The sequence below is a fragment of the Cydia splendana genome, chromosome 24 (assembly GCF_910591565.1).
Source record: "Cydia splendana chromosome 24, ilCydSple1.2, whole genome shotgun sequence".
NCBI lineage: Eukaryota > Metazoa > Arthropoda > Insecta > Lepidoptera > Tortricidae > Cydia > Cydia splendana.
This window is the reverse complement of record NC_085983.1, coordinates 6,459,797-6,516,251: the sequence shown is the minus strand read 5'-3', so window position 1 is coordinate 6,516,251 and position 56,455 is coordinate 6,459,797. Positions and strand designations below refer to the sequence as shown.

General features: G+C 40.4%; 1 protein-coding gene across 4 annotated transcripts; it reads right to left on the bottom strand.

Moving 5' to 3' along the window:
* Window positions 1-411: 411 nt before the first annotated feature.
* On the bottom strand, window positions 412-47,445 carry LOC134802350 (zinc finger protein 37-like). Of its 4 annotated transcripts, XM_063774970.1 has the most exons (19): window positions 47,297-47,445; window positions 43,007-43,140; window positions 42,463-42,579; window positions 40,412-40,522; window positions 37,216-37,326; window positions 34,828-34,878; window positions 26,664-26,813; window positions 24,161-24,246; window positions 22,585-22,663; window positions 21,474-21,551; window positions 20,445-20,536; window positions 18,245-18,341; window positions 17,146-17,232; window positions 14,850-14,973; window positions 7,752-7,940; window positions 7,272-7,406; window positions 4,417-4,532; window positions 2,832-3,025; window positions 412-558 (listed from the first exon to the last, which is right to left on the bottom strand). In XM_063774970.1, the coding sequence occupies exons 1-19, from the start codon at window positions 47,299-47,301 to the stop codon at window positions 481-483; spliced, it is 2,034 nt and encodes a 677-aa protein (XP_063631040.1). In that variant the 5' UTR covers window positions 47,302-47,445; the 3' UTR covers window positions 412-480. The 4 variants fall into 4 exon arrangements, with proteins under 4 accessions (XP_063631040.1, XP_063631037.1, XP_063631038.1 ...); XM_063774967.1 differs by lacking the exon at window positions 412-558 and having other exon boundaries at window positions 2,787-3,025; window positions 47,015-47,444; XM_063774968.1 differs by lacking the exons at window positions 412-558; window positions 26,664-26,813 and having other exon boundaries at window positions 2,787-3,025; window positions 47,297-47,444.
* Window positions 47,446-56,455: the final 9,010 nt, after the last annotated feature.

Below are 56,455 nucleotides of genomic sequence, written 5' to 3'. Positions count from 1 at the left end.
AAAGAAATAAACAGCACATATTTTCATAAGCTTTTACCGTATTTTACTCAAATTCCTATTTAGAGTGCTTACGAAAACTTTTGTTCGAATTATTGACCGTGTGGTCGCTTTCTTATGCCCGATTGTACGGTCGTGATATGAAATACATAGCCTTTCATATGATTATTTTTTAGCGTTACTATTTATATGATAACTAGCGCGACGAAAGAAGTAAAACGATAGTTTATTAGTGCATCTGAACCGAACTTAGACCAAACTAATGATCTGGTCGACTAGCCGACCGACTAATCGGCCATCCGAGCGCCGATTAGTCGGCCAGTCGGCCAAAACAATAGTCGGTACATCACTAATAATTTGTTAACCCGTGCGTTGTCGGGTCGGGTCGCTAGTAAATAAATAAATGAAACACACTTGTAAATAAAACTCTATATTAATATAATATAATAATCCATTATTGTGTGAATATGTTGCACTCCCGGCTTAAGGTTTGAGCCGCTTGTAGTTGGCGAGGTGGCTGTTCAGGTGCTGCGCCAGCTGGTCGGCGCGCGCGAATGACGCCTGGAACCAAACACGTAATTTATACTCTGTATATACTGCGGGCCAGGAGCAAATATCGTCAGTCATCGCCTTCCGTTTGATACCCTGCCAGATGATAGTTCAGATGCTATCACGAATTAAAATAAGTTTTTGGCAAAAATTTCATTTTTGGTAGAAGCTTTTATCGCTGACTGTACTTTTCTTTCCACAGGCAACTAATACTCATCGAGACAATTGTAAAAACCCCAAACACAATTAGGTTTCGTTGTTTTATCACAGAGTTCCTATGGCCACCTCCGGTCTCCATCATCAGATCAGCTCGATGACACCATAATATTGCATTGTCATCCGATTTATACATGCATGCAAAATTTCAGCTCAATCGGAAACCGGGAAGTGGATCAAATTTAACTTGCAAGATTTGATTACAGACAGACAGACAACGGTCAGGTGAAACTAAATAAAAGCTTGTAAGAAAAATAGTCAGCCGGTTGTATCGCGGTGGAAAGACCGTCAGTTGATCATGTTCGGAAATCCATAAGACGTTTATTGAAATGCCTGAAGAAAACCTATTTTGTGTCACATTTTGCTTAACGAGAGTGTGAGACGCAATGACATTGGACCAATATATTGGACAGATGTAATACCACCCTAAGGGCTTATATAAACGATGCGAGAAATCGTATGCGAGCTATATTACATCGCGGGTTTTGTTCGGTCGGTTGAATTGGACGTAACCAACAGTTCGCTATGTAACTAAAATCGCATGCGAGTTCGTGCGCCGTCTAAATCAGCTCTAAGTCAGTGTCCTCGTGTTTTGTCTCACCTTGCAAACGACGCATCTATACAGTTGGCGCGCATGGTTGTGCGCGTGCCTGGTGAGCGAGTGCGCGTGCGTGAAGCGCTTGCCGCACTGGTTGCAGCTATGGGAGCTGATCCTTACAAAGTCATTTTTATGGCTCCGATTCGGCTGCCCTGACTAAGCCAGTGTCCTCGTGTTTTGTCTCACCTTGCAAACGACGCATCTATACAGTTGGCGCGCATGGTTGTGCGCGTGCCTGGTGAGCGAGTGCGCGTGCGTGAAGCGCTTGCCGCACTGGTTGCAGCTATGGGAGCTGATCCTTACAAAGTCATTTTTATGGCTCCGATTCGGCTGCCCTGACTGAGTCAATGTCCACGTGTCAGTTTTGTCTCACCTTGCAAACGACGCATCTATACAGTTGGCGCGCATGGTTGTGCGCGTGCCTGGTGAGCGAGTGCGCGTGCGTGAAGCGCTTGCCGCACTGGTTGCAGCTATGGGAGCTGATCCTTACAAAGTCATTTTTATGGCTCCGATTCGGCTGCCCTGACTAAGCCAGTGTCCTCGTGTTTTGTCTCACCTTGCAAACGACGCATCTATAGAGTTGGCGCGCATGGTTGTGCGCGTGCCTGGTGAGCGAGTGCGCGTGCGTGAAGCGCTTGCCGCACTGGTTGCAGCTATGGGAGCTGATCCTTACAAAGTCATTTTTATGGCTCCGATTCGGCTGCCCTGACTAAGCCAGTGTCCTCGTGTTTTGTCTCACCTTGCAAACGACGCATATATACAGTTGGCGCGCATGGTTGTGCGCGTGCCTGGTGAGCGAGTGCGCGTGCGTGAAGCGCTTGCCGCACTGGTTGCAGCTATGGGAGCTGATCCTTACAAAGTCATTTTTATGGCTCCGATTCGGCTGCCCTGACTAAGCCAGTGTCCTCGTGTTTTGTCTCACCTTGCAAACGACGCATCTATACAGTTGGCGCGCATGGTTGTGCGCGTGCCTGGTGAGCGAGTGCGCGTGCGTGAAGCGCTTGCCGCACTGGTTGCAGCTATGGGAGCTGATCCTTACAAAGTCATTTTTATGGCTCCGATTCGGCTGCCCTGACTAAGCCAGTGTCCTCGTGTTTTGTCTCACCTTGCAAACGACGCATCTATACAGTTGGCGCGCATGGTTGTGCGCGTGCCTGGTGAGCGAGTGCGCGTGCGTGAAGCGCTTGCCGCACTGGTTGCAGCTATGGGAGCTGATCCTTACAAAGTCATTTTTATGGCTCCGATTCGGCTGCCCTGACTAAGCCAGTGTCCTCGTGTTTTGTCTCACCTTGCAAACGACGCATCTATACAGTTGGCGCGCATGGTTGTGCGCGTGCCTGGTGAGCGAGTGCGCGTGCGTGAAGCGCTTGCCGCACTGGTTGCAGCTATGGGAGCTGATCCTTACAAAGTCATTTTTATGGCTCCGATTCGGCTGCCCTGACTAAGCCAGTGTCCTCGTGTTTTGTCTCACCTTGCAAACGACGCATCTATACAGTTGGCGCGCATGGTTGTGCGCGTGCCTGGTGAGCGAGTGCGCGTGCGTGAAGCGCTTGCCGCACTGGTTGCAGGCGTGCGCGCCGCCGCTGTCGGCGCGTGCGCACGACAGCCGGTGCCGCGCGAGCTGCTCGTAGCGCTGGAACGACGAGCCGCAGTCTGTGCATCGGCCTGCAACACACAATTTTATATTCTTGTATTATTAAGATGACAGGTATAATAAAACAGGACAGAGTGAGATGCAGCATAATAAGGGAAAAAACCAAAAGTTGTAGACATAATAACCCGGATTGACCAACAAAAGTGGAGATGGGCAGGCCACATGCTACGCGATCCACAAGAGAAATGGAGCAAAACGGTCACGGATTGGTACCCCAGAGATGGCAAGAGAAGTAGAGGTCACCAACAGACAAGATGGGAAGACGACCTAAAACTCACGGTTGGACATCATGGAGAAGGGTTGCACGTGACAGGTCCCAATGGAAAATGTTAGAGGAGGCCTATGCCAAGAGGCAAACTGAGCTTTGTGACATATTATAACAAACAAGAACATGTCTAGTCACACAAAAGCGAAGTTCAGAATAACAAGCCTTATCATCATCATCATCATCGTTATTAAAATGAATTGACATTATAGCTATATTGCGACATAAAATAGTAGAAATTAAATAAAATGGAACTAAAATTTTTGCCATGTTTAAGCATTTTACATCAAAAATGTGACAGTTACGTAGCAAGTGGCGCCCTCAATACAATTTTCTACAATTTCTTGTCGAACTATAAGGGTGGGAGTAAGCGATATGTATTCTTGGTACATTGTTTAGTTTAATAAATTTGTTTTGTTGTGGATTTATATAAGTAAATTTGAATAATGTACCTTTTTAGGTACATAATAAAAGTCTGCTAATTCACTAAAATTCCTGACATTTTCGTATTCCGGCCGCATTCCTGACAAACGGCCAAAACTCCTGACGTCTGGTAACCCTAGTCTGCGGGTGTAAATGTGTTTTCAATTTTTATTTATTTAAATGTTAACTATCCTCCCAAGGCCCAGCCATACAAATGAAAAATCCAGATTTGCCAGTGAAATTTGAACCTTTAGTGCAGGGAATAGAGTTGATTATGTTTGATGAAAATTGAACGAAACAAAACAAATGCGACTCTGTTCCAATTGAATATGATTTAAATTTAATCGAACTGAATAGGTACTATAGGTAAGACCTTGGGCCTTAGGAGGCTATGGGCAGTGGGCACTATGGCCCATTATTAGTAAAATCTAAGGAGTATAATATACTTACTCTGTTGGCTCAGCGACCCAAAATGAGACTTGGCCTCCGACACAAGACAGCGCCATTTTTCTCGGTCCTGTGCGACCTCTCGCCAATTGTTGACTCGAAGTTCGCGCAGGTCCGCCTCCACCATGTCGCCAGCGATATCTGGGGCGTCCGATAGGACGTCTTCCTGCTGGACGGCCCAGGTATGCTCTTTTCACGCTCCGATCTTCATCCATTCTCTCAAGGTGGCCCAACCAACGGATAATATAGTATTGTAGATGTACTCACCCGCTCTGTCGTCGGCGGAGTGTGTGGCGGCGTGGTGCGCCAGTTCCGCGTCGTCCTCGAAGCACTTGCGGCACACCTCGCAGCGAACTGTCATGGCGCCGCGGTGCGCGCTCGCTCTGAAAATACATAATAGTAGTTATAATGTAATACAGTATAATGCCTAATTATTTAGTCACATACACCGCTTTATCTACACACATATTTTAAACTCTATGATATATACAGCCGACGATATTGAAGACATCATATAGGGTTTATGATAATATATGTGTGTAGATAAACGTATTAACCCCATTATTATAAAACTTTACGGGCCTGATTTAGTTAAATTATGTTTTATCCCTCTCTTACAAGTACATAAGTCAAATTCACAGATAAAGACAAACGATTCATAGCTAATTCAGGCCAGTATCGCGTTCAAAAATAACGCCATAAAAGTTTATCTAGCAATACCAGCGCCACGGATTGCCGCGGCATTATGCTGAGTGGGGTCCTATTTTAGCGTCCAATGTTTTTTTTTATGTCTGTATGTCTTTGTTTTCTAGATGTAATATGTTGTGGCGTTAAATAAATGTATTTTCTTTCTTCTTTCTTCTTTCAATAAAATTTGTCAGGACAGAACTGAGGCCATATGACACAACATAAGGCCAATCAAATTAGATCCTAAAATAGCGTTTTGAGGAATTAATTCTCAGCAAGCTGAAAGCCTTTTTAAACCTTCGTTTGCTCCTAAATGCGTGTAATCCATCCCTGGTGTGCGTACATTTTTGCTTTTTATCGGTTTTTTTGCTTGTAGATCGAAAACAGAACGTCAAACTTTTCAAATTAGTGTTATGTTTTCGGAACAATAGCAAGTTGTTAATAAAGACCCGTTCCCAAGCGCTCTCTTTACGGATCGGCCACGACATTACGCGACTGGCGACGGCGGCAGCGACAACCATAGGTGGGAACGAAAGGTCCGATCGCTGTCTCACTTCAACCTATGGTTATCGCTGCCGACGTCGCAAGTCGCTCAATGTCGTGGCCGACCCGTTAATTTCCTTGTGGGTATAAGTTACAGAGTGCTCGCCTGTGGTCCCAGAGCCTCTCGCGGCGGTTGAAGGTCATGTCGCAGCACTCGTATCTACTGGTGGATGGGGGATGGGTACGGTATAAGCTCTCACTTGTGGTCCCACAGCTTCTCGCGGCGGTTGAAGGTCATGTCGCAGCACTCGTATCTACTGGTGGATGGGGGATGGGTACGGTATAAGCTCTCACTTGTGGTCCCACAGCTTCTCGCGGCGGTTGAAGGTCATGTCTCAGCACTCGTATCTACTGGTGGATGGGGGATGGGTACGGTATAAGCTCTCACTTGTGGTCCCACAGCTTCTCGCGGCGGTTGAAGGTCATGTCGCCGCACTCGTATCTACTGGTGGATGGGGGATGGGTACGGTATAAGCTCTCACTTGTGGTCCCACAGCTTCTCGCGGCGGTTGAAGGTCATGTCGCAGCACTCGTATCTACTGGTGGATGGGGGATGGGTACGGTATAAGCTCTCACTTGTGGTCCCACAGCTTCTCGCGGCGGTTGAAGGTCATGTCTCAGCACTCGTATCTACTGGTGGATGGGGGATGGGTACGGTATAAGCTCTCACTTGTGGTCCCACAGCTTCTCGCGACGGTTGAAGGTCATGTCTCAGCACTCGTATCTACTGGTGGATGGGGGATGGGTACGGTATAAGCTCTCACTTGTGGTCCCACAGCTTCTCGCGGCGGTTGAAGGTCATGTCTCAGCACTCGTATCTACTGGTGGATGGGGGATGGGTACGGTATAAGCTCTCACTTGTGGTCCCACAGCTTCTCGCGGCGGTTGAAGGTCATGTCTCAGCACTCGTATCTACTGGTGGATGGGGGCTGGGTACGGTATAAGCTCTCACTTGTGGTCCCACAGCTTCTCGCGGCGGTTGAAGGTCATGTCTCAGCACTCGTATCTACTGGTGGATGGGGGATGGGTACGGTATAAGCTCTCACTTGTGGTCCCACAGCTTCTCGCGACGGTTGAAGGTCATGTCTCAGCACTCGTATCTACTGGTGGATGGGGGATGGGTACGGTATAAGCTCTCACTTGTGGTCCCACAGCTTCTCGCGGCGGTTGAAGGTCATGTCTCAGCACTCGTATCTACTGGTGGATGGGGGATGGGTACGGTATAAGCTCTCACTTGTGGTCCCACAGCTTCTCGCGGCGGTTGAAGGTCATGTCTCAGCACTCGTATCTACTGGTGGATGGGGGATGGGTACGGTATAAGCTCTCACTTGTGGTCCCACAGCTTCTCGCGGCGGTTGAAGGTCATGTATCAGCACTCGTATCTACTGGTGGATGGGGGATGGGTACGGTATAAGCTCTCACTTGTGGTCCCACAGCTTCTCGCGGCGGTTGAAGGTCATGTCTCAGCACTCGTATCTACTGGTGGATGGGGGATGGGTACGGTATAAGCACTCACTTGTGGTCCCACAGCTTCTCGCGGTGGTTGAAGGTCATGTCGCTGCACTCGTATCTACTGGTGGATGGGGGATGGGGACGGTATAAGCACTCACTTGTGGTCCCACAGCTTCTCGCGGTGGTTGAAGGTCATGTCGCCGCACTCGTATCTACTGGTGGATGGGGGATGGGTACGGTATAAGCTCTCACTTGTGGTCCCACAGCTTCTCGCGATGGTTGAAGGTCATGTCGCCGCACTCGTATCTACTGGTGGATGGGGGATGGGTACGGTATACGCTCTCACTTGTGGTCCCATAGCTACTCTTGGCGGTTGAAGGTCATGTCGCAGCACTCGTATCTACTGGTGGATGGGGGATGGGTACGGTATAAGCTCTCACTTGTGGTCCCACAGCTTCTCGCGGCGGTTGAAGGTCATGTCGCAGCAGTCGCACTCGTAGCGGTCGGAGCTACGCGTACGCTGCCGCGAGCCGCCGCCGCCGCCGCCGCGGGCTTGGTGGGAACGCCGGTGAATCCTGCAATAATCGCATTTTATTATTATTTTTGGGGTTCCGTACCCAAAGGGTAAATACGGGACCCTATTACTAAGACTCCTCTGTCTGTCTCTCACTAGGCTGTATCTCATGAACCGTGATAGCTAGGCAGTTAAAATTTTCACAGATGATGTATTTCTGTTGCCGCTATAACAATAAATACTAAAAACAGAATATAATAAATATTTAAGTGGGGCTCCCATACAACAAACGTGATTTTTTGCCGTTTTTTGCGTAATGGTACGGAACCCTTCGCGTGCGAGTCCAACTCGCACTTGGCCTGTTTTTCATATTATCATGCAAATGTACGTATTAGAATATACTCACTTCAACGTGACTCTCGTCGAGTACCACTTCTTGCAGATGTGGCACTGGAAGCTCTTGTCCGGCGACTCGTTCTCGGACTCGCTGATCTCGTCGTGGCGCGGCGGGGCGGGGCGGGCGGCGGCGCGGCGCTCCGGGTCGGACTCGGAGCCCGACGACACGGCGCCCGAGTACGACCACGCGCCGAACGATCTGAGGAAGGGAACGTTTATTGGGGTGTTATGGACCTTTGAGTGCCGCATCGACCGAGCATGATCTATTGTGACGGCCCTTGCATCCAGAATATTACAGATTCTTTGGGCCGTAATGTTCTGTACCTCATCCTCCTTCTGTCGTAATCCTCAGTATTAAGGGTCGTGAACTGATTCAAAAGGGGGGCCTTTTGATTCACTTTTTCTCTCACGATCTTTCTCCATCTGTTTCTGTCCTTGGCGGTGTGGAGAGCCATGTGAACTGTGGAGTCAAGAGCGGTGCGGATCTGGTCGGAGTCGGACCAACGTATTGGACTGCGTCCACTGTTCTGTACCTAATACGGAAGGTTTATAATGAACCATTTATATCTTATACCTTTAAACAGTTTAAACGATCAATTCCTGTTTATATATATGTCGTCGGACCCTGACACCAGAAAGACGTATTGCAGCGTTATAGTTCATTATTTTAGACGCCTGTATAAAATCGATTAGCAATGTTGAGCTACGTATTATTTGGTTGTAACAAAATAAATAAAGTTGTGTAGAGAGTAACTCCGTCTATTGGCGCATTGTTGAAATAAAGTTGCGTAGAGAGTAACGCCATCTATTGGCGTGTTGTTGAACTGAGATGACAGGTAGAAGGCTTTGGAACGTTGAGAGGTTTCTCTCGAGTGAGCGTAGGCACGAGTTGGCGTTTTTGTCTGTATGTTGGTAGACTGGTCGAGCAGGTTTGCCAACTTGACTGAGGCGGGAGCGGAGAGGCTCCGCCGCTGGTAGTTCTTCTTGATTGGACCGCGCTAGAGATCGGACGTACTCGTTAGCCAACCTCGTGCCTAACTCGCTACGTTCCTGAAGGTTTATACCTGAAGGATTATTCTGATAGCTCTTTATCCATTTAGTTTTATTTCAAGTGTTATTTTGTTTTCTTATGTTTCATTAGAAGCTTACTTTTGTGAAATAAAGAAATGATGTGTTATGTGTTGTTTTAACTTGTTTTTAAAAGATTTGTCCTTCTGAGTTTGTTGCCGGTCCCATATAGGGCTAAATCTTCTCAGGTCAGATATGTAGGGTTGAAGCCGGCCTAGTTTGACTTGAATAAAGATTTAAACGGTTTCTTTTTACTTTCATATCGCTCCCTTGAGTTAAAAATAGCAATTAGTTCTTTTAAACATTTAGTACTGAAGTATAGTAGGCACTAGTATGGTTAACGAGTCCTAATGTTTATTTCATGCACTGGTAGCATTATTTTTTGTAATCCATTTAAATCGAAGCGAGTACTAGCTATTACAACGTGATATTATTTCATCGCTTACTTGTGAATTTACCCTCAATAATTGATTTTTCATGAAAATACAATTCATTTTTATAATCCATTTAAATCTAAGTGATCTTGAATTATTTTGAAGTGAAATCCATGTTGTTAATTACAACCAAATATCGGCTATCACGACGTGATATTATTTCATCGCTCACTTGTGCTTCTACCCTCAAAAATATTTTTTTTTTTAAATACAATGCACCGTTAGAAATTGATCCTGCTGATTTGCCAATGCATAGGACTATGTTATCTTTATCCTGTAACGTTTAGTAATTAGTAAAATTGCTACAAATTATTGCCCGTAATGCCGTGATAGATCACAAATCGTGCATACTATGAAAGCATGAGCTACGCATATGAAAATTAATGTTACAGTGTGCTGCAACCTGAGCAGGGACAACTTACAGACGCCATCACACCTGTAATACAGAAGCAGCTGTGCAGTATCGTCTGTTCTGGAGATTTGGAAATAAAAGGACAGGTTTCGTTCCAATTGTTTATTAGTGAATTTTATTTTCAGTGTAATGGCGAAGCATAACAGTCTAACGTAACTAATTAGCTGTCACTTTTCGTATTGGCCCATTTTACCGTGTTACTTATTTTTGGAACACATGTTTGTTTGTTCATAGAATGAAATAAAACGCACTCATTGAAGTTTAAATTTTATTCTGAGATTTTTGAAGTCCCGTATACATTGGAAACATGTTTTTTTGTGTCTGCTACATTGCATTTAATAAACCTTTGAGTTTATCCTGCTTACATGATAAACCTGATGCCGTGCTAATTTATTTAATCGTATGGCTACAAACTGGTCGCTTAGTAATTAATTGCTTATTGAATAGGTACTATAGTTTAACATCTAGTTTCTTCACCCATTGGGCTGCGTTCACATCAGGGCAGAGCAGGTCCAGGGAAACTCCGGTATATTTCCTCTTGGGGCAGTCGTAGATGATGTGATTAATAGACTGCACTGGAGCTCCGCAATCACACGCCGGTGAATTTCGCCAGCCACACTTAAACATGTAATCCCCACAGAGTCCATGTTCGGTTCTGAGCCTATTCAGCTGGCACAAGTCCCGTCTAGAGCCCGAGAAGCCAAATGGCTTTTGCGTGGGGTCATAGTTAGAAACATTAGCCCTGGGTGGATTTGCTATCCATTCGTCTTTCCATCTTGATTTTTGCCGTGCTAATGATGATTTCAGTAACAGCCAGCTATGTTAAACTACATCGTGCATCTCGCCATCTGCCGCAGTAACGGCAATAGGGGATATTACTGCAATGTTCTGCCGCCAGAGTGCAGCACTACCGACTCAGTAAATTCATAGACTAACTTATACATACTGTGCCTTAAACTGTTTTTTGACAAGTTTTCACAGACAATAAAATATGACATTGATGCATCAAGGCGGTTTGTTAACAAGGGCCTACCGGTAAACGCGAAAATCGAAATTTAGTTATCTGCCTCTTTATCGCTCGAATATTCAAGAGTGATAGAGAGATTAGATAACGAAATTTCGATTTTCTTGTTTCGCGGTAGGCCATGTTCTTGACGTGACGTGTGATGTGTCAATGTGGTTTGTTTACTGTATGTGCCACAAAGGTGCCACCTACGCAGAGCTTTGCCTAATATTCCCTATTGCAAGGCGGAAAGCATCAGCCTTCGTGCTTGGGTTGGACTTCACCACCACCTTTGACTGGGACGCGTGCATCATGCTTTATTAATCTGGTGAGCAGTTCCCATTTTGTTGGGATTATTTTGAGAGGATTTACTTCTGCATAGAAGTTTTGAGCGAGTTTCTGTTGTTAAAGCTAAAGTAGAAAGAAGCTATCTTTAGTGATTTTGATCAATGATCAGTTTCAGTTGATCAGTTGACGCTGATAGTACCAATGGTTCTGAGTAACATGATTTAAAGAACCGTTTTTATTTTCTTTTTGGAATTCACTCTTAACATTGTTTTTGCTTTCGATGGACTGAAAGCTTGTACTTTCGAAGGACTGAAAGTACGCCCGATGGACTGGGCAATACTGTCATGCTTTCGATGGACTGAAGGCAAGCCCGATGGACTGGGCACTACTGTTTTGCTTTCGATGGACTGAAGGTACGCCCGATGGACTGGGCAATACTGTCATGCTTTCGATGGACTGAAGGCAAGCCCGATGGACTGGGCACTACTGTTTTGCTTTCGATGGACTGAAGGTACGCCCGATGGACTGGGCACTAATGTTTTGCTTTAGATGGACTGGGTATTGTTTAGTGACCGCATCAGAAGTGCCGGAGCATGTAAGAGGTGCACGTGGTCTGCTTATTATGTGCAGAATGCTCTTTGCAAGGAGTAGCACTTACGCGGCTGAGATGGTTACTTCTGACGAGGGTCTGGTATCTGCCGAAGGACTGGCAATGCACCGAAGGACTGGTGTTGTTTTGTTAAAAATGAATTCCCGTTGATGTACTGTGTTCATATGAGTAAAATTGGCATTATTAAGTCAGAGTGCTATTTATTTTAAGATGTCCTACAATGATTATTATCACATTTGACCAAAATATTTTTTTTAATGCCAGATAATTTCCCCGTAAATTGATATTGATGACAATAGTAGTGATACTGTCGAGCAATGAATTAGAGCTGTTGTGATTTGTGTTTTTGATGTTTGAGATTGTTCTGTTTTCACATAAATTTGAGAGTATCCGCCAGATGGAGGCGATGATTAATGGAGTGTATCCGCTAGATAGCGGGGATGATTATTTTTATTAAGTCGTTGCTCGATGGACTATTTTTGACTAGAGAATTGAGGATTGTTAAAGTAATTTTGAACAATCATTTTTTCTGGTTGGATTGATAACAAAGTTTGATTTTAATAGTAATTTGAGAGAGACCCAAATTGTGGGTCAGGAATGACCGAGCGATGAGATACTGTGCTGAGTATTTTGTTACAGAATCAAATGCATACACCCACACACGAGGACGTGTGTAGCGCAGGACGGCCGTGTCGGACCCTGACACCAGAAAGACATATTGCAGCGTAATAGTTCATTATTTTAGACGCCTGTATAAAATCGATTAGCAATGTTGAGCTACGTTTTATTTGGTTGTAACAAAATAAATAAAGTTGTGTAGAGAGTAACTCCGTCTATTGGCGCATTGTTGAAATAAAGTTGCGTAGAGAGTAACGCCATCTATTGGCGTGTTGTTGAACTGAGATGACAGGTAGAAGGCTTTGGAACGTCGAGAGGTTTCTCTGGAGTGAGCGTAGGCACGAGTTGGCGTTTTTGTCGGTATGTTGGTAGACTGGTCGAGCAGGTTTGCCAACTTGACTGAGGCGGGAGAGGAGAGGCTCCGCCGCTGGTAGTTCTTCTTGATCGGACCGCGCTAGAGATCGGACGTACTCGTTAGCCAACCTCGTGCCTAACTCGCTACGTTCCTGAAGGTTTATACCTGAAGGATTATTCTGATAGCTTATAGAATCCCGCGTTCTTTAACCATTTAGTTTTATTTCAAGTGTTATTTTGTTTTCTTATGTTTCATTAGAAGCTTACTTTTGTGAAATAAAGAAATGATGTGTTATGTGTTGTTTTAACTTGTTTTGAAAAGATTTGTCCTTCTGAGTTTGTTGCCGGTCCCATATAGGGCTAAATCTTCTCAGGTCAGATATGTAGGGTTGAAGCCGGCCTAGTTTGACTTGAATAAAGATTTAAACGGTTTCTTTTTACTTTCATATCGCTCCCTTGAGTTAAAAATAGCAATTAGTTCTTTTAAACATTTAGTACTGAAGTATAGTAGGCACTAGTATGGTTAACGAGTCCTAATGTTTATTTCATGCACTGGTAGCAATGGTAGCATACTGGTTTAGCTGTGAAGTAATACATTATCGTACTACCCCCACGCGCCCACCGCCTTTGAGACCATCGGTAATCGACATATATTTATATTTTGCGGGGATCTCGGAAACGGCTCTAACGATTTCAATGAAATTTGCTATGTGGGGGCTTCGGGGGCGAAAAATCAATCTAGCTAAGTCTTATCTCTGGGAAAACGCGCAGTTTATATGTTTTCCGAGCAAAGCTTGGTCTCCTCGATATCACTAAACAAGCCGCATGACATACTTATAACAAATCTTCCATGAGAGTCGGTATTAAAATATTTTGAAGTCCAATATTGTTCGACAGATTACGCTCCATAAGGAGCAGCTTCAACAGGAGCACGCGTTGGCGGATCGACGCAGACTGCGAGCTGCAGCTTTCCACCCAACAGGACGTGAGTGACCAGTTTTAATATATTTATAGGCATGACATAATTAATGTCCCGAATTTTAACCCTAAAGGCCTGTGCACACCGGATGCGTAACATGTGTAGACGTGCACGTTGTAATATACAGATCCTTATGAGAGACGGCACACCGCTTGCGTGACGTGTGCGTGCACACGCAGCCGGTGTGCTATGGCCTTAAGTCCCTATTGAATTTGACTATCTCCTAAGGATATTTGACCTGAGAACCCCTTAATACCTGTCATCCTCGGCAGGCTGCAGTGGTTTGGCGGTTCTCTTATCAGATTCAGACTGGCTGTCCGAACTGTCTGAAGAGCTGGACGAGGAGCTGGATGCTGGACAAACTGCCTGACTCACCTGTCATCCTCGGCAGGCTGCAGTGGGTTGGCGGTTCTCTTATCAGATTCAGACTCGCTGTCCGAACTGTCTGAAGAGCTGGACGAGGAGCTGGATGCTGGACAAACTGCCTGACTCACCTGTCATCCTCGGCAGGCTGCAGTGGGTTGGCGGTTCTCTTATCAGATTCAGACTGGCTGTCCGAACTGTCTGAAGAGCTGGACGAGGAGCTGGATGCTGGACAAACTGCCTGACTCACCTGTCATCCTCGGCAGGCTGCAGTGGGTTGGCGGTTATTTTATCAGATTCAGACTCGCTGTCCGAACTGTCCGAAGAGCTGGATGAAGAGCTGGACGGGGAACTGGATGCTGGACAAACTGCCTGACTCACCTGTCATCTTCGGCAGGCTGCAGTGGGTTGGCGGTTCTCTTATCAGATTCAGACTCGTTGTCCGAACTGTCTGAAGAGCTGGACGAGGAGCTGGATGCTGGACAAACTGCCTGACTCACCTGTCATCCTCGGCAGGCTGCAGTGGGTTGGCGGTTCTCTTATCAGATTCAGACTCGCTGTCCGAACTGTCTGAAGAGCTGGACGAGGAGCTGGATGCTGGACAAACTGCCTGACTCACCTGTCATCCTCGGCAGGCTGCAGTGGGTTGGCGGTTCTCTTATCAGATTCAGACTGGCTGTCCGAACTGTCTGAAGAGCTGGACGAGGAGCTGGATGCTGGACAAACTGTCTGACTCACCTGTCATCCTCGGCAGGCTGCAGTGGGTTGGCGGTTATTTTATCAGATTCAGACTCGCTGTCCGAAGAGCTGGATGAAGAGCTGGACGGGGAACTGGATGCTGGACAAACTGCCTGACTCACCTGTCATCCTCGGCAGGCTGCAGTGGGTTGGCGGTTCTCTTATCAGATTCAGACTCGCTGTCCGAACTGTCTGAAGAGCTGGACGAGGAGCTGGATGCTGGACAAACTGCCTGACTCACCTGTCATCCTCGGCAGGCTGCAGTGGGTTGGCAGTTCTCTTCTCTGATTCAGACTCGCTGTCCGAACTGTCTGAAGAGCTGGACGACGAGCTGGACGAAGAGCTGGATCCGCTGGACGAACTGCCTGCAATGGACTTGAAATTTGAGACTTAATACAAGTCGTAAAACTTAGAGCGCGAGCCAGCAACAGAATATTTATAACCAAGATAACGCGTGTGGTAAACAAAGATGTATAATGAAATCTCGTAGATGTCAGCTGCCGCTTCATTGGTGGGTTGTGAAATGATGATCAAACGCTAATAAAAAATATTTTTCATAATTTTCATTAAGCAACAGACGAAGCTAATGAAAATACTATTCTCTACCTAAACATGCTATTCTCTAAAAAATAATGCAGTACCAAAGTCATTATGAGCACCTCACCCGCTTAGCTACTATTCTGTAGTTTAACTGAACTGACTGAACAACGTACAGGAAGTAGATAAAATGCTATGTAAGTTATTGTTTTTTATGCTTCTTACTATGTACAGCCTGGCAAAAAAGAGTAGAAATTAAAAAGTGGCAACACTGTAGTGTCGTCCCTTTCAAATCAATATAATATACAAGAGAATGGGACGACACTAGTGTTGCCACTTTTTGATTTCTACTCTTTTTTTGCCATGCTGTATGTATATATAATCATCTTTATATGTGTATAACTTTGTTTTATAGTTTACATAGGTAACTGGATTTGTGTTTCATATTTCATCTCGATATTTACAATCCTAAAAGTTTCTGATTGACCCAATGGTTGACTGGTAGAGATTGCCTTAAGGCATTAAGTGCGCCATTTGTACAATTATATATCGTGCAATAAAGTTTAAGTAAATAAATATTTGTTACGCTCTTTTTAGGGTCAGACCCAGGTCAGGTTCCGCCAACAAATCCGTCATTAACCCGTCGAACGTCCACCATACAAGAAATTGATGCAAAGCAATTTGACCCATATTCATCTGTAGTAACACACGGCTGATACTAAGTCGCTACAACCCAAATTGAGTTAACATCACACGTGTCTTGCTAGGGCACTCCACGGGTTAATGTTTAAGCCCTCAATTCCAACGATATCGGGTTGGCCGAAAAGATACCTCTACTAGAGGTCCTCTAGGTCCCATGGATGCGATATTGGACACACGATTTCATACAAGTCTCCTGGGAAATTTCAAGGGAGGTTACTGCAATGTTCTGCCGCCAGAGTGCAGCACTCAGCTAGCTAGTAAACCATAGAGTAACTTATACATACTGTGCCTTAAACTGTTTTTAATAAGTTTTCACAGACAATAAAATATGACATTGATGCATCAAGGCGGTTTGTTAATAAGGGCCTACCGGGAAACGCGAAAATCGAAATTTAGTTATCTGCCTCTTTATACCCTTTTAAACGACATTGGGTGTCGCTGCATGCTCCTAAGTACCAGAACTGCAAATAGTAATTTGATAAGTTATTATTAGGATAGGACTAGGATAAACTAACATTAGATATAAGTAGATATTACTGTACATAACTAACAAAATTATGGACTGTAATTTTGGTCTGCAATAAATATATATTGAATTGAATTGAATTTATCGGATTATGCAAGAGTGACAGAGAGGTTAGATAAAAACCTGACCTGACCTGACCTGACCTGGTCTGACTTAAAGGACAATCTGGACGTAGAACGAGAACGGAGGGCTCTGTCGGTTAGGGCAAATATGATTTCCCGTAGGTTTGCGCGATGTACAAGGGAGGTAAAACTTACCTTATTTAAAACGTACTGTACTTCCCTGTATACGTGCAGCCTATGGAGGTTCTATACGCAGCGGGCCTACGGGGCCCTCCGGATCCAATACAACAACGCGTTCCGGGTATTGATGGGGCTGCCTCGTTTCTGCAGCGCATCAGGGATGTTCGCAGAAGCTCGCGTGGACTGCTTTTATGCGACTATGCGCAAACGATGCACATCCCTGGTGCGCCGGGTGCGGGCCAGCCCCAACCCTATCCTGTGTGTGATAGCGGACAGACTTGACTGCCCGTATATGAGACACTGCTGCGAAATGCATGTTTCCAGCAGTGTATATATATTGTAATAGTTAATTAGGTACTAACATTAGGAACGTAAGTCTACTAACAAATCTGTACGAGTACATAGTTGCTCGAAATAAATATTTTTCATTTCATAACGAAATTTCGATTTTCTTGACCCCCAGATTGTGATGGATTGTGGTAGTAGCGCCCCCTACGCAGAGTTTCGCGTAATATTCCCTATTGACGTACCGGATCCTGAACTGCTGCTGTCAGAGTCAGATCCCGAGCTGTCCTCGAGTTTCTCCACTCTATCCGAGTCCTTCACCGAGGCCCGACCTGGAAACATACATACAACTAACTGACAGATGGAAACTGGTGAGCAAATTGAAACAGAGAAAGATTTTTATCTTTCCAATGGATGTAAATGTATGAATGTACCTGGGCCCTTACAAGCAAAAATACGAGAAAGTTAGAAGTATGCCAAAACTCCATGCAGAGGAGCCTATTAGACATCAAATTAAAAGAAAGAGAAAGACTAACGGACATTAGACAAAAAACAATGGTGATCCCCATAACAAAAATTTTCAAAAAACTTAAGTGGAGATGGACGGGTCATACGATCAGAGGCCCAAACAAATGGTCACAGAAACTAAGCCACTGGTACCCCAGAGATGCTAAAAGAAAGAGAGACAGACAGATACTAAGGTGGGAAGATGATATAAAGAAGGTTGCTGGACCAGCTTGGAGTAGGGAAGCGCGGGAGAGAGAGCGCTGGAAGGTTTTAGAGGAGGCCTATGTCAGTGGAAAAGCTAGATAATTAAAAAAAATAGAGGAAATAAATTAAAACATGTAACTACACATAGTATCTAGCAATAAAGGCTATCTTTATCTTTAAATGTATGAATGTTTTAGAATTAATCCGCTGCTGAAAATTGTTAAGCATTACTTTTCGTTCGTTGCAACGAACTGATAAACTCCGCTACTTGAAGCTCGATGTCGACTACGAAATAACTCGCGGTTTGGTAAGAAAACTGATGAATGGAGTTACCACTCTTTCCTTACTTACTGAACAACTTTTTCTATGGGACCAGCCCCGAAATCCCAAAGAAAATTTGGCCTTCCCATAGAAAACGTCGTGGATATCAACGTTTTCTATGGGAAGGCCAAACTCGACCAAAATGTATGAAACGGCCAAAAAAATTTTGTGGTTTCGGAGTTGGTCCCATAGAAAAAGTTGTTCAGCATGGCATGGCCTACCTAATCACCTCGCTCAATATGGCTAACGGTCCATAAATGACCCTGTATGTCGTTATGACTATACCTACATTTATCTATGATGTGGTCGTACCTTCAGAGCTCCTCACGGAGAGCACGTCGTCGTCCTGCGCCCGCTCGTCGGGTTTCTTGAACTTGGCCGCCAGCAAGTGGGCTTCGTACAATTCATCCTGCGAATAATTAAAAAAAAAAATATATATTATTGATCAAATAAGTAACACAGCATTACAGTAAAACCAAGGCACTGTGAAACTACAAATTAAAAAAAATATAAGGAGACAAAGAAAAACAAACACATAAAAACAGGACAAGTGCGAGTCGGCCTCGCACACCGAGGGTTCCGTACTTTTTAGTATTTGTTGTTATAGCGGCAACAGAAATACATCATCTGTGAAAATTTCAACTGTCTAGCTATCACGGTTCGTGAGATACAGACTGGTGACAGACGGACGGACGGACGGACAGCGGAGTCTTAGTAATAGGGTCCCGTTTTACCCCTTGGGTACGGAACCCTAAAAATGAGATACAAATTAAACATTGGATTTGGGCGACGACGTAACGTAGTTAATAGTTCTTACAAATAAATATCAGGGGACATCTTACACAGATCAACCTAGCCCCAAACTAAGCAAAGCTTGTGCTATTAGACCGCGGGCAAGGAGCAAATATCGTCAGTCATCGCCTCCCGCTTGATACTTTGTCAAATGATAGTTTAGATGCTATCATGAATTAAAAAATAGTCAGCCGGTTGTATCGCGGTGGAAAGACCGTCAGTTGATCATGTCCGCAAATCCATAAGGCGTTAATTGAAATGCCTGATGAAATCCTACATGCAAAGTTTCATGATTTACTTATTACTATAATAAAAAGGTACAGTGCTTATTTTTTACATGTTTATGCAAGTAGCTGACGGTCTTTCCACCGCTATACAACCGGCTGACGGTTGTTTTTATTAATAATAACGTCTAAACTATCTTCTGACAAAGTATCAGCCGGGACGCGATGACAAGTTTTATTTTATTTTTTTACATGTTTCGGTGGCTGCCATTCCTCAATCCACCAACGGAGCGCCAGCTGACGTCCATGAGGGATCATACATAGCCGTTAACCAATATACGAGCTGTCACCCGGGAGGCGATTGATCATGGAAATCTGTTCGTGGCTCGCGGTCCATATGGCTGCTAGGCGACGATATACATACTTATATACATAGAAAACATCCATAACTCAGGAACAAATATTTGTGTTCATCACACAAATGCCCTTAGCGGGATTCGAACCCAGGAAGATCGGCTTCACAGGCAGGGTCTACCCACTAGGCCAGACCGGTCGTCAATTATGTATTAAATTTCAATCAAATCTGGGAAAATCAAAGGTAAATAAGCGTCACTTGCACTTACTATACTTTTACTTTAAAAGAAAACAAATGTAATTATGATTTCGCGAGTTTTTAGGGTTCCGTACCCAAAGGGTCGCAACGCCGCACCAACGCGTCTATTCTCGAAGAGCTTCATATTACCACCCGGCTTTCAACTACATGCTTCCAGAGAATGTTGACCTTCTTTGGCCACGTGGCCCGCCAAGACCCGTCCAGTTTTGAAAAGCTCGTTCTGGTTGGGTGCGTCGAAGGGAGAAGAAGTAGAGGCAGGGCTCCAACTCGGTGGTCTGATGCCATACGCGACGCTACGGGCGTCAACATCCAGGGGCAATACAGCTGGCCCAAGACAGGGAGGTTTGGAGAGCGGTGGTGAAGAACTGCACTCCTGATGGTCACGACCCTCAGCCTTGAGGAACCGACAAAGAAGAAGACCCAAAGGGTAAAAACGGATCCTATTACTAAGACTCCACTGTCCGCCCGTCCATCCGTCTGTCTGTTCGGCAGTTGAAATTTTCACAGCTGGTGTATTTCTGTTGCCGCTATGACAACAAATACTAAAAAGTACGGAACCCTCGGTGGGCGAGTCCGACTCGCACTTGTTAGTATTCTATTGACACATTGGTTTGTAGACACTATACTTATATTATATCTTTAGGTATTTAAATAAAAGTAAACAAAATCTACCCTCAAATGGCTCCTCAAGCCAGTTGAGGGTAGATGAAAACATTACACGATCAAATAATGTAGGTTAAAGTCAGGTCGTTCAGTCACTGATCCAGGCGGTTATGTATTTGGTCAGTTAACCAATAAATGTTATAACTACCCGAAAATTTGCAAGTTGTTCGTTTACTTTTATTTAAATACCTAAAGATACAGAGTATAATAATTAACATACCTTATCTATGTTTGCGTATTTCTCGTGTATATGTCTGAGTGCGCGGAGATTCTCGTCGAGGCTCAGAGAATCTGAGGCTTGGCTCGGGGACCCTGCACAATATAAACAAGCTGGATATTAATTACCGTAAAAGTATAAAACTTTGCCCTTTAACATAACTTTGCTCACCGCGTCACAGTTCAGTAAAACTTAAAAGTAGTAACAGATACACACTGTGAAGAAAGTGTATCTGTTTTTTTCTCAACTGTGACGCGGTGGGCAAAGTTATAAAGGGCAAAGATTCATACTTTTAGGATAGTCTGTGAGGAAAGAGAAGAGTTATAGAATCATCACTCAATTAGAAAAATTACAAATCGAAAAAATGCCACATCATTCATAGACTAACAAATCACTAGACCGTCAATCCCCTTGACCAGCGCGTATAGTATGAATTATCTCAGGTGATTTTTTCGGGCTCGGGCCCTAATCTGTTAAACAAAAGGTATTGTTTGCTTTATGCAGTGGTTACACTACTTACTGCTAATAGCCCCGACATAAGTAACGGGAACAAGCCCGTTTAAAAAGCAAATTTACCATTCTAATTATATGGTTCAGGTTCACTAAACAGCCCATTCGGAGATAACACGTTTTGTTATCTCCAAAGCCAAGACCACCCTGATTGTTCTCTGAATCAACTGTCACATGAATATGAACCTTAAGACTATCATGACAGATGCTTTTTAAAAGACATTGGTTGCTTTGGCACGTGCTGAAGATCGCTCTTGAAAGAAACAAAGGCTTTTGCTTAACGGATTAGGGCCCGAGCCTGAAAAAATCATCTGAGATAATTCATACTATATCCAAAACGCTGCTTCGTAGTCGACATCTAGCGGCAAATAGGGGATTTATCAGTACGACTGCTACTTGATACTATGCGTGTCTGCATAGTCTGTGTGCCTGGGACTCGCGAGGGATTAATTGAACTCTATTGCCTAGGTAATATGGGTGATTAGACATACCAATAGTAAGTCTGTGGGTCCCTCCACATACCTAGGTCCGGTTCGTCGTCGCTGTCCAGAGTGATGGGCTCATTGTTGTCCGGCATCAGGTTACTCCTCACACGGATCTCTGAAAACGGACATGTTAGCTTTAACCACGATATCACAGAATAAATAATAGTACTAGGTACAGACTCACTCTCAAAAACAAAACGCGTCTGCTGCGATCAGCACAGATATGGCCGCTAGGTGGCGACAGCGCCACGCGCGGCTTTTGGCTAGCTACCAAAATTGGTGTGGAACGGATGTACTTTTAGCTACCTGTAGCAAAGCGACGAAATCGCGGAGTGAGCCACGCCTGACGATATCCTCATAGGTCATAGACTATCGGGACGAATATGGGTCAATAATATTACAAGTCAATAATATTGACTCAGTATTCTTATTGTTGTAATGTTTTTTGTCCCCAAAAAAATGTGACGGAGTGGTGCTTTTTGTATGAGGTGAAATTTAGTTTTTAATTTTTCTTGTGTGTATTATTATCTTCAGCTAGAAAGACATGCACTGGACTTTTTTTATTTATTTGATAAAAGAAAAACTACAAACGTGACAGAGTAGTCAGAAACAAGACAACGAAAATAATGTTGACCCATACAGGGTGCAAAAAAATAAGTGCACTCCCTTTGCCAGGGAGGTTTTGGGATTATACTGAGCAACTTTTACTATGGGACCAACCCCGAAATCGTGGAATTTGTATGTTTATTTGTAAAAAATGTATCTGACGTTGTACCAATAAAGATTATCTTATCTTCACTTTTTTCAAATTTGGGATTTTTTTATCTTATTTCTAGTTAGAATCACGAGCTCTTTCGATCCTAATAGAAGAAAACAAGATCCTAATAGAAGAAGTCGGACGCGCCCACCGAGGGTTCCGTACTTTTTACTATTTGTTGTTATTGCGGCAACAGAACTACATCATCTCTGAAAATTTGAACTGCCTAGCTATCACGGTTCTAGAGATACAGCCTGGTGACAGACAGACGGACAATGGAGTCTTAGCAATAGAGTCCCGTTTTTACCCTTTGGGTATGGAACCCTAAAAAGTGTAAGTTAGCCTATACTGACTAGTCATTGTCGAATTGACAACGGTCGATCGTACTCACTGGGTTGCTGTGGCTTGTGGTTGTTGGCGTCCTTTCGGGGGCGCCCCCGTTTGCCCTTCACTCGCTCGGCTGCTGGCGGCTGTCGAAACATCATTTCAAAAAATAAATACATATAAAAATGATCGGCTAAAAATTTTGGTACAAGCTTTTATCGCTGACTGTACTTTTCATTCCACAGGCAACTAATACCTACATTACCTACTCATCGAGACATTTCCAACAACCCCAAACACAATTCGTTTGCGTTGTTTTTATCACAGAGTTTCTATGGCCATCTTCTGTCTCCACCATCAGATCAGCTCGATGGTACCACAATATTGCATTGTCACCCGACTTACATATGTATGCAAATTTTCATCTTCATCGGAAACCGGGAAGTGGGTCAAATTTAACTTGCAAGATTTGACCCTTACAAACATACATAGGTACATTGCAATTTAATAAAAAGCTTGTATACACATACATACCAGATGAAAGAAATTATTGGGCTCTGGAAATTTTGAATGTATTCTCTTTTATTTCTATACGAGTTCAATACTCGAATTTAACTTGTACTAGTACACGGGGACTCACGGTTAATGTAATAATAAAAGGCCAATTCCCTTGACATGCGCGTTACCAAAACGCTGCTTATTTTCATAGTCAACATCTAGCGTCAAGTAGCGGATTTATCAGTATCGCTACTTGACACTAGATGTCGCGGATTTAGCGACAAACAAAAAATGTAATGGTGAACAGTTTTCAGCTAATATTATATACGAAACTATATTAGTTGTAAATTGTTAAGCATTATTTTATATTTATTTATTCAGTTTGATCTTTTATTTATATCAATTACTAGTAGTCTTATAGGGACAAGCTTGCCTTTGTACATTGTTTTTATTGTGTTTGTAATCTGTCTTATGTACAATAAAGTGTTTACCTACATACATACATACTAGTTAAAATTTATGTTCCTTATTTATTTCTCCTCTTAAGTTAGGTTATTTATAATATGCATATAAAAGTAAAATATAAAAACATTTACAAAACAATATAAAATACATATAAACACATTATAAAAAACCTAACCTAGATTGCCGCCGGCAGCGGGGCTTGGCCCAAGCTGCCGGTGGTCAGGGCCGCAGAGTGAGGAACCGACGTACTATACGCGCCGTGTCCAAAATTACCGCCTTCTGCATCTGACCCTTGATCCAACCACCCAGCGAGAGTCTCTCTAGGTGTTGGTCGAGACTCTAAATTTATGTTATTAATATTAAAATGAAAAACTACCATCGTCAAACGTTTAGGTTATACGTCAAATGCATACATTTGCAAACTCTGTCATATTTTGTTCACAGATGTAGTGTATAATTATTTTTCATCGTTTTTTCACGGAAACATACGAACGTGTCCAGCTATTATACGAACGTTTCCAAGAAAATACGATGGAAAACAATTATGCACTACATCTGTACATTATTTGCTATTTCTATTGAACTCCACTTTAGATTAATGCGGCCCGGAAGAGAGCTGCCCGCGCGACTTCTCTATAAATCTCCTGAGATAAGTGCCAAGTGCAACACCTAAAACTCACCGAGTCCTTATTAACTCCAGGGGCTCGCTTGGTATACTTGCGCTTGACCCTTGGGGTCTCGCCGGCCGACGAGGACGCCGCTGATTCTGCAAACACAAGCTCATTAGGCCTCGAACCCAGGCAGAGCCCCATATACTCGAAATATCCCGTCATAGTATGAAGGAATCAATCATTAACTTAAGAGTTATTCTCTTGTCGGTGGACTATCTTCCAGCTTTCCCTTCCAGCTCTTTGACTTTTTGATACGACACGACCCCTACTTTTTCTTTCACTTGCTTCAAAAAGCTGTGTCTGGGTTTTCCTCTACCCCGTTTGCGTCCTATCCGCCCCTCCAGGATAGTTTTCAAGAAGTGTTCGTGTCGTATTAAGAGCCCATCAACGTGCACACTAGCGCCACTGCTTAAGAATCGTGATTATTTAAATTTAACGACAGGTATTTAAAAAAGGGGGCCGCTTCGGACTGTATTGTGTATTTAAGTACCTTTTGAATACATCAAACTAGTTTTTATGTTGCTGGATTCGTCGATCTATGAGCTCAAAACAAAAACGGCCGTTTTAACTTTGGACGCTTAAATACCTGTCGTTAAATTTAAATAATCACGATTATTTAGCAGTGGCGCTAGTGTGCTCGTTGATGGGCTCTTAAGTGTCCAATTATTTTTCCGCGTCCATTTGCAATGGATATGAAGGGATATCTGACCAATAGATGCAGAAACGTGAATCGCTGGTCGTTTTGCCACGTTCCCACTAAGTTGTTACCGGTGGTAACAATGGGGTTGGCAACTGTCAAGGGTTTGCATAGATAACGCCATCATAGCTAGCCCCTTTTTCTATGCTCCTATTTGGCTTAAAAACTGGCATCCAGGGCTTAAAATTCCATTACAAAAACAAAAGTAAGACATAATTTTAGGGATTAGGGGCTATGCTGGCGCCATCTGCTAAATACTTCGACCGGCCAACCCCATTGAGATTTACGGGCGATAATAGGATTGTTTCCTATAGACATAGATACCGGCTAGGTATGTATTGTATAGCACCATTCTAATTCTAGAAACCAACGGTAACCTGAAAGCTCATATGGCGCAGCAGGTGACGCACGGTTTTGCCAGTTTTCCCGCCCTAAGCCAGTAATGTATGAAAATCCATTGGCATCTTGCTAAAGATTAAGTTGAGAATAATATTTCATAGAAAGCTCGGTTAAAACTTCTTATAAGTAGGTTTTTTCTTTGTATGGAGTGAGCCATCTATCCTTACTTATTTCTCTATGCCCTGGCTTAAAACCTGCATGTACATGTTAAGGAAAATTCTCGACAAGTATTGAAAATATGACAAGAAATAAAAAATTAGAACCGGTATTGCTAACTAAAAAAAATTTAACAGATAGGTACAGCAGAAGTAGAAAAGATATTCACTTCACAAAATACCTGTTTTACAAAAATAACATCAATTTCACCGTTTACTAACTACATACACATACAATAAACAAATAACATAAATACTAATTTATACAAATATTAATTAGTGATGTTAGTAAAAAATACATTAGTAAAATTTCTATCTACGTAAACCCATCTCAACACATCAATGTAAAATTTGGATGCATATGTTTTCTACCAATCAGTTTAATAAAAACTACCATGCGACGATCAAATCTACCAAACTTGAGCAATTTCATTTATTTCTTATTTTTCTTAAAAAAAATTTTTCTTACTCAAAATCCACTTCTGATCCCCAGTTCTAAATTTAGTTAAGAAATATTTATTTGCAGTTTTCCGGTAGGTCACAAAATATACGTGTAAAAAGTCAAAAACGTCACAATCCGGAACTGATATTTTGGAACTTTGAGTGAGAAAAAAGTAAGTTTTTAACTCTGAAATTCTATTGTGTTCAAAATTAGAACACAACATTTTTTTAAATAAACACCCATTTCCTGTCTACATATAAACATAATATTAAGTAACAATAACACCTATTAGCATTACCCCGATTTAAAGGCAATCAGCCCAGAAACATATTTTTAAATAAATAATTTAAAATTGCTGAGAAATGCTTTGAATCTGAGAGGCACACTTACTCAAGAAGACACTTATTGAAGACGTTAAAAATTATTTAATAAATCAACTACTATTTTTGTACTGTAAGTATATCATAATATTAATTGTGTGTAAATCGTTCATGTAAATAAATATAAATTATTTAATAATCTTCGCTTTTATTTTAATATATACTTTTTAAACTCATTTTCTACCATTACATGTTCATTTCATATTTTTGCAATGCAAAAATTGTCTACTGCGCTTTGCAAAAAAATATTTTATACCTCATGCATTAAAAATCCAGCTTGAGACAGCGTGTTTACGAACCGGTGCTAGTTTTTTGACATTCACTAAAACATTTTTTTTATACGGCTTGCCTTCCTCGAGTAAACCGGCGTGCCTCTCATCAGCTTCAGCCGTTGCACTACCTACAGAGCACATGCACGGGCCTAAACATGAACCTTTACCTTTCCTCCTAATCAATTTCGTATTCCGTCGGATAACCACCTTTTTGTCGCCAATCTTTCGCGCCACGCGCTGCGGCATTTTTTTGAGGGACTTTTTTGGCGGTAACTTTCTCGACCGCGTAAGTATTTTCGTTGATTTCAGTACTTTAGCTTGAAAATATGACAATACAATGATGATTCTTAAGTGTTCCTGATGTCCCGGGTTAGTATGGATAGTGAATTACACATACGAAACAAAAAAAGCTTTTTTTTTCTTGGCGAAAAAAAGCTTTTTTTTCGTGGCGAAAACATTTCTAGTTCACGTTTTCCTTTTCATCTAAAAAAAAGCTTTATTTATTTCGTAGTGAAGTTACTTTTTGGGTTCAAACAAGTTTTGATTTCGGGAATTGATGTCTTGTATTTATAGTCTCATTATTAAAAGAAAAAGATAGAACTTACTAGTATATAGGTCCTTCAAATATCATTAAATTGTTAAGTGTATCTTTGTTATTTCCCAAAATCAATACTTTAATTATAATGTGTGTTAAGTGAATAAACAAAAGAAAACTAATCTGTGTTAAAACACATAATGTTCGGAAATATAGCGAAATGGGTAATATAAATTGAATTATTTTCTTAAAAATACTTTTTGTTCCTATTTTATTCATACCACAGGCAAGATTAATTATTTTTAATTCTTATCAATTCAGGACTATGTTTATTCAATTAATATAAAATCAACTTTTATTATAAGAACCACGAAAATATGAAAATAAATCAAGTAACTGTCTTATAGAGAATATCTATAATTGATGAAATAAAATTTTATTTCGGTGTTGTTCCCATAGTAATTAATTCAGTTTTAATAACCCATTGTATTGTATATACGCCTTGTGCGACTGCGAATTTCTTAAAAGCTATCTCATGGTAGGTTATGTGACTTATGCGTATTTGTGATATTCTTGAGGTAGTGCTATACCCGTTATTCATAAAATTTTACAAGCCACAATTAGTTACTATGTTTTAATCCTTTGCTTACAAATAATGACAGAGTAATAAAACGATTAATAGCTAATTGAGGCTTGTAGTGCCTTTATGAATAAAGCCAGACTGGTAATAGCTATGAAGAAACTGGCAGGACAGACGTGACTATCAGTAACCATATTTCAATGAAGTTCACGAAAAGTAAGACTTGTACTGTTCTGGCATAATTTAAGCGAAATGTGTCCAAACCGATTGGGGTCATCCATTAATTACATTACACAAAATTTCGACTTTTTAGACCCCCCTACTCCCTTGTCACACTATTTCATAGGGAAAAGATAGATCGTTAATGGGTATTTTCACATGAAAGTGTACCATTTACTTTTTTTCCAAAAACCATCAACTTTTGGGTTATTTAGACTCAGAATCTCTATCTATTTAAAAAGAAATCCTACTCCTACTATTTCACCCAGTATCAAAATTCACACTTGTAACCGAACGCAATCACCAACATCTTCCTGTTCTTGCCAGCCGATCGACAGAGCTACTTCCGTAAAATATCTTGGGATAGTAATTGACGAGAAGCTGGATTTCAAGGAGCACATAAAAACCACAGCAAATCGGGTACGCAAACTTATTTACGTTTTTAAAATTTTACGTAACTCCGCAAACAAATCATTGCTCAGAACAGTCTACATTAGCATCTGCCAATCTGTACTGGCATACTGCATAACTGCTTGGGGCGGAGCATGCAAAACCCACTTGATTACTCTGGAGAGGGCGCAACGAGCTGTCATCAAGGTCTCCCTTCGAAAACCAATTAGATACGCTACCAAACTAGTGTACAGCGATCTGGATGTCCTCAGTGCTCGTGGTATTTTTATCCTCCGTGTGGTATCAAGGATTCACGGAGAAGTCTTGAAGTCCTCCAACTACGACTGCATGCTACAAAAACGCACATTCAAAGTCCCAGTTCCCCCAACTGTATCAGCTTTCGCTCAACGTCTGCCTAACTTCATCCATCCGTTTGTCTACAATAAAGTCAACACTAAATAAATAAATATTGGGGACATCTTACACAGATCAAACCTAGCCCCAAACTAAGCAAGGCTTGTACTATGGGTACTAGGCGACGATACACATACTTGTATAGATAAATACATACTTATATACATAGAAAACAACCATGACTCAGGAACAAATATTAGTGTTCATCACACAAATAAATGCCCTTACTGGGATTCGAACCCAGGACCATCGGCTTAGCAGACAGGGTCACTATCCACTAGACCAGACCGGTCGTCACTAGACCACACCGGTCGTCTGTTAGGGAAGTTCAGAAAAAAATATCTTCATGGCTCAGCTCCCTTTCCTAAGAGGACATAGAAGAACTTCTAAAAGTTGATAAATAACCACTTTTTCTTTTCACATACAAACACACATACATTTATATATGACGGCGCGACGTCATCGTACCATTGTAAACACGTGCGGCGGGTCGAGTCAGGTGTCACGCCACCTGTGCGCCACTATCCCCACCGCCCCTCCACCGGACTTGTTTGCGTTCGTCTATAAATGCAGGTGCAAAATGGAGCGGGGATCATTATTGCTTGGTACGTGGCTTCGGCCTGACGCTCGTGTCCCTAGTGTAAATTTGAAATTGTAAAATTAATTATTAAGGTGATTTTGAAGTAAAGCAATAAAATCTGATTTGAAACGCAAAAGTATTTCTTTGTTACCGTCGCCATGTCTGGTACTTGGACGACATCAGAAGTGTCGGATCCCACGCCACAGCAAACTTCAAATAATACGGATGGAATTTCACTTCTTACCATGTTTTCCACTGGTGTTGAAGCAATCCTTCAAAAAATAGCTGATAATGTTGCTACCCCGGCAGTTGGCCCACGAACAATGTTGCTGCCTTTCGATCCGGAGACCTCGGACGCCGATATTGAAAATTGGTGTTTGCTAAGTGAGTTGATCATCGAGAAAAAAAAGCTAGACGGAGTGGACTTGATTTTGGCCCTTACGCACTCTCTTAAGGGCCGAGCTGCGACATGCCTTACAAAAGTACAACCGGATAAACTCTCCTGGGCTACCATTAAAGAAATGTTGATATCATCATTTTCTAAACCAATGATGATGCAGGATTACTTCGATCAAGTAATAAAATTTAGATTAAATGATAAGGAAAGTCCAGCCGAAGCGGGAATGCGTCTGTGGCAGCTTATAGAAAAAATTCCAGATGCCAATCTACCCGAAAACGTTATGACTGGATTTTCTATTTCTGTCCTTTCTCAGTGTGATGACAAAATCCGCCGGGAACTAAATTCAGTGGTTATAAACAACAAACATCAGCTGTTCCGCACACTCCGGAGTTTTACTTTGAAACGGAAACTGGAAGAACCCTCTAGTTCTGAAAACGACCCAAAGAAACAACGGTTGTCGACGTTTCGTGGAGCATGCCATTTCTGCGGAAAAATTGGCCACCGTGGACAGGACTGCAGAGAAAAACAGCGTCTTACTTCTAAAAACCAGTCGTCTTTCACTAAAACGGAACAGACCAAACCTACCGGAGTCTGCTACATATGCAACGACCCAGGGCATATTGCTAGCGCCTGCCCTATGCGTTGGAAGAAAAGAGAAGATACCACAGCCAGCACCAGCGGCACCAAACAAGTAAACCTGTGTTCGAGGTCGGCGCGAGGTGTGTTACAGATAAGTGATGTTCAATTACCTTTTTTATTTGATTCAGGTTCAGAATGCAGTCTTATTAAACAAAGTTATGGCAATCTCATAAAGGGTGAAAGGTTGAATAAGAAATTTATTTTGAAAGGTTTAGGACCCAATAACGTGGTTTGCTCATCACAAATTAAATGTCCGACTACAGTAAATGATTGCCAATTTGATGTAACCTATCATGTTTTACCTGACGAATACTTGACTGATGATGTTATATTAGGTCGTGATATTCTCGAGGAGGGCATTAAGGTTGAAATTAGTGTCGATAATTTGGTCTTAATCACACATAAAGTTTCCAATACTTGTTCCAAATCAGATTTTATTGCTTTACTTCAAAATCACCTTAATAATTAATTTTACAATTTCAAATTTACACTAGGGACACGAGCGTCAGGCCGAAGCCACGTACCAAGCAATAATGATCCCCGCTCCATTTTGCACCTGCATTTATAGACGAACGCAAACAAGTCCGGTGGAGGGGCGGTGGGGATAGTGGCGCACAGGTGGCGTGACACCTGACTCGACCCGCCGCACGTGTTTACAATGGTACGATGACGTCGCGCCGTCACGGCCATGCTGACATGCGTACGTCCTCGTACGAGCACTTTCAAATATCTGGGAAAGAAAAGTAAAAGTTAATGCTCGCTCATCCTGACCCAGTAATTAGGAATTAATAAAGTGAAGAAGAAGAAATAATCGAGGGTGATCCTTCAAGTCAGAAACGCGACTGGTCCGGCCCCCTTGGGCCCTTCAGTATGAACTATACTTTTTTCTTCCTTTTTTTTTATTTTTTTTTTTTTTTTTTTTTTTCTAATCACTGGACCGACCTTTTGTTGTCCTTCAGTGTATGAAAAGCCTGGACCAGTCTATGGACCCTTCAGGACTACTATTGTCACTGGACCGACCGTTATTGGTCCTTCAGTACCCCTTCAGTTACGACACACACCTACGACATCAGGCAAGGCATCCTCTTCCGGAAAATTGAGCGTGGAAAAGTTACAAAATGGCTACCTATTTTGCCGCGTTCATTAATTTGGTCTGCGATTAATCACGTTCACAATGAAATAAAACATCTTGGCTTTGAAAAAACACTTGACAAATTATATGACCTGTACTGGTTCCAAAACATGTCAAAATTTGTCAAAAAAATTATTGACTCATGCGTAGTATGCAAAGCGTCCAAGGGCGCGTCAGGCGCTCAACAAGTCCGTTTACACCCGATTCCAAAACTTACTATCCCATGGCATACTATTCATCTTGATTTAACTGGCAAACTTAGCGGAAAAAGTGAGCGTAAAGAGTATTGCTCTGTTATCATAGACGCTTTTACAAAATATGTCCTCCTTGAACACACTGTAACACTGAACTGTTCTGACGCGGTAAATGCTGTTAAAAATGCAGTTAATCTATTTGGCGCACCAAAGCGAATAATTGCCGATAGGGGCCGATCGTATGACAACACTCATTTCAAGAACTTTTGTAAAGATAATAATATCGAACTCCATCTCATTGCAACCGGAGCTAGCAGGGCAAACGGACAAGTTGAACGCGTTATGCGAACTTTAAAAGGTCTACTAACCATAGTAGAGTGTGATTCACAAGTTCGGTGGCAGGACCAATTAGGAGATATTCAGTTAGCTTTGAACAGTACCCGTTGTAGAGTCACAGGTTACACACCTTTGGAATTAATGTTTGGTATACAAGGTAATTCATTAGAACTCTCAAAAATATCTCCGAACATGAATGGCGCCGAACGGCTTGACCTTGAATCAATCAGATTAAATGCATCCAATAATATCCAAAAACAATCACAGTCAGACACCATTCGATTTAATAGAGGCAAAGCTCGAGTACGACCCTTTTTGATAGGAGATTTTGTATTTGTAAAATGCGAAGAAAGGCACCAAACCAAATTGGACCGTAAATATAAGGGGCCTTTTAAAGTCATTGCTATTTTAGACAATGACCGGTACGAATTGACGCATGTAAATGGAACCAATAGAGTCTTTAAATATTCCCATGAAAAATTACGTGAAGTACCCCGTGGGCTATCTGGCTTGATAGAAGTGGCAGAAAATCTTAGTCATGATGACGTGACGGCGACTAACAATAATAACGACATACAAGTCGATGAAGTATACCCGATTCCGGATAATACATTACAAAGTCGTTATTCTCGTACGTCCTCAGTAGAATCACTTGAGTCTCAGCCTAGGCTTGTCATCACTGATGCAATGGTACATAGGGAATATTAAAATAAAAACAGTCATAAAAAGGGGAGTCAAAAAAAAATATTACAAAAAAAAAATAGTAATAAGAATATCCGGTCCAGTTAAAACTGAAGGGGTACTGAAGGACCAATAACGGTCGGTCCAGTGACAATAGTAGTCCTGAAGGGTCCATAGACTGGTCCAGGCTTTTCATACACTGAAGGACAACAAAAGGTCGGTCCAGTGATTAGAAAAAAAAAAAAAAAAAAAAAAATAAAAAAAAAGGAAGAAAAAAGTATAGTTCATACTGAAGGGCCCAAGGGGGCCGGACCAGTCGCGTTTCTGACTTGAAGGATCACCCTCGATTATTTCTTCTTCTTCACTTTATTAATTCCTAATTACTGGGTCAGGATGAGCGAGCATTAACTTTTACTTTTCTTTCCCAGATATTTGAAAGTGCTCGTACGAGGACGTACGCATGTCAGCATGGCCGTGACGGCGCGACGTCATCGTACCATTGTAAACACGTGCGGCGGGTCGAGTCAGGTGTCACGCCACCTGTGCGCCACTATCCCCACCGCCCCTCCACCGGACTTGTTTGCGTTCGTCTATAAATGCAGGTGCAAAATGGAGCGGGGATCATTATTGCTTGGTACGTGGCTTCGGCCTGACGCTCGTGTCCCTAGTGTAAATTTGAAATTGTAAAATTAATTATTAAGGTGATTTTGAAGTAAAGCAATAAAATCTGATTTGAAACGCAAAAGTATTTCTTTGTTACCGTCGCCATGTCTGGTACTTGGACGACATATATATACACACACACACACACAAACACACATTCACTAGCAACAATTAACTTGATTGAGTCGCACGCTGATGGATAAGTTTAAATTTTATCTAGGTTAATTTATTTTTATTATAATTTAAGATAGTTTTACAATTGTTTGTGTCTTAATTCATTTATTGTAAAAATAATTTCTGTTAGTAAGTATTTCCCCTTCCTTGGCTTTAAGTTTCAATTGTATAAACTCACTTGAGTCTGGGTTACCTACGAGACAGGCTGAGCCTAGTGTAGGAACCAGAGCAACCTGATATAATATACTTCTTAGCTGAGGTACCTACACTTTGTCAATTGTACATAATTAGGATAATCTTAGCACCCCTGAAAATGTTTTTGTGTATTACCTACAATAAATTTTTAATTTTTTTGTTTTTGTGAAATAAAAATTTCAGTTTTGTAACGCATTTTGTATGTGATATTTTGTTACAAAACTGACACCCAAAATTTGTATGAAAAATCTAAATAACTCAAAAGTTGATGGTTTTTCGAAAAAAGTAAATGGTACCATTTTTTTCTGAACTCCCCCCACCCCCTGTTGCTGTGACGTAATATGTGGATGATCCCATTTGTGGTATGACAAATGAAGTGAATAATCCTTTCCCATTGTATTTTTACGGAAACGCACGAACGTGTCATGCTATTTCAGTCAGTCTCAGTACAAAAAGTACTGAGGTTGACTGAAGTAGCATGATAATACGATGGGAAAGGATTATTCGCTACATATGTAGATAATTTGGCTTCAATATTCTAGCAATATACAAGGTGCCCACAAGGAACCCGAGACATTTTAACCACGCATTTTAAAATGAGGGTTTCCGCGATCGATATTTTCACTAGATGGCAGCACCGTGACGAGAGGTCTTTTTGACAGCTGCTGTCAAAATCCACCAATAAAAAAACATGGTAAAACATGATTGGTGGATTATGACAGCTAGACCTCTCGCCACGATGATGTCATCTAAACTGAAAATCGTAATTCAAAACCAAAAAAAGTAAGACAATGTTGCCACTGCAATAATTTGTTTGTAAAATAGTAAATTCCTTTTTATGAATAAAACACGCTAAGATAATTTATTTATTGGTAATTTTACTCCTACTATTTAAAAAAGTACTTTTATTTACTTATTTTTACATAAATACAAGACGCGCTAGTAAAAAGTGGCAACATTGTCTTACTGTTTTTGTCTTGAATTACGATTTTCAGTATATTGAATAACTCGATCGCGGAAACTCTCATTACACGAACACATGAAGTTCGCTGAATTGAAAATCGAATTGGAAATCGGTCAAGGCATACCTCGCCTTAAAGAATATGTTGCCAGCACCTTATTGTGAGTCTAATTAGCACAACGTGATGTTATTATTATTAATCTGTACAGTTCGTTAAATAATAATTAATAACACTTACCACCAGCGCCTCGACGTTTGTATTCCCTTTTGGCCTTTCTCTCTAAGGCCTCTGGAAAAAAAAAACATTTAAAAATGGTAACTTTAACTTCTAGTCTGTGTATGAGATTTGAACCCACGATTTTTGACCAGCACACCAAATATATATATAGGGTAATTCGCCATTTTTTTTCTTAGACTTTATTTATCTTATACCGAGATATATACAGGGTGATTTCGGGGTCGTGGAGCAAGAGAGCCAGACATCATACAGAATCCAAAGATGAGCCTAATGATGTTGTTAATTATTGGTTTTCACCAATAATGATGATTATTTTCCAGATGACAAGTAGGAAAAAACATTTTTGCATACAATAGGGTATTATACTGTATTTAAAATAAATTATTTTACACCATGCATGAAATAAAGCACCAGATAATTATTAGAAAAACACAGATAGGAGTTATTTTTAAACACAAGTTCTATTTAATAAATCGGATAGAAGTATAAAAAGTAAACGAGTTGACCGTGACGTCACGATGTAATGTTTCATATAAACTCCATATTAGCAAATCGTTTTGAAAGTTCTAAAAAAGTAACTGATTTGACTAGTAGGAAAATACCCTATTTGGTGACCCTACTCAATGTGACGTCTTGTCGCTTTCCATACAGCGTATGTCAAAAGTCATAGGGTGACAATAATTACTTAGTATAACATTAATTTTACTTGAAAAATAAGAATTATTAAAGTAATTATCTTTTAATCAAATACTACTATATGATAATGTGGATCATTTACAGAGTCAGAAAAAGTGGTTCTGGATCACGACCCAGAAATCATGTATACAGGGCAATTCGCCAGTAACTGGCCGCCCTAAACTAAAAAAGAATTCTATTCACCTGTAAACAGAATTCATTTTAGTATAAGGTTTCAATAACTAGCCACCTTATACTAAAATGAATTATATTTATAGGTGAATAGAATTAATTAGGATTCCGTACCCAAAGGGTAAAACGGGACCCTATTACTAAGACTTCGCTGTCCGTCCGTCCGTCCGTCCGCCCGTCTGTCACCAGGCTGTATCTCACGAACCGTGATAGCTAGACAGTTGAAATTTTCACAGATGATGTATTTCTGTTGCCGCTATAACAACAAATACTAAAAACAGAATAAAATAAAGATTTAAATGGGGCTCCCATACAACAAACGTGATTTTTGACCAAAGTTAAGCAACGTCGGGAGTGGTCAGTATTTGGATGGGTGACCGTTTTTTTTTGCTTTTTTTTTGTTTTTTTTTTTGCATTATGGTACGGAACCCTTCGTGCGCGAGTCCGACTCGCACTTGCCCGGTTTTTTAGTTTAGGGCGGCCAGTTACTGGTGAATTACCCTGTATATATATCTCCGTATAAGATAAATAAACTCTAAGAAAAAAAAATTGCCTCGAAAAATCATGAAAAAATTATATGCTCGAATAGTTGGGGATATACTTAGCCTATACTCGAGTAGATGGCGACTCCGTTTGATATTTAACACATATCAGTGAAAGAACATGTGTCAAATAGCCATATGTCATTCTAAGAGTTTTAGTCCTGTGTCGAAATATTGCAGTAAATTATGTTGACTACAAAATTTACTTTGACATTACGCCTCTATCTATACTCAATTCTCTTTGACCACACACTTGACTTGACTTTGACTTTGAATACATAATTGATACAAAACTTAAATAATGTGTGGAAATATCAAACCAATACATTTTTTTTTCGTTTGGCGTTTGTCAGTATGTCTTAGTTATAGACCGACCGCTTAAATGAGTCCTCGCCTGCGCGGTACGGGGGCGACGGGGTCGGTCTATAAGCCCCCTTGGAATGCAAAACGGACCTTATGTCCGCTGGGCTACTGAACAAGAGAAAATATGCTATAAATATGTCAAAAACAATATACAGGATGCTTCGCTTCAAACGGCCTCAGGAAAATATGGTTCTGATACTTCAGATTTTTCTCGGACATCCTGTTTATTGGGAAAATAAATTACCGTTTTGAGCAGCACGCCGCGTTTCTCCTATGTAAGCATGTAAATAAATTTTGGAAATCACATCAATATGTTTTTCTATTGAAATCAAATATGTATTGATTGTGTAAAATGTAAATAAAAGTACTTTACTTGAAAATTCATGAATCTATGATAAATTCTTGCCTCAAATTTGTACGAACGTGTCTTGCTATTTCAGTCAATCTCGGTACAAGAAGTACTGACGTTGACTGAAGTAGCATGACAAATATGAACGTTTCCGAGAAACAATGGAATAGAATTATGCACTACATATGTATATTATGTACTAGTGAACTAGGCGTTCAAAGGGTTGAATATAATAACCACAGACAAAACATCCTCATAATAACTTACCCAACTCTCTAGCGCGTTTTCTGGCCAAATATTCCGGACTGGTTTTGTCCACCCTCGGCCGGCCGCGTTTGCGCTTCTCCCCGCTCTCGTTGCGATTGTTCATAACGGCCGCTGGAACAACATTTTATTTAATATACACTCAAATACGAAATACGTCAAATACGAAAAAAAAAGGTTATTAAGGGCCCAGCCAGCCTAGCCAAGGTGACAATCGCTATCGCTTCGACAACGAAACGCTTTGTGTCTCTCTATCAGTCTTTCATATTAGTGCGACAGTGACAGTTGCGTTTCGATCGCTACGAAGCGTAAGCGATTGGCATGTTGGCTACGCGGCCAGGGCTGGAAACCAATCTAGCGTCCAAGATGCCTAGACCACTGGGCCACGAAATTTTCACAAGTATATGCAACTTCGAGCAACACCGGCTTCCGACGCGTCGGAAGAGAGGCCCAATCGATATCTTACAGTACAAATCGTTCTGCCATTATTTGCGGGAAACGTGCAGTCGCACTTGGGTCGATGAACTATTTCTTGTTGTTATTCTGTCCCATCAGCCTGGAGACAATACTAGCATAGTTTGTTAGAAAAACTGCCGTATCATGTTCTACAAACATGCTTAGTAGATGTCCCATTATGGAAAGGCCTTATAACTACCAAAAAAATCAAGTTTGGTTCATTTAAATACGAAAAAACTAGTATTTTAAGAGTGACCCAGAAGACCGTAACTATGGCAACGAGTGACAAGAGAGTTGATTCACCCACTTCTCACTTACTACATACAAAATCCAATCTGTAATGACGAGACAAATACATAGAAAATGACACACGTCAGACAAATCTTGCACACCTCGATCTCTTTATTGTGTACGGATGAGTCACAACACGCACCGCGCTAGTTGTGTGCATGCACAGTTGGGCATGTGTTTCGCCAGAGGGGAAATAGTGCGAATGCCGACTCCCTTCTCGGTGTTGCTCGAAAATATGCAATTTTTTAAGGGCTTACGGCACCCTCTTGCCAACTATAAGGTAGAACGGGTCTCTATTGTTTCCCAAAAAGTTTTAAGTCATAATGTATTGTTTTTCCATATTTTCGTTAGTCATAATTTGTTTTTCTCAGAAACGCGTAACTTTTCAGGAATGCCATAAAACAAACCTAACCTAACCGAACCTATCTATAGGATAACCTTACGAAAATCCTGAAAAGTTAACGGTTTCGTGACTGACTTAAAACTTGATGTCAAACAAAGGGACCCCGAGCTAGATCAGTATGGTTCGTACTCATATGAAAATCAACTTGGGTGATTTTTTAAATATAATCCCTATCATCTAATTTTTCTTTAATATTGATTTGATTTAGTTTCTTAAAAGTCTTGAGCTAACAGTGGCGGCGCGTCCATAAAAGCCGATTCCCACCTGCTTGCCTGTTTTTGGACGTTTGAGCAGACTTGTAAAGGAAATACGTAAGCCAAATTAGCCCTGGCTTGCCTATGGATATGTTTGACGCGCCGCCACTGTGAGCTAATAGCATTCAACATTTGTGAACTGTTACCATTGTGAGCCGGGTACACACTACACAGTCCACATTAAATTGAAGGTATAAAAATAAAAATGAATTCAGTCTATATACGTCCCACTGCTGGGCACAACTCTCTTGCGCGAGAGCCCAATGCGGGTTGGAGTCTTCACATGCATGTTTCAATTTCTTTGCGGATGTATGCAGGTTTCCTCACGATGTCTTCCGTCGCCGAAAAGCTAGTGGTAAATATCAACTGACGTTCCGTACATAAGATCAGAAAAAAAGAAATGTAGGTATTTAAGTAAAATAATGATAATAAAAAGCATGCATTTATAATACATATTTATACTAAATTGGTATATTTGTTTGGACATCGACAATGGGGTTGGCCAGTCGAAGTATTTTGGAGATGGCGCCAGCATAGCTTGCCCTGTCAATCCCTAGAATTGTGTTTCAATGGAATATAATGCCCTGGATTTGCCCTTTAAGCCAAATCTCATAGAAAAAGGGGCCAGCTATGATGGCGCCATCTATGCAAACCTTTGACAGTTGCCAAACCCATTGTAAATGAAATTATATATTTAGGTAGTTGTTCGATTTGTTTTTGAGATTCTCAAATATATGTGTGTAAATTCAATACGGGCGACTATTTAAGAAATAAAAGAAGTATACCTATTGAGATAAATAAATTTTGCTTAGAAATACAATGAAAATATTAACCACCCAAAATAATTCGGCCCGAAATGTATAAACACACAATATATATATAGTAGATAGTTTATTATTCAAGTAGGCATATTACAATGCGCTTATGAACGTCAAATAAAGCTACGCCGGCTCTAAACCCTACACCTCTGCCTCGAGAAGATTTTAAATCCCCCCTCAATTGGAGAAGGGTATCCCAATATGGGACCGGCAAGAAACTCGGCGATCTATAGTAACTATCAACGCTTATTGACATCTCCTTAAGCTTTGGTTTCCTAGGAAAGCCATGCCGTCATATAGCGGCCGTAACACAGCGGTGAATGACGTCACTAGAACGTTGTCTATGTAAACCAAATGGCGCGGTTTCCTAGAGGGCGGTGATTGACATCGTAACGTTAAAAAGCAGTGGCGCCATTTGCATGACGGCCATCTTGACGGTGTCGATAGTTTCGTGAACGTTTTATTTGATAGCGGTGAAGCCATTTCTACTACAATCTCAAATGCACCTTCTATACCACGAGATTTGAATACATGATCTTCCGCACTACGATTATTTTCCTCTTCTGATGATAGTTCATCTTCCAAGTAAATTATTGAGGCTAAATCAAGGTCGTCCATTTTCTCTCCTGAATACTTTTCGTTTGACGTTGGTGGCTGACGGTGTGTTATGACGCCAAGGGTAATAAAGTAATAACATTCCATTTCTGACCGCAGCTGCACATATAGTACGAACATGTCGGTGTTATTGTAAATTTCCATAGTAAAATGAATGGTAGTGCTGCTGTCGTTGGAAATGGACTGTCACCTTAACTTTCCACATGTCGTCACATAAAAAACGGCCGTCTTTTTGCGTCCGCTATATGACGGCACCGCTTTCATGGGAAACCAAAGCTTAAGTCAAATACAATATAATAAAAATCGTAAAACACTTGTTTTCATTTCATCCAACTTTTTTTTTTTGCCAATTGTGTACTCACCCATCTCCTTAGCCTGTTTCCTGGCGGCTAAATTAGCCAGGTATTCGGGGCTGGTCTTGTCGACCCTCGGCCTGCCGCGCTTACGCTTCACCGGCGTCGTTTCCGCCACCGCTAGGGGGGAAAGAAAATAAACGGGGTCAAAAAAAGAGGGGAGAAATAAAGTACTGTAATTTCTGTGTCAGAAAATAAATGTTGTTTTAAATTAAGTTATAATTGCCAATTATAAGTGGGGCTTGAGAGGAATACGGATTGTATATAAATTATGACAAAATCTATACACAATGGAGTTACAATAGATATATAAATTATAACTAGGGAGAAAAAATACATTCACAATGGCCTATTTAGTCTGATTAAAATAAAATTTAAGTGTATGTCTTTCCCATCACGGAACAATGGTGTTCCGGACCTTTGGGAGGCGTGCGCGGAGCCGAAGCCAACACGTAGAGGCCCTTTTGACACTTTAATTAAATGTAAGGGGTACACCGAGCGGATGCTGCCCTTGCCCATGTCACGGGACGTCAAGATATTATTCGTTCAGTACAGAAATGTCTGCCAAAAACACAGCTTTTTTTAGGCTTTTAGTGACAAGTCGAGGGCCTACCGCGAACCACGTTCGACGTGTTGCCTCGCTGTCAGGCTGTCACACTTAAGTACGAATTTACAAGTGCGACAGAGAGACAACACGTCGAACGCGGTTCGCGGTAGGCCCTAAAGCTAATTTGGTATTCTTTTACTTCGTAACTTATTATTAACAACACAATTGCCTCAAATAGGAAAGCCTTTTATTAGGCTTATATAGGAGGCAAGCGAGCAGACGAATTGCTTGATGGTAAGCAATTACCGTAGCCCATAAATACCTGCAAACCATTCTGTGGTATACGAGTTATGTGGACTCTCCGCTACTGCTATATAATTGTGTATATATGGTAACAGTCCACAAATGTTTACTGGACTAGCACGCGCATCTAGCTTTATGGCCTGTGCACACCGGGTGCGTGTGCGTAGTAATATACAGTTCCTTATGAGAGACGACACACCGCTTGCGTGACGTGCGCGGCTCCAACATTTTAGCCGGTGTGGCCTGTCTTTTAATTTCACCGCAAAGATCCGGAGGTAAAAAATGAGAACAAGTTTTTAAACTTGTAACTATAAAGTAGTCCTCATTCAGTTAAGGGGCCCACTGATTAACAGTCCGCCGGACGGTATCCGCCTGTCAGTTAGAACAATATTTTGACAGATCCGAACAACTGACAGGCCGATACCGTCCGGCGGACTGTTAATCAGTGGGCCCCTTTAGGTATATACAGCGTGGCTAAAAAATAACTTCATTCCTAAAGAAGTCGTTTTAGGTATTTTAGACGTCACGTTAGGGATCCAAGGCATCATTTTGAGAATTTAGAATAAATGTCAGTAAAAATAGTTACGTGTTGTGACGACAGGCGCCTCCGGCTTCGGTTTGGCCGCATAGCCAGCCAGCTCCGGAGGCACGAAGTGGGAGACGGGGGACCTATTATACTCAGGGTTGTAGGTACCTACTGTCTTTGTCATAATTATTATTCAGGACTATTAGTGAGTAGCCATTTTAGGAGCCAACGGCATCATTTTTAGAGACCAAAGGCTTTGTTTTAGGGGCTATAGAAGTCGTTTTAGGAACTATAGACGTCACTTTAGGGACCCCAAGGCATCATGGTTCATCATTTTGAGAATTTAGAATAAATGTCAGTAAGAATAGTTACGTGTTGTGACGATAGGCGCCTCCGGCTTCGGTTTGGCCGCATAGCCAGCCAGCTCCGGAGGCACGAAGTGGGAGACGGGGGACCTATTATACTCAGGGTTGTAGGTACCTACTGTCTTTGTCATAATTATTATTCAGGACTATTAGTGAGTAGCCATTTTAGGAGCCAACGGCATCATTTTTAGAGACCAAAGGCTTTGTTTTAGGGGCTATAGAAGTCGTTTTAGGAACTATAGACGTCACTTTAGGGACCCCAAGGCATCATGGTTCATCATTTTGAGAATTTAGAATAAATGTCAGTAAGAATAGTTACGTGTTGTGACGATAGGCGCCTCCGGCTTCGGTTTGGCCGCATAGCCAGCCAGCTCCGGAGGCACGAAGTGGGAGACGGGGGACCTGTAGTCCACACCCAGGGGCAGCCCGCCGGGCACTGTAACAAAATGTTAAAATAAAAACTTATAACAGTTATAGCACTCTTCATAAATGCCTGTTAAGTCAAACAAGGCCTAGAAAATCGTTTGACCTCATCCGTCATTTTGACATTTGTGTTTGTATTAAGGGGCCCACTGATTCTGACACTGACACTGAACAGTCCGCCGGACGGTATTGGCCTGTCAGTTAGAATAAAATTTTGACAGTTCCAAACAACTGACAGGCCGATACCGTCCGGCGGACTGTTAATCAGTGGGCCCGTTTAGTTGGCCTCAGCTAGGCGGAGCTGGAGGAGGCCGAAAAATGGAACGCCCTTCTGAGAGCCCTATGTCCCTGATGAGAGATACCATCATCATCAATATCATCATCATTGTAAGATTCTAATAATGTACTCTATTTTTACTGTATGTGTGTAAATTAGTTACCAAACAGGTCTCCATTGGGTTCCATCTTGGCCTTCTTATCGGGGCTCTCCTTGCTGCTTTCCGAGCCGGGAGACGACTCGCGCTTGACAGGAATCACGTCCAACTGGCTCTCGCACAACGCCATCTTAGGATTGCTGAAATTATATCACATGACATAAACAATACATTTTAAATACATTTAACCCTGACCCTGCCTACGAAGCAGGAGGTCCCGGGTTCGAATCCAGGTAAGGGCATTTATTTGTGTTTATCACTAATATTTGTTGTTTGGATGGAGTTGTGGATGTTTTCTATGTATATAAGTATTTATACATGTGTGTATATTATATATATCATCGTCTAGTACCCACAACACAAGCCTTATTGAGCTTACTGTGGGACTAGGTCGATCTGTGTAAAATTGTCCTATAGTATTTATTTATTATTGAATCCTAATTTTTACCCTTTACAGCGCACACTTAGCGCCACTTGCACCATTCCACTAGCCCAGGGTTAACCGATTAAACATGGAGTTACCATGGTTACCAGTACAATTCGACATTACGTTAACGGTTTAACCACTTAACCCCAGATTAGTGGGATGGTGCAAGTGGGCCTTATATTCCGTATCTTTAGGTATTTAAATAAAAGTAAACAAAATCTACCCTCAAATGGCTCCTTAGGCCAGTTGAGGGTAGATGAAAACATTACACGATCAAATGCTGCAGTCAGGTCGTTCAGTGACAGATCCAGACGGTTTTGTATTTGGTTGGTCAACCAATAAATGTTATAACTACCCGAAAATGTACAAATAGTTTGTTTACTTTTATTTAGATACCTAAAGATACAGAGTAGAGATATGGCAATAATGACCCCCCTACAACATCTTTTTGTACTTTTACTTATGCAGAATGTTTAGGACTTTAAAGAGGCGATGTGGCTTGGACAGGTTAAAGCAGCGGTCGGCAACCTTGGCTGTTTTGTATGTAATAGTGACAAACGACAATGTGTCATAAAGTCATAAATATTAACAAAGTACGGCCCGCGTCACCTCCGTTAACTACTATTGGCCCTTGGCTGCTAAAAGGTTGCCGACCGCTGGGTTAAAGGAATATCTAGAGCTTAATGTACTTTATCATTATATCACTACATCTTATAAAACAAAGTCTCCCGCCGTATTTGTCTGTTTGTGTGTATGTACGTTCGCAATTAACTCAAATACTACTGAACAGAATTTCATGCAGTTTTCATCTATCAATAGAGTGATTCTTGAGTAAGGTTTAGGTGTATAACCCGCGTGAAGCCGGGGCGGGTCGCTAGTGTTTACATAATAATAAGCAAGCTTTGCAAACAAAAATCAAGAACTACCAAAGCCTAAACTACGGTATTTACACTGTATCTTAGAATTTGCCCTTTAATTTAAATAGAAAACGTTAGTAAGGTAAATAATCTTTAAGGAAAACGGCCAAGGTGATTTGATTTCTTGTAAGTTTTTTTTAATACACAATTAAGTAGTTTCAAGTTTTTTTGGTTGGGGACTGATAATCAGCACTATCAGCAGTTTGCCTGAGTGTCATCAATTTTACTAAACATATATTTGTTAATGGGGTTGGCCGGTGGAAGTTTTTAGCAGATGGCGCCATCATAGCTTGCCCTGTCAATCCCTAGAATTGTGTCAAATTTTTGTTTTTTTAATACCATGGATGCCAGCCCTTTAAGCCAAATCTCATAGAAAAAGGGGCAAGCTATGATGGCGCCATCTATGCAAACCTTTGACAGTTGCCAACCCCATTCTAACTGATTATTATACACCGTGTTTTTTTTGATTTCCGTTAATTTCAAGGGTGCATTCCTGAGCTTAAATCAAGTAACTTTCTCAAAGACACCGATGTTCTAATTAACTCCATTTCAAGATAATCAATAATTTATTTTTTTCCTATAAGGCCTCTACAAGCGTGTAAACTTGCCTTAGGGCCGGTTTACATATTGATTAGTGTTTAGAATGAGTTCATACATTTGCTACTAAACTTAAGTACAATCTCGGTCGATTGATGCTCGAAATGACATTGATATGTCACAGATTTCAATTGTTTGGTTGAGTTAAATGTAATGCCCATGTTACAACAACACTATATGATTTAGATTTAGATTTAGATATTTATTCTCATAATATTAAATTACATTATAAATTATGCTAGACTAATCTACACGAATTTATATTATGATCGTCATTCATATTTACATAATATTATTTAATACATACAAATTAAAAAATGTCTTGCAATAATTAATCTTATGTCAACAATTTATCCATTCATGTCAAAACAAAATACGGTAATAACTTAGTACGAGTATCTCTTAATGATCGTCATGTTCTAAATAAAATACTAGGTACATATTACAATATACATAAATCAATAACTGAGAACATGTCAAATTTATACGATGCTACATTTTTTTTAAAGCAATAATATTTTTATTTTTTTTAATTAACTATGCCATTTAGTTCTCTTAAACGTACTTAACCATACCCCGAAGTTAATGGAATTCAATAAAAACACGGTGTATAGTAAACTTCATTTTTGTGTAGGTAAAAAAATATCTTTATACTTTTAAATATTTATTATTTATTGCTTAAAAGGGATTCTAATACATTAAGTGTAAAAAAATAATAAAAAAACTGACTAAGTGAGAATTGGACTTGTATGTACAGTCGCCATCAGATATATCTGAGCGGCCAAGGTGGTCACAAATATCTGATCATGCCTCTATTGTCAAGATGTTAGAGTGCATGTTCAGATATATTTGAGCACCTCGGCTGATCTGATATATCTGATGGCAACTGTACATGAATTATTATGTACTATTGTAAGATTAACCACTATGTCACAGAATAACTAATAGTACTAGGTACAGAAGACTCACTCTCTAACATAACGCGTCTGTTATGATCAGGACAGAAATGGCCGCTAGGTGGCGACAGCGCCACGCGCGGCTTATGGCTAGCCACCAAAATTGGTGTGGAACTGATGTACTTTTAGCTACCTGTAGCAAAGCGACGAAATCGCGGAGTGAGCCACGCCTGACTATGTGCTTATTTTTATAGAAAAGAAGTGACCGTCTAATATTTTATCTGACATTTTCATTTAATTTAATTATTGCTATTTTTATTGCTGACTGTACTTCTTCTCATTTGCATATCTATGAACTACTTTTCTAATGAGCCTAAACTCAATGTATTGGTGTGTTTCCATCAATGAGTTCCACAGGCTACCATAAGACTGCAAAACGTGCTCTTACTAATAACTTAACACCAACCACTACACTGCCATATATTATAGCCTTTAAATTTTTATTTTTATTTTTTTTTAATTTATATATTTAAAAATAAATATTATAAAAGTGTATAATAAAATTATTTTCCGAAAGGTTGTCTGGAAGAGATTGTTTCTTCGCGATAAGACCGCCTGTTGTTACCTAGCTTTTAACTGTATTTCATTTACAGTGTATTTTTAAATAAAGAATATTTACTTACTTTTGGGGTCATAACAAATTGGAAATTAATATTGTATCAATTTGGATATCAAAATACCTCTATTTTGGCAATACTGGACAGGGAATGTTGTAAATCACTTGCTATTAAGATTATAAAATCAATAAATTTCCAACATTGTTTTGCGACTTTTCGTTTAATAATATAAATAAGAATAACAATCAAATAGGTTAAGTAATAATAAATGAGTGTTATTAGCGAGGGCAAGCTTAGCATTCATACAGCTAAAAGAAAACCCATTTCAACACAAACAACACACTTAATTTCAATCATAATGAACCGGTCTTTAATTGTTACGATATATGAATATGTCATGAAAGGTGGAAAAGTTAAAAAGATATGGCAATCTTATTGAATAAAGTAAATCCGCTCAGAGATGCACGAAATGAAGTGAAAATGTAATTACAAAGCTTATCAACATCAGCTAGAACTGTAAAAATATTACTATAGACATAAAACTGTGCCATGGAACTTACCTCGCTCTTACAACAAACAAGTGACCATTTTGTGTCGAGTATATTTACGAAAAAAAACCCCTTCCGTATCTTATAACAGTGTAAAACTCACACAAAAACAACTATCATAACAAAATAAAGTTCATTTGAACTTAAATAACACGATAGATTGGGTTTTTAAACAATTCAATGAGAACTAATAACTACGCTACTTTAGATTGTAGAAGTACATTAGAAGTGCAAAGTAAAGCTTGAACATAATACGTAAAACACACGATTTTGATTGTAATTAAATGCACGCACTACATTATTGTGCCGTAGGAAAGCTTTTAAAACTGATTACAAAAGTTTGCGCCGCCGATTATCGTAGATATAAACAAAATACGCGAAACCTAAAAACTGACTCGACGTCCATTACACTAGCAATAAGGTGATGCTACTGCCTACGAAATGTAAGAAAAAGATAAATGTATTTTTTATTTGGCAACACTGAGCATGATACGGCCATTTTAAAAACACTCGACTACACTGATGTGTCATTGAGATTTTGGTCCAAACTAAAAACTTAGTTCCCATTTCCTATTTTAATTATTTAACGGTAATGTATTAAGTACGTTTTTATTACAATAAATAGTGCACTTTATATTTTAATTTAAAAACAAATTTACTAGATTCAAAACACTATGAAAAATATAACATCTTTATTAAATTAATAAATTCAAGTGTCAATTTCGTTTCTCTCTACCATCGTTCGGACCGAATTGTTTACAATCATCTACTTCCTAATTTAGTCGCTTAGCATTCTAATTTTATAAAATTCGTAATAATAGGGAAATTTGCAACAAATAAATTCTCATATTTTCCCTAAAAAAATTAGTGATGCGACACGCCTTTTTTGAAAATTTAAAATTATCGATAAAGGGTTGGACGTTGTGTTTTATCATGCAACATTTTGTTGGGTGTGGGACTGGCGAGTGGAGGAAAGACAGTGTGGAAAAACGATAGTTATAGGTAGGTCGGGTGTCGAGTTGGCATTGTATTATTACCTACTCGACGTCGTTATCGGCTGCCGTGTTATCGCTGTGCGACCGAAGCGCCCGAGGTTGTTTCTTTTGTGTAACGCGGCATCGCAACTCGTCAAGCGCTTACGTATTCAACCTGTTATAGCTGAGCAAATTCGAACCTTCCTTTTTTATATTGATCTTAGTCTGTTTAGGCAATTATTTATGAAATAGGAATTTAAATAATATTTTTAAAATTTATAATACTATCTAATTAGGTAGGTACCTATAAATATAAGTGTTTCAAATGAAAGTAATTAACTACTTATGATGTACGTACGTAAGTAAATATTTTCTGTTGAGTTCATCTCGTTAGTTAATAGTTAATTAGGTAGGTTTAGTGTTAACCATTAATTTATATTAGTTACCCTACACATTTAAATTATGGTCGTCCCCTAATGCTTCAATTTGTTATAAATACCAATGACGCGAAATAAAATCAAGGTAATTGAATAACATTCGCGTTAGACCCGTCTATAAATGTGAGTTAAGACGCGAAATAGGTACTTAAGTAGGTATTTGTTTGGTGAAATGTTGATCAAAGCATGATATTTATGCCTAGATATAGGAGTAAATTATGCATACTGAATTGTATCTTTTGTTACGTATCTAACTCGTACTTCAAATCGATCGGCCTAGCCCACATGTAGAAATAATCAATACTTAGCGAGGTTATTCGCTAAAGATTATTAGAAAGAGACAATGTGATTTCCCGTAATGGTAACATTTTCTTTTGCTATCTCTTGTATTATTAGCATAAAATGATAACATTTGTTAACTGACAGATGGCTGCCTTCTCTATCTGTTTTGAGAATGCTTATGATTAAAGTGCCAGCTATAACTACTTACTATATTTATATAGACAAATTGATACCACATCAAAATAATGCTCCTGTATAATCTTATTACGAGAACAGAGTCATATTAAGGTAACCAGCCAACATGTATGGATGCATATGCGAGTTTACCTTAATGACAGTCTTTATGTTACTTACCGTAACAAGGTTCAAAAATAAACAGTATCCATTAGCTTGATCGTAAGTATAACGTCTCTCTATGAGCCAGAACCACTATTGGCTAAGTGGAGAACAACACATAAAACATGTTGATTTAAAAAGTTGTACGAATATATTTTGAACGAATAATACGTTATAAATACAAGACTTGATGGGCCAATCGAAGGACTAATAGGTAAAGTGACCTTGCTCTTTTTTGATCTTCTTTAAAATGTAAATCTATAAAACAAAAATACCAACAAAAGGAATTAGAGTAAATAATTACTTGTCCTCTAACGATTATTTACCCGTCAGGTCGTTGCCCCCCAAACTCCAGACGACCTTAGACGTAAAAAAAATTATAATGTAGATTGTAGAGTGTAAATTATACGTACATAGACGAGAGTACGATATCATTGTCAGATCTATATTATTCGTATCTCTTCCAAATGAGGTAGAGTTAGACCAAGATAACTCTGCAACGATTTTGACAACACATATATGTATATTACTGTCCAAGTCACGTCAAAGTGTTATTTATACGTCATGATTTCATAGAAGATTGGCGTTTAATATAACACTTGCACAGTATGGGCTATCAAAATCGCTGCAGACTTATCTTGGTCTAACTCTATTGATTACCGTAGGTACTTTTAGCCAAATCAGGTTTTCCTTATAAGCGCCTACAGTTTTATATTATCTAAAGTCAATAAAATAAATTAGACCCACGAGGAAAACGGTCATATCATTAAGTAACTAGGCGTAATAATTAACGAGATCCTCATGAAAATAAGCTAATTATACGGATTAAATAGCATGTAATCGTTTTTAATGAACATTCGAGCTCTTTACGACCAGCGCTCAATTGACGCTTCTACCTATCCATTTGCCTCACTGTTTAATCTTTGTAATCCTGAATTCATTGTTTAATAGTTTGGTAAAATGTAACCAGTGGTAAACTTCCGTCCACATGTATCTAAATCATATAAAATCACCCGAATACACGAATCGACTTTGTTGTTTGCCAATCATAAACGCGCCTTTAATGTTGGTAATTTTGTAATATTAAAACTGGTCACTTACCGCACTTACGGTTAATTTATTTAGTTACCTAACTGTTAAGAAGCGTTAAAAAAACACGCTGCAGCCTTTTTCGTTACGACGATACATTTCATTAATGTCTGTACATACCACATTAACTTCATACATTTATATATATTATATCGTTAAGTGCAGTATGGTATGATCAACACAGCTCTGCTCTGCAAATGTATTTTGTATAGGGTCATTGCGCTAGTTTTCGTCCGGCTCTAGTTTTCGTCCACTTGACGAAATTTGAATATAAACCTCCATTGCTACACAAATTTGGACTTATTTCAATCCTTAATATCTAAACAATTTATCTATTTACCTACATAAAAATTATATTCCGCAAGTAGCAAACTAAAAAAAAATTAAATGTATTATTTTGTTAATCCGTCAAGTGGACGGTAGACTGACGCAATTACCCTATGTACTGACTGTTGTAAGCTTGTCCATACTTTGTTATATGTCTTCCTGTAACATTGCGTAAACTTAACGAACAGGCGTATGGTGACATTTTTCGCTAAAGTCTTGTCACGAACTAAAACGCAATGAAAACAATAATAAAACTTGAGTTGTCAAAATGCTATTTCATTTTAATTAACCTTCCTATCTCTTGTCGCTCTGCTAGCATGTATTGTTGCATTTAAGTGTGGCGCCAGGCACAGGCTTAACCAACAGAAAAAGTGTACCTACCTAAGGAACGACGTCAAAGTAATGTAAGTCAAATAAAGTACGTAAAGTAAATATATTAATGATCAAACCTGGGATAACTCGGGGTACTTATTTTATCGACAATTAAATATATCTCATATAATTAAATATAAATATATACTGTCGACATCTAAATGTTCTACAAAATATATATATTATACACAATCGCTTTGTATACTGCTTCTTAAATTCTAAAAATATGTTTAATCGAAGCATTTATTTTATTTTTAAACCAGGACAGTATTTCCAAATTGTCACAATATTTTTTATTCTAATCATTTTATATCGTTATAGATGGTCAAGCAAGTATTGTCAGTAGAAAAAGGCGCGAAATTCAATTTTTTTATGGGACGATAAGGTCGATAAGCCTTCGCGCCTACATTTAATGAATTTGCCGCCTTTTTCTACTGACAGGATTTGCTTGACTATCTATATATCGTCGGGTGACAAGCAAAAGTCACTAACTAACACCATTGAAATTATTGGACAATAAACCGTGTTACAAGTGTAATAAAGTGCATTGTTACTTTAATTTTTTGATAGTACTTAGTGACTTTTGCTTGTCACCCGACGATATATGTATTATTTCTTAAACATTACATTATAGTAATCGAGAATTTTCAATGAGCACATGTATTATTATATATCGACATCTTTTTTATCGATATCAAATCCCTATTTATCGATATCAAATCCCTAGAATGTGCCCCGAGTTAAACAAACTGTCTTCGTGTTGCTGGTCAGTGGCTTTTTGATTCATAAAAAACCTTAGCGGCTTGATCATTAAAGGTGGCAAACTAATTTGCCGGTAGAAAAGGCGGCAAATTTGAAAATAGTAACCGGGTTTTTTTTTATTTTGCGCTTTTTCTACTGCAAAACATGTTTGCCAGACTATTACTTACTTTTATAACTCTGTCACAGCGACCTTGTCAGTAGAAAAGGGGTCAAATTTTAAAAATGTAGCATCGAAAAGTTAACTTTCCATAGAAAATTCGAATTTCTTATTTCGAATCTACTTATTTCTCAGAAGTTTATTTTTCATGAAATATTTTCAAGTGGTTCCTAATTGTCCATTGTAGCGATGACTACATTATATTTATGGAAATAATGATATCGATAAAAAAAAACCGACCTATGAGTTGAGGTTGAGTTGATGGCCGCGGTAGGCCTAAGAAGCGCTTGCTGGACGTCGTGACAGCGGACATGGAACCAAGAGAACAATCACACCTGCGGGCGCAGCACGGTTTTATTTTTATCGCCTGTCACTATGCGCGTCCCTTTCGCACTTACATACTTGTTAGAACGTGACAGGCATGGTGACAAGCAATAAAAACGCGACCGTGCTTCGCCGCCTGAGGATGCCGAAGACCGGGCAAAGTGGAGAAGACTGAGCAGGAAAGCGGAGCCTGGCGCTAGGCCGGGAAAACGCTAGGTTGAAGAAGAAGATGATGAGTTGATGACAAGTTAACATTGTTAACATGACATTATAATGTAATTTTACGCCTATTTATTAAGAGTTCTTACTTCTCTTCTCTATTCGTGCTTTTTTCTATCCTTATTTCTGTAACTTACCTTTCCTCTTCGTCTTCGGTGGTGACTGTGGTGGCCCTTTCGGCTGTGACACCGATCTTCTCATAAAAAACAGTCGCTGATGGTCACTATTTCCATGTTACTGTAGGTAGGTACCTATTCTCCGGCAAGCCAACTTTGTTAGTAAGAAAAAGGCGCGATATATAAAATGTGTAGGCATGGGAGATCGATCCTTTGCGCTCAGCGCCCACATCTTTCAAATTTACCGCTTTTTTCTACTCAAAAAGGTGGCTTAATTGCCTGAGTATACAAGGTATTTATATCTACTTTGCAAAAGTCCATACCTAATTGAAATTGGTATCGTCTTGGGTCGTCCCATTAGTTTTTCGTCAAATTCTTAAATTAGTCCTATTCTGCTTTCGTCACTCATTCTACATTGAAAGCCACCGACGAGTGTGACGAATGTAGAATGAGTGACGAAAGCATAGGACTAATTTAAGAACTTGACGAAAAACGAATGGGACGACCCAAGACGATACCTTGAAATTGAAATACCTAATAATTACTACAGTCAAGTGTAAAAATATGGGTGCACTGTATGCAATGTTATATGATGCAACATACTCAAAAATTTCACTGAGCTATGGGACATATTTTTGAGTAAGATGTGTGCACAACCAATTGTGTTTTAAAAGTCATAGTTGATAGGATGACGTGGCGCTGCATATGGGATGCCAACTCAGTAATCAATGTTCATCTGTTGGACGTTTTCAACGTCAAAAAATGGCGTATGTGTAATGCCACTTTCGTGGTGTTACGCCCTTTTTACTCTGATCCCGTACGGGTGATTACACAAAACAAATTAAGCGGCTACAGTGGTTAAGCTATAAAATAGTTGATAATGTTCCTCAAGATGGATCGGCCAGTGTATGTAGTTGTGTTGTTTTTGTTGTTATGCTCGTATCAATTGGCGGTGTCGCAATATGAATATTATGAGCAGTATTTTAAGTTGGAATTTGCAGGTGGAAGAACTGGTGGGCGAGCCCAATATCATCGGTTAGAGCAAGGCTGTTCGACTTCGCTGGCTCGGCCATGTAGAAAGGATGGGAGAGGATCGTGCGGCCAAGAGAGGTTAGGTATCTGGGGCGACGAACTGTGAGACGTCCGGTAGGAAGCCCTAGGTACCGTTGGATCGACGAGGTCCAGAAAGACCTGTGCGACATCCAAGCGGGTGAATCGCGTCTGATCGCACAGGATTCATTTCATTTCATTTCATTTCATTTATTTAAAACCACATGCAAGTTTACAGTGCTGGACCAAAACACTTACACATTAATTACATTATTAACATTAAAACATTTAAAAATTCAATACATTCAATAAAAAAATTATACATAAAGAAAAAAAATGTCATCACATCAAGCTTATTCTAATATAAATGTCATTTGATAAATAAAGATAAAAGTCAACAAAGAAATAAAAAATAGAAAAATAAAATAAGAAATAAATAGTCAAATACAATTCGCGTCACTATAATCATAATACATTAAATACCATTCTATGTAGAGCAATTGTTAAGATACAGCGCCACAAGCCTCACAAACGTCCCTATACTGTCAGCGAATACGTCGACCTCCGGGAGGTGCTGGCCCATGTCATTAAGAAGCGCATACGCCCGGCGCGTCGGCGCGTTGTCAGTGCGGCGAGTACGCGCCACGCTTCGCGCGAACAGCGGCGGCCGGCGACGCGGCGCGACAGCCTGTCCCGAGCCGTCCCGAGCGCTCCGAGCCGGCACCGCTAGCCCTACCCGCTCTAACACCGCCGAACCACTAACTCTACCATTGAGTAGTTTATAGTAGTGGATCAACGTCAGCGTCTTTCTCCTGAACTCTAGCGTATCCAGCCCTACCATCCCTGATACGAATAGCGACGGATACAGATATGGGTAGTATCCGTACTGACGTTTATACAAAAACCTAGCGTATTTGCGCTGTATTTTTTCTACCACAGTGGTGTACTTCGATTCGTGCGGACTCCATATTATGGCTCCAAATTCTAACCTACTCCGAACAAACGCATTGTACAGCATGATTGCGACTCTGACATTCGAAAATTGATATGCTACTCTCATTATAAATCCGAGCATTTTACTTGGATTTTGGCATGTCATAGTCACGTGCTGTCTGAAGTCCAGTTGTCTGTCTAGTGACAGTCCCAGATCTCGAATCTCAGTTACACGTTCCATCTGATCGCCGCTTAAAGTATATGTAGCATAGATCGGCGTCCGGGCTCTGGTAAAAGTAATAACTTTACATTTTGCTGCATTAAAATATAATTTATTTTCTTCACTCCACCTTACCACTGCATCTATATCTTTTTGGAGTGCTACACAATCGGTGATGTTGCTTACGCCCAAGAATAGTTTGAGATCATCAGCAAACATTAAGCACTTAGCAGACCTAACAGCCCTCGGCAAGTCATTTATCATTATAATAAACTGCGTAGGTCCAAGGGTGCTCCCTTGGCTTACCCCAGATCGAGTGTAGTACGGTTCCGATTCATATCCTCTTACCCTGACAACTTGGCTACGATTATCCAGGTAATTCGCGAAGAATCCCAAGAGTTTAGGTGCAAAACCTATCGCAGCAAACTTTTGCAGAAGGATGTCGTTGTCGACGAGATCAAAGGCCTTTCTAAAATCAAAGTAAGCTGCGTCTACTTGTCGGCGCGCATCCATTTCTGCCGTAACATAATCTACCAAATCTACATGGTTAGTGACAGTGGAGTGCCCAAGGCGAAATCCATGTTGTGCTTCAGTAAGCTGTGATGCAATTTGACGACTGATTCGGTAGTCTATGATAGATTCGAACAACTTGCCGAAGACAGAAAGGACCGCGATCGGTCTGTATGTGCTTATATCTGACCCCAACATACCCTTAGGTACAGGATATAGGAACGAATGGCAGGAAAGGAAATCTAGTGTCGGAGGCCAAGATCCGCTGAGCCAGCGAAGTAAGTAAGTAGGTAATGTAATAGGTATTATAGGTATAGTAGTAAGGAATTTAAGTTATCAAAATATAAGGAGCTTGCGGAATATATTCTCGTTAACTATTCTAGTGTGGCTACCACCAGTTTGGCACTGACATAAACGCTATCGAGAACGTAACTTACATTCTATGCATCTCGCTCGTACTCGCATATTAGTGCGAGCGAGATGTACTTACCTATAGAAAGTAAATTACGTAGACGTTAGCGTATATGTCAGTTTTGACGCTTGTCAGTGACTAATAGGGTATTTTCCTACTAGTCAAATTAGTTACTTTTTTAGAACTGTCAAAACGATTTGCTAATATGGAATTTATATGGAACATTACATCGTAACGTCAGGGTCAACTCGCCTACTTTTTATATTTCTATCCGATTTATTAAATAGAATTTGTGTTTAAAAATAACTCCTATCAGTGTTTTTCTAATAATTATCTGGTGCTTTATTTCATGCATGGTGTAAAATATTTTATTTTAAATAAATAAATAAATATTACTGTATTTAAATTTAAATACAGTATAATACCCTATTATATAATCTGTGGTACGGGTAGGCTTCGAGCAACCACTCGAGCAACACGGAAGGGAGTCGGCATAGTCTAATAAAACATGGTCTTCCATTCCCAGAGTGACACGGGCCTACGTCACAACAACATGGCCGCTATATATAGCGCTATCGCATATTATCATATAGCGCTGTCGCATGATGACGTAGGTCCGTGTCAGGTGACCTAGAAAAGACGGGAATGGAGTACCAGGCGGAGTATATTATTATACCATGGGAGCCGGCATTCGCACTATTTAACTTTGGCACGACTTTATAATTAAAAAATCAAAAGCATTTTTATTTTTTAACAACTCGCCCGCATACATCGCCCGGTACTTTTGCTGCTTACTATATTGAGTATACCTATTGCACTGACGGGTTTTCAACAAGTTAATTAACTGGCAGCTGTGTCACATACAGCGATGCCGACGTACAGTGGTACACCACGATTACTTCTATTTCGGGAGAAACATTCACGGTTAATACA

What these genes read in the sequence shown, in the direction of transcription:
- LOC134802350 (XM_063774970.1), bottom strand. An exon ending in AATACGCAAACATAGATAAG is followed by an intron (nt 18,342 to 20,444) that starts GTATGTTAATTA and finishes AATTATTCGCAG; the next exon opens with GATGAATTGTACGAAGCCCA. An exon ending in CAGCAGCAGTTCAGGATCCG is followed by an intron (nt 14,974 to 17,145) that starts GTACGTCAATAG and finishes AGTCCATTGCAG; the next exon opens with GCAGTTCGTCCAGCGGATCC.